Source organism: Petaurus breviceps, unplaced genomic scaffold (assembly GCF_028583685.1).
Source record: "Petaurus breviceps papuanus isolate PSGF00001 unplaced genomic scaffold, PetGlider_PUasm1.0 216, whole genome shotgun sequence".
In the NCBI taxonomy this organism is placed as follows: Eukaryota; Metazoa; Chordata; class Mammalia; order Diprotodontia; family Petauridae; genus Petaurus; species Petaurus breviceps.
This window is the reverse complement of record NW_027185867.1, coordinates 8,766,259-8,838,347: the sequence shown is the minus strand read 5'-3', so window position 1 is coordinate 8,838,347 and position 72,089 is coordinate 8,766,259. Positions and strand designations below refer to the sequence as shown.

The following is a 72,089-nucleotide window of genomic DNA, read 5'->3' as shown; positions in this document are numbered from 1 at the left end:
CCTCAGGTGATTTATAGCAAAGTCCAAGGTACAAGACTCTTCCCAAGGATACAGGGGAAACACAAAGATATACAGAGAAAGTCACACAAGGACATGACACTCCCCAAACAATATTTTTTCTACCATGAAGAGGGGGAAGAGGAATAAAAATTTAAGTTTTTAAATGGTGTCAGGCACTGTTATCACATTTTATGAATATTGTCTCATTTGGGCCTCATAACAACCCTGAGAGTTAAATGCTATTATTATCCCTGCTTTACAGTTAAGGGAACTGAGGCAGACAGAGGTTAAGTAACTTCCCCAGGGTCACATAACCAGTAAGTGTATGAGGATAGATTTGAACTTAGGTCTCCCTGATTCCAGACCTGGCACTCTCTCCACTGTTACCACCTACCTGTCTGTCTTTGTTTCTCCTATCAACACACACAGCTCTGCTTGCACACTATAACAAGCCAGTCAAAAAACAGTACAGACTGTCTCTACATTTGTCTGCAGCTTACAGACAGCCTCAAAATGGAAGAGAGTCTAGTTACCTCATTAGGCCCATTTGAGTCATATTGTACTTTCCTGCCCTCAATAGATCAACTCTTCTGGCTCCCTAATTATGATGGAAGGCAGCATTGGGCCAATCTAAGATGTTTCAGGACATTGCCTTCTGAAGAAAGTATCCAAGAGGAACTCCTATGGCAACTGATACATTTTAAGCCAGGTCACATCACCTCTGCTGCCCCATAACCCCCTTAATGTGCTCCCAGTAATGTATGAATTGAAATGGCAGGATTAGCACACCTCCTTCCTAGGAAATTAGAAATGTCAGAAGAAGCCTTGGGGCAAGCATAGCTCCAACTTCTTCTTGAGGACTCACTGATTCAGGAACATGAGGACATATCCACATTGAACTATCCCTGGGGTCAGATAATTTGACTCAGATTGTCCAGAAACAGGTTGCTCTGAAAGACATGGCAGAATGACATGAGAAGAGATGTTCCCAGCTGGAGTGAATCTGTGGACACAAGAGAACAGATGCAATCAAACTCTGTTCTGTCTTGGTGCCCCATCTTAGGGCATCTGAAGTCACTCTGTCCATATACTGTCTTTGAACCATCATGGTAAGGTTTATCCTTAATGAGTCCAAGAGAGGTATAACTCTCAGAATCTTGGGACTCCTCCTGATGTTCTATGGAGATATAGAGTTGGCTTCAGCTGTATAATAATCTTGTACAATAATCTCTTTTTTTAAATCTGAGGATTTGTTATATACCCAGATGCTAGAGTTAGCATACAGCACAACATATAGAAATGGTGTGGAGAGGAGAGACAGGAACTGGAGAGAGCAGACCTCAAGAAGCACCCAGAAGCCAATAATCATGGCACAGCTGAGGATCTGGAATGAGGTCCGAAGTCAGGGCATACACAGGTAGCACAGGCTTATACAATTTACTGAAGCCAGATAGGGAGTCAGGAACCAAAGACTGGGCAGGAAGTCAGGAGCTAAAACCAATACCATCTTCTAGAGTTCAGAAAATGCCTGCTAGACATGGGCTCACATTGTCCTATGCACTGGCCAGCGTTTTTTCACATTTCTCCTGAAAGTGTGTGCAGCTCCTTGCCCCACGAAGGACTGACTTCTCCTTACGTAGGTCACTGGAATGTATTCAGTGGCCAGATATTGACTGGTTCAACCCTACAGCAAAACCTTTCTTTCTCACTCACTGTCCTAGATGAGCGGGTCTAGTCTAACCATGTGATCATGTAGTGCTCAGAGTGCCATTCCTCCTCTGTGAAGGAAGACCAGGCTCTCTTCCTTTTCAAAGTCCATGCTGACTGTTGCACCTCCCACTTACTTACTGTTTCCTGTCTGAAGGACGGGTGTCCAGCCCTCAGATCATTTGAAGATCAGAGATGAGCAGCATGTCCTAAGTTAGGTTAGCAGCTCTCCCTGATTCTTCTGAGGACTCATTGCTCGCTGGATCCTCCCCAGAGAATGGTTTTTCAGAATTCTGTCATTACAACTTTACCAAAGAAAATTTCATGAATAGTAAAATATAAACAATGCTAAAGCTCCATGAGAAGAGTCCTCCTGTTTTCCATCCCTTTATAAAAGTCACCAAAACCATGAGAATATCTGAGAGACCCTAGAGATAGAGAACAGAAAAGAAGAATAAGCTATGCATACAGAGTCCTGCAAGAATGCTATTGGGAGACCAGTGAGATGGTGATTATGAAGTGCTTAGCACAGTGCCTGACAAAAAGCAAGCTCTATATACCTTAGCTATTAGTGTTATTAGTGCTAAAGCTCAGGATGAGCTTAGGCTTGTAAAGAATACCAAGGATAGAGAGGCAGGCCAGGAAGCGATGGTGAAGCACAGAGGCAGGCCGGGACAGCATAGCATGCAGAGGCAGGCCAGGAGGAGGCCTAATCAATGAGGGGGGCAAGTAGTCCCACCAACCACAAGGACCACTACCAGGCCTATCACCAAAGGGCTGGGACTGGAAAGAGCAAGGTAAGAATCAAATACCAGGCCCTTGTCCAGGACAGCAAATACTCCTGGAACAACCACTCCATAGCCCAGAAATTTAAAAAGCCCCTATCAGGACCTCCAAGGACCAGGATGGCAGAGTGAACCCCGGCTGCTCCAACCCACCCCCCCCCCAAAACATTGTAATTATTGCCCCAGGGCAAAACCCTAAACAGTAAAGGCTTGGGAACTGTAGAGGAAGGGTGTGGCTAGGGCCCTGCCTCAAAATGGGTAGAAAGCAGACTACAAAGCCTCTGGACTCCTACTGTCCTTAGGGGAAGGAACCAAACTCAGAGGGAGACAATGCTGACTCCACACCCACAGCTGAAACATCAACAGGGATGAGTCCCAGGCACAGAAAGCTCTTCTAGATGAGCTCAAAAGGATCTTTGAAAACCAAATGAGAGAGATAGAAGACAAAATGAATAATTCTTTTAAAATCAAAATGGCAAAATTAGAAAAACATTATAATGAAGAAAACAGCTCCTTAAAAAGAAAAGTGTGTGATATGGAAAAGGAGCTCCAAAAACTAACCAAGGAAAATAATTCGCTAAAAACTAGAATCAACCAAATTGAAGCAAATAAGTCTATGAGGAACCAAGAATTAATCAAACAAAACAACAAGAATGAAAAATTAGAAAAAGAGGTAAAATATCTCATTGGAAAAATAACTGATTTGGAAAACAGATCCAAGAGAGGTAATCTGAGAATCATAGGCTTACCAGAAAATCATGATGAAAAAATGAGCTTGGACAACATTCTCCAAGAGCTCATTAAGGAAAACTGCCCTGAGATACTAGAACCTGAGGGCAAAATAGAAATTGAGAGAATCCACCAGACACCTCCTGAAAGAGATCCCAAAGTGAAAAGTCCTCGAAATGTTGTGACCAAACTCAAGAACTACCAGGAAAAGAGAAAATACTTCAAGCAGCCAGAAAGAAACAATACAAATATCCAGGAACCACAGTGAGGATCGCACAGGATTTGGCAGCCTCTACATTGAAAGATCAGAGGCAGTGGAATACAATTTTTTTCAAGGCTTGGTTTACAACCAAGGATCACCTACCCAGTGAGACTGAGCATATTCTTCCAGGCAAAAAGATGGTCATTCAACTATATAACAGAGCTCCAGACCTTCCTGATTAAAAAGTCAGAGCTCAATGGAAAATTCAGCCTCCAATTATGAGATGCAAGAGGGACATAGAAAGGTAAACAAGGAAAACACACACACACCCTGTTATTTAATAAGAGCAAACTGTTTATAGACAAGTAGAGAGTATGGGTATAAATTACACAAAATGTTGATAATAAACCTTATTAAGGGATACAAAGGGACTGCAATGGAAGAAGAGGAATGAATGAAGTGGAAAAGGGTAAATTGTGCCATACAAAGAGTCATAAAAACAATATAGCAAAGGAAAAGAAGGGAAGGAGATGAGTATTATATGAGCTTTTCCCTCATTGGTTGGGAATAACACAACCAGTTAAGCATAGGACTTTATAGAGAAGAGATGCAAAATGTATCATAATAGAGGGAAAGAAGGGAGGGAGAGGAGCTTCGCATGAGATTTGTTCCTGTCACTCTTGGTGCGAAGAAGAAATAACACTTCATTAAGTAAAAAAATATCCTACAGGCAGTAGGAGGGGGAAAGGGCTACATAAGGGGGGAGGTGGTTAGAAGGGAGGGAAGAAGTAAGGGGGAAGGGAAGGAAAAGGGAGGGGGCCTGATAAGGGAATACTGAGGGAGGTGGTGGTCAAAAGGAAAACTATTAAGGAGGGGAAGGGAGAAGGGGGGAAAATATAAGCATTAATAGGGGAGGGAATAAGATGGAGGGAAAGAAACAGATAATAATCATAACTGAATGCGAATGGAATGATATTTCCCATAAAATGAAGGCAGATAGCAGAATGGATTAAAAATCATAATCCTAAAATATGCTGCTTACAAGAAACACATCTGAAACAGAGGGATACACACAGGGTAAAGGTAAAAGGCTGGAGTAAAATATATCATGCCTCAGCTACAGTAAAAAAAAAAAAAAAGCAGGGGTAGCAATCCTTATCTCAGATAAAGCAAAAGCAAAAACTGATCTAATTAAAAGAGATAAGGAAGGAAACTATATCCTGCTAAAAGGCACCATCGAGAATGAAGCATTATCATTTGTAACATATATGCACCAAGTGGTATAGCATCCAAATTCCTAGAGGAGAAGGTAAGGGAATTAGAGGAAGGAATGGATAGCAAACTATACTAGTGGAGGACCTTAATCTCCCCCTCTCTGAACTTGATAAATACAACCTCAAAATAAACAAGAAAGAAGTTAAGGAGGTGAATAGAATTTTAGAGAGGGTAGGTATGATAGATCTCTGGAGAAAACAGAATGGGGATAAAAAGGAATATACCTTCTTCTCAGCTGTATATGGCACATACACAAAAACTGACCATGTACTAGGACATAAAAACCTCACAATTTAGTGCAGAAAGGCAGAAATAATAAATGCATCATTCTCAGATCATGATGCAATAAAAATCATATGCAATAAAGGACCATGGAAAGACACACTAAAAACTAATTGGAAACTAAACAATTTAATCCTAAAGAATGAGTGGGTCAAATAAGAAATCACAGAAACAATCAATAACTTCATTCAAGAGAATGACAACAATGAGACAACATACCCAAATTCGTGGGAATGCAGCAAAGGCAGTTCTTAGGGGAAATTTTATATCCCTGAGTGCATACATGAATAAATTAGAGAAAAGGGAGATCAATGAATTGGGCATGCAATTGAAAAAGCTTGAAAAAAAACAAATTGAAAATCTCCAATTAAATCTAAATTAGAAATACTGAAAACCAAAGGAGAGATTAATAAAATTGAAATTAAGAAAACTATTGAATTAACAAATAAAACTAAGAGCTGGTTTTATGAAAAAACCAATAAAATTGATAGACCCTTAGTCAATATGATAAAAAAAAAAGAAAGAAGAAAACCAAATTATGAGTACCAAAAATGAAAAGGGTGAACCTACCACAAATGAAGAGGAAATTAAAACAATAATTAGGAATCATTTTGCCCAGTTGTATGCACATAAATTTGACAATCTTAGTGAAATGGATGAATATTTACAAAAATGTAAGTTGCCCAGATTAACTGAAGAGGAAGTAAATTACTTAAATAACCCCATCTCAGAAAAAGAAATTGAACAAGCCATCAGTCAACTCCCTAGGAAAAAATCTCCAGGGCCAGATGGATTTACTAGTGAATTCTATCAAACATTTAAAGAACAATTGATTCCAACACTCTGCAAACTATTTGGGAAAATTAGTGAAGGAGTCCTACCAAATTCTTTTTATGACACAAATATAGTACTGACACCTAAATCAGAAAGAGATAAAACAGAGAAAGAAAATTATAGACCAATCTCCCTCATAGATATCATAGATACAAAAATTTTAAATAAAATATTAGCAAAAAGACTACAGCAACTTATCACAAAAATAATATACTTTGATCAGGTAGGATTTATTCCAGGAATGCAAGGATGGTTTAATATTAGGAAAACCATCAGTATAATTGATCATTTCAACAATAAAACTAGCAAAAGCCACATGATTATCTCAATAGATGCAGAAAAGGCTTTTGACAAAATGCAACATCCATTCCTACTGAAAACACTAGAATGTAGAGGAATAAATGGAGTCTTCCTTAAAATAATAGGTAGCATCTATTTAAAGTCATCAGCAAGTATTATATGTAATGTGGAGAAACTAGAAGCATTTCCAATAAGATCAGGGGTGAAACAAAGATGTTCACTATCACCCTTCTTATTCAATCTGGTACTAGAAATGTTAGCAGTAGCAATTAGAGAAAAAAAGAAAGGAATCAAATTAGGCAAAGAAGAGACCAAGCTATCACTCTTTGCAGATGATATGATGATATAAGAGAATCCTAGAGAATTAAGTAAAAGACTTCTTGAGACAATAAATTTGGCAAAGTTGCAGGATATAAAATAAACCCACATAAATGCTTGGTATTCCTGTATATTTCTAATTAAATTCAACAGCAAGAGATAGAAAGAGAAATCCCATTTAAAGTTACTGTAGACATTATAAAATATTTGGGCATCTACCTGCCCAAACAAACCCAAGACCTATATGAACACAACTACAAAACACTTTTCACACAAATAAAGTCAGATCTAACTAAATGGAAAGACATCAATTGCTCGTGGCTGGGTATAATATAATATAATAATATAATAATATATTATTATATAATAAATAATATAATAATATAATATATAATAAATATAATTAATATAATAAATATAATATATTATATAATTATAATATAATATAATATATTATATTAATATAATAAATATTATAATAAAATATATAATAAAATATATAATAAACTAATATAATAAAAATGGCAATTTTACCTAAATTAAATTATATATTTAGTGCCATACCAATCAGTTTACCAAAAAACTACTTTATAGAGCTAGAAAAAATAGTAACAAAATTCACTTGAATGAACAAAAGGTCCAGAATATCAAGGGAATTAATGAAAAGAAATGCTAGGAATGGTGGCTAGCTATACCAGTTTTTAATCTGTACTATAAAGCAGCAATCCTCAAAACTACTTGATACTGGCTGAGGAACAGAGTAGTGGATCAATGGAATAGATTGTACACGAGACTCAGAAGTAAATGACTATAGTAATCTACTGTTTGATTAACCCAAAGACCCCAGTGTTTGGGATAAGAACTCACTATTTGACAAAAACTGCTGGGAAAACTGGAATATAGTATGGCAGAAACTGGGCACAGACCATTATTTAACACTATATACCAAAATCAAGTCTAAATGGGTGCATGATCTAGGTATAAAGACTGATATGTAAGCAATCTGGGAAAGCAAGGTATAGTTTACCTGTCAGATTTGTGGAGAGGGGAAGACTTTATGACCAAACAAGAATTAAAGGGCATTATAAAATGCAAAATGGATAATTTTGATTACATTAAATTGAAAAGCTTCTGTACAAACAAAGCCAATGTAACCAGGATTAGGAGGGAAGTGGAAAATTGGGAAAGAATTTTTACAACCTATGTCACTGATAAAGGACTCATCTCTAAAATATACAGAGAATCGAGTCAAATCTATAAGAATACAAGACATTCCCCAATTGATAAATGGTCAAAGGATATGAACAGGCAGTTTTCAGAGGAAGAAATTAAATATATTTATAAGCATATGAAAAAATGCTCTAAATCATTATTGATTGGAGAAATGCAAATCAAAACAACTCTGAGGTACCACATCTCACCAGTCAGATTGGCTAAGATGACAAAACAGGAAAATGACAAATGCTGGAGAGGATGTGGAAAAATTGGAACACTAATGCATTGCTGGTGGAGTTGTAAACTGATCCAGCCATTCTGGAGAGCAATCTGGAATTATGTCCAAAGGGCTACAAATTATTTCATACCCTTTGACCCAGTAATACCACTTCTAGGGTTGTATCCCAAAGAGATCATAGAAGTGAGAAAAAGACCCATATGTACAAAAATATTTATAGCAGCTCTTTTTGTGGTAGAAAAGAATTGGAAATTAAGGGGGTGCCCATCAATTGGGATATGGCTGAACAAGTTGTGGTATATGCATGTTATAGAATACTATTGTGCTATAAGAAATGAGGAGCAGATCGACTTCATATTTACATGGAGAGGCTTATACGAACCGATGCTGAGTGAGAAGAGTAAAGCCAGGAGGAATTTGTACACAATTACAGACACAACATATGTGTGATGACCAACTTTGATAAACTGGGCTCTTCTCAGCAATCCAGGGTTATAAGTCAAGCCTAAAAGACTCATGATGGAGAGAGATGTCTACATCCAGAGAAAGAACTGAATTTGAACCCAGATTGAAGCAAACAACCTGCTCTTTTCCTTGTTTGGTTTTGTTTCCTCTTTCCCATTGTTCATTCCGTCTGATACAATCCTTCTTTATAACCTGACTAATGTGAAAGTATTTGCAGATACTATACTTGCTGCCATATGGAGGGGAGGGTGGAGGGGGGGGAGAAAATTTGAAACTCAAGGAATTGTGCTAATGAATCTTGCAAACTAAAAGTAAACAAATTAATAAAGACAAAAAAAAAAGAATAACAAGGATAACTAAAGGGCTTTGTCAGCTAAATTGGGGAAGACGAAAAGCAAGAAGGAATAGGGTTGTTGCTTCCTGTGCTTGAGATAATGATAACTGGCAGAGAGAAAAGGAAGACCTGCTCTTAATGCAGTGCCAAACAAGACCCACCCTGCTCTGGATTTCTCTCTTGCATTACAGATCTGGCTTTCTGAAAGCATTTTCAGTGGTCAGAATTACACCGAATACTCAATTAAGCCATCAATCAATTAACAAACATTTATTATGCCAGGCACTGCACTGGGGATAAAAATTAAAAGCAAAAACTGTCCCAGGAGCTTATATTGTAAAGGAGAAGACTATATACCAGGAAATGATTATATAATTAGAGCCTAAGACAAAAATTTTCAATTTCTCTAGGATCTTGCACATTAAAGTATCTAATAACAAAAGTCGAGAGTGGAGAATCTTTTCAAGGGTTCTCACAAATGCAAAGGACCCAACTTTACTCTACATGGGGCCCAACATATAGCGAATGTGCTCTGATCTCACTATTCCAGAGACAGGATTCACTATCTTCCATTTAGGGTGCTAAGTACGTACCTCTATTGCTGTCTTCCATATTGCCATCAGCTTGAGCCCCCACTGGTTATGTTCCCCCACTGCTTTTAAATGGCAATTAATACTAGAATCCATTTAACCACTTAACATCCATTGGTTTTTACAAAGGAACATTTACTTAGACCATATAACAAGAACTAAAGTACAAACATTTGGTTCAGAATCAGCACGATTTCTGTATATTTCTGCATTGGGGCCATCAAGCTGACCCCCAAATATGACACTACTGCTAGGTGAGTCCTTGTCTTTCTGTTGTTGGGCTGGGTCCTGAAGGTCACTACTTGCATACTCGCTCCTTGTGGGCATAGATACTGGGTTAGATACAAAACCCAGCACAGATTTGGACTCCCAGAATCCTGAATTCACAGACTCCCTTTCTCCTCACCTTTTGAAACTCACAAAGTCAGAGCCTCTAGATTAATATCTTTTAACTAAAATCAAAGAACAAATAGTGAGGCAAAGAACCAAAGACCATTTTCACAGGACCCACATCTTGGCCTCAGAAGGAGAGAGCCTAAGACCACTCGTTGTTACATCACTGTCTCTTAAGGATGCTATGAATGAAGGAGTCAAATGCTAGTAAAGATTTATGGACAAAGTAGCTTCAGAGAAGAACTAAGGCTCTGGTCACCTAGTACATTCTGAAGGTAATTCCAATTTCAGCTCTGTACCCAGTCAAGAGATGGGTTCAGATTCATTCATCACAGGCTTAATAGAACAGAACCAGATACAGAATGTTTGCACATACTCCAAAGTTTCTCCAACGCATTTCCATTACATCTCATAACAATTCTCCCAGAAATAGGCTCTCCAGAGGCCTCCATTTGGGGAGTAGCATCACAGGTATTCCATGCATGTTATCAGTCCCATTACACATCAATTCCTACCTGTCATCATACCTAAGAATTCCAATTTCCAGTGGTAGTCAAAGTGGTGTATATGGCATCCAAAGAGGTTCACTTAAATTTCCATTCCATTTCAGAGTGAACCATAAAGACTTCACAGTATCACGTCCTTTATTCACCATTAAATGGGTGGCATGCCTCTCAATTACATCAACACTTTCTATAAATCTATAGATTTGGCAAAAACCTTCCCTTCCCCATTCCCAACACACAATTTTCCCTTTGACCTGAAGGTTCCACTGGGGGCTAACTGGGAAGAGCCATCCAAACTATTCAAGGGTATTTGCTGCTCCCCCCTACCCCATCTTACTCTCCTGGACCCATTTAGGGTATGAGTATAAAACTAGAAGGAATCAAGACCTTTGTGTCATTGCAATGAATGCCAGGGAGTACAAAATTTTATTGTCTTTACTACTATGTAAGGAAAAAATATTCTAACAATTAGATATGTACAGTAAGGAAATGAGCTAAAACTAAAACCCAGGTGTTCTGAAAACCAGTCCAGAGCCCTTTCCACTCCACCATAGCAGAGTTTTTGAAGTTGCTATACCATATAGAAAGTTAGATTTGCCTCATTTTTCCATTCTTAGAAATGATCCTGACATGGAATGAAAGAGGCAGAGATAATGTCATAGAGGACAGAAAGAGAGATGGAGCAACTGAAAGAGGAAAAAGACAGGAAGAAAGAAAATGAAGTTTGTCTGAGTAGTTCAACAAATCTGTGGGTGTAGATAGCACACTCCCTGAGATCCAAACTCTAGTTTGCTCTTTTCTCACCTTCTGCACCGGCAGAGATGGCTCCAAATGTCTGAATTTCACCATCTTAGTTCTGCTTTCTAAATCTATAGAAGCAGTCAGTGATTTATGGTTTGATTTAGGGACCCTATTGCCCACTCTGTCCTTCTGTCGCATTCCCTCACAGCATTCTGTCCAATGCCTTTCTGAAAGAAACTTACTTATTAGAACAGAAGCATCTCTTGCCCCATGCGGAAGCTGAAAATGGAAGGGAAGAAAGAACCTGGAGAAGAAACTGACGAACTGGGTGGTAGTGATGGGGTACCTGGGGTCTAGGTCAATTTGTGAAACCAACTTGTGAAACCAGTCTGTGAAATTGTAACTGCAATTTGTATTGTAAAATTGTTATCTGTAAAATTCCTTTCCCAACCTCCGACTCTGCCCCTTCCCCCTATCCACACTAGGCCTAGGCAACACCTTGGGACTCCTTTGTTCTTACTTAATCCCTCATGTCTCCTTCAACCTGGCCCAAATCTTATCTAAACTATCTATTCACATGCTCCTCTTGGTCAGCTCTGACCTTTGTCTATGCACTGAGGGCCCCCCCCCCCCTCTGGTCAGCCCTGACAATGGCAGCCCTACCCTTTAAAGGTAAAAGCATGTACCCCTCTCACTTGCAGGTCCCCTAAAGGACTCTTGGCTGCTTCTCATGGAAGCGTAACAATAAACTTCTACAACTCTCACTCCAATTAAGCCTGAGACCTTGAATTCTTTCCAGACGATATTGCAGGTTTTCTGGTCTTAGATAAGATCATAATTCCTGCTGAACCTATTGGGATCCCGTCCCCCATCAGCAGGATGCCTGGATTCTTCCAAGACCTGTTATGTTCGCCAGTCCCATGAGAATTTTCATGCTTTCTAGGACTTCAGAACAAATTAGATCATAGGGTGCTTTATGGTATTCAGAGCTCTTTGTAGAGAGAGGATTGGAAGCTTCCAAATCATTCCCATAATGGTTAGGCAAAAATGCATATTGCAGGAGTGATACGTATCTCTAATGTAAAAAAATATTCAGTTTCGGGTATAAGCTGTACCTAGAAAATGCTTTTTACACTCATTGTCTCCATTTTCTCACCTCCTGTTCACTTTTCAATCCCTTGTAATCTGTCTTTTGATTTCATTACTCAATTGAAACCATTCTATTTAAAGGTACTAACGATATTTTTGTTTTTGTTTGTTCTGGATTTGTGATTTCATCTGGTTAGGGAGTTCTGGTTCCATTTGCCAATGCATATTGGCAACTATTTTGCAATTTGGAGTCTTAGAGAGTTTCTGAGGGTACACATCCAATCATTTGCCAAGTTACGTAGCCAGGGTCAATTAATGTATATGCACAGAACATGTCAGAAATGGTATTCTGAGTCTACCGTGTTTCACCGATAATAAGACACTGTCTTATTATTTTTTTTGGACAGAAAAACACCAGAGGGCTTATTTTCAGGGGAGGGCTTATTTTAATGAACATTGACAGCAATTTTAATAAACAGGTAAATGTGAACAAAAAAATGTACCTTTATTCAATAATGAATTCAATAAAGAACAGGATGACGGCTCACTGCAGCAACTCTGATTGGATGCAGCTCGGAGTGCGGCGTGCGTTTCACGGGGGGGGGGGGGGAGGGTGCATACAGAGGGTACCGTAATGTAGCGTGTAGCGCAGGGGATCACTTTCACTACAGTAGCAATCTCAATAGGGCTTATTTTCAGGGGAGGGCTTATTTTAGAGGAATCTTACACAGTAAGGGGAGGGCTTATTTTTGGGATAGGTCTTATTATCGGGGAAACACAGTACTACACCTCTCAAATCAATGATTAGCAAACTATGAGGTCTTTTCTCTTTCTTGACTTCTCTGTAGCATTTGACACTGTTGCTATATGCTCTCTCCTCTCTGAATTTTGGGAACACTCCTTTCTCCTAGATCTCCTCCCATCTGTCCACTCCACCTGAGACAGTCACTTTTGTTTCTGTTAATGGTTCATTCTTGTTCCACTCCTTATGTTTGAGTGTATTCTAGGACTGGGCCCTGGACTCTTCTCTACTCCCTCTATGGTTTTTGTCTTTCGTTCTCAAAGAGGAACAAAGTGATATCACTATGTTGGAGTCAAAGTACAGTGTGTCCAGCTGTGGCTGATCAGACCAATATGAGTTCTGAAGGCTCTACAATAGGTTGGGCACAAATGATCTGTATGAACATTTGGAGTGGAGTTGTCTCTAAATTTTCACTGTGTCTCATGTTTCTTTTGAGCTACTGCATTTCTGCTTTGCTCATAGAGCACAGTATGCCATTCTGGGTGGTCCTTTGCCAGTGTCTCTCATGTTACACCATCAATTCCAAAGTTCTTAAGAGGGGGTGGCTAGGTGGCACAGTGAATAGAGCACCAGCCCTGGAGTCTGAGTTCAAATCCAGCCTCAGAAAAAAATTAGCCATGGAACGGCTAGGTGGCACAGTGAATAGAGCACCAGCCCTGGAGTCTGAGTTCAAATCCAGCCTCAGAAAAAAATTAGCCATGGAACGGCTAGGTGGCACAGTGAATAGAGCACCGGCCCTGAAGTCAGGAGGACCTGAGATCAAATCCGGTCTCAGATACTTAACACACATACACACACACACACACACACACACACACACAAACTAGTCGTGTGACCTTGGGCAAGTCACTTAACCCCAATTGCCCTACCTTCCCCCTCCAAAAAAGCGAAAAAACAAACAACAAAAAAAACACCAAAGTTCTTAAGAGAGACCTTGACAGTATCCTTGTATTTCTTCTTCTGACCTCCATATGAGCACTTGCCTTGTGTGAGTTCTCTGTAAAATAGTCTTTTATGCAAATATACTTTTTAAAAATTTTTCTCTACTCTCTCTTTATTAGCTTCCATGAGTTCAATTATGCAAATGATTCCCAAAAGTACCTAACTTGCCATACCTCTACTGGACTTAATTATCATATCAAAAACTACCTATTTGGCAATGGATGTCCCATAGACATCTCAAATTCAACACATCACAAAAAAATCGTCATTTTCTCTCAAACATACCCCTCTTCCTAATTTCCCTATTTCTGGTGAGGGCACTGCCATCTTTCTAGTCACCCAGGTTTTCACATCTTCTACTTACTCTTCCACACCTTTTACAACCAGTCAGTTACTAGAGACCACATTTTGCATTTATCCCATTATCTATACTCACAAAGACATTACTGTAGCAGCAATGCAATGATCATATAGCACCCATGATCATGATGAAGACCATGACTATGAATATCGCATGACATTCAACTGCAAAATATACCAAACTCTCCATATAAAGGACAGAACTGAAGCATTTATTTAGACACCAGAAAACCAAATCCCAAAACCACTAAGCTCATTCCATCATAGTACCAAAGATATTAAGAAGCCATAATAACACTCAGAGTCACAGTATCCTTCAGCCTTCCCACAAACCAATACAAGATCAATATTTATTCACAAACCTCTCTCTCTCCTTGCCTGAGCTCCTCTCTCTCCCACCATCTCTCAGGCTCTGGCTCCCCTCTTCCTGTGGGCTCTGCTTTCCTTCAGCAAATTCCTCCCACCACAGGCTCCATGTGGCTACACTCAGCCTATTAGGGGACAGAGTTTATCTTCACAGCAGGGGAACTTCCTGTGGGCTCTGCTACACCCTTCAGCAAATTCCCTCCACCACAGGCTCCATGTGATTGATTACATTCAGCCTATTAGGGGGCTGTAATGGGAATGTAAATTTGGAAGATCTTCCCTGCCCCTAGGCTAAAGTGCACCTGGAGCCTGAGGTGGGAGGCTTGTTTTTCAGTAGATACTTCTTGATTGGCCAATAAGTCAATGAGTCAATAAGGTTGTTACATTCTCTGAGCCAGGAGAAGGCTATATAAAGCCCTGATGTGTAGCTTTGTTTTGGGCCTCACTTTGAGAAGTGTTCTGTGATTTGATGAAACTCTGGAAAGCCGTTGTTAAGAGTCCCCCGGCTTTGAAACTCAGATGTTGATTTGGTATGGATGTAATAGTTGGACAGTTTGGAAACTGTCTACTTGATCTGTTTTTCTGTCTTGATAATTCTGTTTGTATATTCTGAAGTTCAGGGTGCTGATCTTTACCTGAACTAGGTAAACGATACATATTTGACTGATTAAAGTAAGCTTGTTAACCCATTTTGAATTGCTTTCCTTTATCAAAGCAGATCAAAGAACCTGTGTTGGCAGCCACCCTGGGGAGGCTTGGGGTGCTTGCTGCTACAGGGGCAGAGTTTACTTTCAAAGCAGGGGAAGTCTTCAAAGTCCCCTAGGTCTATTAAGGGGCAGGGAAGATCTTCGAATTCCCATTCCCATTACAATTACACTAGTTCGTTCATTTAATCAATTAATCAACCAGCAAGCATTTATTAAACACGGTGCTAAGTGCTAGGGACACAGAGAAAGGTAAAAAAACCAAACAGTTCCTGCCCTCAAGGAGCTTACCTTCTAATAGGGGAGATTATGTTTATAAATAGTTACATACAAAATATATACAGTGTAATTGGAAGGTTTCCTTAGAGGGGAAGGCTCTAGCACCTGGAGGGACCAACAGGAAATAGTATTTCAGTTGAGTCTTGAATAAAGTCAAGATTTTGACTTCAATAAATCTTATTTTAAATTTGTGGAATAAAACAAGCATTTCCATGACATAGTACAATAAGAAAGATGATTGCAAATGAAACTGCAAATCTACTCTGCACAATTTGGTATTCTTTTCAAATATACAACAAAATTATCATGTAAATTTCTTTTTTTTTTTTCTTTCCTCCCTCCCACCCCTGCCCTTGAGTTGGGTACTTTTAGACACAAATGTGTGTGTGTATATATGTATATGTATGTATGTATATAATATATTTACATATATACAGTATGCATATGTATATATATGCAAAATTATTCTATACATATTCCTATTTACCAGTTTTTTGTCTGGAGGCAGATAGCTTCTTCATATTTCCTTTGTAGTTAATTTGGGTATTTACAATAGTCAAAATAACTTATTTGCTTAAAGTTGTTCTTAAAACAGTATTGCTATTACTGTACATGATGTTCTCTGGGTTCTGCCCATTTTACTCTTCATTATTTTGTGCAAGTCTTTCCATGGTTTTCTAAAATCATTGGGCTCATTATTTCTCACAGCATAATAGTATGCCATTTTATTCATATACCTTAATTTGTTCAGCAATTTCCCAATTGATGGACACTCATTTAGCTTCCAGGTCTTTGCTGTCCTTTTTCTCTTTCCTCAATTTCTTTGGGATATATCATTAGTAGTGGTCTCACTGGGAAATAGAGTATGCAATTTAATAATTTGGAAGACAGAGTTCCAAATTGCTTTTCAGAATGACCAGACCAATTCACAACCCTACCAATGGCACATTAGTGTGACTGTCTTCCCATAGCCCCTCCAGCATTTGTTATTTATGATTTTTTTCATCATCTTAGCTAATTTGATGAATGTGAAATAGAACCCCAGAGTTGCTTTACTTTGCATTTTTTTATTATTAGGGATTTGGAGAATTTTTTCATATGGTCATTAATAACTTGAATTTCTTCCTTGGGAAACTGACTCTTCATATCTTTTTGATTTGTAATGCCCTTTACAATCTGATTCCAGCCTAACTTTCTAGGCTTTCTGCATATTACTCTTCTTTATGTACTCAACATTCCGGCCAAATTATCCTGCTTGTTCTCTGCTGGATAGTCATCTAGGTCACTCCCATAAATATGGTCCCCCAAGGCTCTGTCCTAGGACCTTCCCTCTATATATACTGTTTTATTTGGGGATCTCATCAGCTGTCAGGGGTTCAATGGTCATTTCTATGCAGATGATTCCCAGATCTAGGAATATATATCATATTTCCATACTAAATCTCTCTGAGGATTCAAAAGTAGGGTATGAATACCTCAGAGATGATTAAAATCAAAGAAATTCCCTTGTTGGCTCATTTACACATTACTCTTAGAAGCAGCTAGGTGGTGCAGAGGACAGAGCCTTGGACCTGCAATCAGGCAATACCGAATTCAAAGCTGGCCCCAGACACTATCTGGGTGACCATGGGACAGTCACAGGGCAAACTCTGTTTGCCTTAGTTTCCTCATCTGTAGCATGAGCTGGAGAAGGAAATAGCAAAACCTCTCCAGTATCTTTGCCAACAATGCCCCAGATGGTGTCACAAGGAGTCAGATGTGACTGAAAATGACTGAACCACAACCACCTTAGTCTGAGCTAAGAAAAATCTCTTCTCATCTTTGGTTTGCCTTCCTTTCTCTCAGTCCCAAACTGTGCGTTTAATTGGCTTGTATCAAAATCATGGTAATTAACCATAAACATTAAATACAATCTAAAATAGCATAGGAACTATATGTGTATATGTATATATGTGTACACATATACATATATGTACATACATATATGTGTGCATGTGTATATTAGAGACATTTAAAGGAACAGAACACATGAAGACACACACACATTTTCTCTTTGTAGAATCATAGATATTTTCTAGTCTCACCTTTGTACCCTCCCTCATATGCTAACAATCACCTCCCCTCTAATCTACTTTTCCTCTGTCCCACAATGGGCAAACATTTTAATCTAAAGACTGACAACTGGGTTCACCTGATCAGGGCTAAGGGAAATACAGGAGAGGTCAAATTGATACATGGAGCTTCCTGAGACATATGACATGTTATGGTCATACTCAAGTAAAGCATAGCATAGAGAAGGAAAACCTCAGAGTAATTCGGTTTCTGAGGAGCTCTGGAAGGGGTTCCTCTTACCCCCTACCCCCAAAACCCCAGGCATGGGAGAGTTAAGGTCTGGCAGACAATGACAGAGTAAGAGAATCACAGAGAGCCACGGCTCAGTGGCTAAAGCATTTCAGGTTGGATTTGTGCTCATCCCCCTAATCATTCCTCCCCACTTCCATCCCAAAAAAGTAATGGGTTTTGGAATAGGCTTGAATCAAAAGTCTTCAGCGCTTGGCTACGTAAGCCTCTGAAAGATGTAGGAACTGAGTCTTAAAGGGACAGGTTGCTTTTTCTCTCACCCTGGAAGAAGAAAATCTCATGAGCAAAGGTGAAAAGTTAAAGGAAGATAATGAGCATGAGATTGGAGAGATTGTGGGAAGCTAGAGACTGGGAGGCTTTGAGGTGGCCTGAGGTGGGAGCCACCCCCAAATCTCCATGTCCTCTAGATGCCACATGGGACAGTGTGAAGCACCAAGGAGAGCCAATCTGAGCTACCAGTTCACTTTAACTTCCCATTTCAGAAAAGAGGCACCTGGAAAAATGCCATCTCCCTCCTCCCTCTCACTGTCAAAGAGAACACATGTTAAATCCAGCCTTTAAAAAACTCCTGTTCTTTAAATTTTGTTCCCAAATTCTGTTTTAATAGCAGCAATGCTGGCTTAAAGATGTGATTAATCATAATTGCTTTGGTTTGCATGCTTCATTATTTGTGAATAAGGGGCTGCATAAGAGAGAGCTGGCATATGGAGAGGTGAAGGAGCCCAAGAACATGGACCCTCCTTGTTTCAAGGCTTTTTGTTGTGTTTTTTAAATTCCTGCTGACATCTAATAAGAGAAAGAATTTCACTGACTGTTATATTTTGTAAACTTCCCAACGCAGGGTAAAGAATGCATGAACCAAGAGTTTCTCCTTAGGCAAATTGCCAGTAGAGAGCAGTTTGGTGGTGGCTAGACTGAGATATTGAATCATACAGTCTTTCTCCTTATTAGTTTCAGTCATTCATGGGTGTGTAAGGGTAGAGGCAAGGACAGTGACTTAGGGATGAGTTGTGCCAAATGGGAGAAGAGAAATGACTGGGCAAGATGGGTGGTGCACACATTCCAAGAGTGAGGGCCAGATGAGAGGGAATGAGAACCCTAAAGTGGTCTAGCAATTACGGTATACTTTTCCCCTTATGTAACCAGCCCTCAGAGACACATGGCTACATTGTAAGAATCTCTGGCTAGGGGCCAGGAAATTTCAGGACATGGTACAGAAGACTCTGGGGTCCTCAGACAGCTTCCACATGGAAGTTATACCACTGAGAATAGTCTTATTTTGAGGGAGGCAATGAGAGGGCAGAGGGATCAAGGAACAGGAGAGTTGAGGGCACAGTTTGACATAGCGTTTCTGGGAGAATTTGGTCGAAGGGAAGGTGAATGATAGATGAAGGTTTAGAGTACAGGATCCTAGGAAGCAGTGAGGGGGATAGGAAAAGATGATCTTCCCACCTTTTCCTCTCAGTTTCCCTCAGACTTGGGATGTTTCTTTCTCCAGGAAAATAGACATCCTGACCCCTTGAGTCCTTCCACCCACCATCCTTATATTTCAATGTTCTTAGTTCCCATGACCCAGTGAACCCAATGATCTCAGTACTAGCTCTGGAAATATGAAAATTAACCAACCTGAAGGAAGATGGAAATATCCGGCAAAACTCAACCATACCCTACACCCCAGCTCCTAAAAACTTTCCATCACTTTTCTGGCACTCCCATTCCTTCCCAATTACCTAAGTAATCTCCTCTCCTCCTCTTAGGTTGGGATTCTTAACAGAGGTCCATGAATTTGTTTTTAAAAAATATTTTGATAACTTTATTTTGATAGAATTCGTTTCCTTTGCAAGCCTGTTTGTTTTGTTTTATACTTTTAAAAGCATTATTCTAAAAGGTGTCCATAGGCTTCTCCAGATTGCCTTTTCATCAGACACAAAAAAGTTAAGAAGCCCTATTTTAGGAGAACCCTGAAGCCCCCAGGGGGTCTCCATCTTCCCGGTATTCCCAGTTGCACAGCCTTGGCAGTCACAGAAGGCTCCCCTATTGACATAGGACAAAAGCTGCACTCCTCTTTTTCTGCAGTCCCACCTTGCCTCAAGTAGTTGGCAAAATGAAACATCCCTCCCTAAGCAGTGCTGGCCACCCTCCCTCTGCCTTTCCCTTTCAGTGCCCTCTCCCTATCTCTTGTCTACAATTCTACCCACCTTTGTTCTAAGTGAACAATCAACTAATGGCTAAGACAATCAGTTAGTCAACCAGCATTTACTAAGCCCTTACAGCAGGCTAAGCACTAGGGAAACAAATTTGGCAGGTACTGTCTATCTCATCATCCCAGAGTCAAGCCAGCTATACCTGCCTTCCAGGCTTCTAGCTCTATCCCTGAGAGGCTGGGGTAACTCTTTTCTAACGCTTGAGTTCCCATTCTGGACATTTCACCTCCATTGTTAAGCATTAATGTCTAGCACTGTAGTTCCCATTTAACCAATTAACATCAATTAGCTTTTACAAAGGCATATTTACTTTGAAGACCCAGCCAGAACAAAAGTACAAACATTTCCTCCCAATACCTTGAGGGTACATGCTTCCTTCTGCCACTTTAGTCTCCAAGGAGAATAGATTCAGATTAGTACCATTTCTTTATCAAATCCATCCCACCAAGTTCATAACTAAATGTGACTTTTATTCATCTCATCTTCTCCTGATCTGGATCTTAAAAGTCACTGCTTGAGATACTGCTTATAGGATGATTACAAAACCCAATGGGAACTTAAATCTTCCAGAACTCTTCCCAGTGCCCAGATGCTAGGCAGGGTCTTTAGCTAAGGGGGTATGACAGGGGAGTTAGAGGCTTGAGTCATCAGTAGAACAAGAGGGAAAGATATCTGAGTATAGGGCACAATGTAGAGTTGAACTGATTCGCCAAAGTATTGTGATAGGGAAGGGAAAAGGGTACACCCAGTGCACAGGTGACGGTCTGTGAAGAACAGAGGAGTGGAGAGATTGGAGGTCATAGTGAAAATGAAGAACACATTTGGGGGTCATAAGGTAGAAGGAAAGATGGAATGATAAAAGACTGATCAAATAAAGGAATCTGGGACATAGAAGTTGAACACTTGTGGGTGATGGCATGATCAAGAGCATTTAATAGGGGGTGGAGTCAAGATGGAAGAGTAGAAGCAGGACCCCCCCCACCGAGACTCCAGCTTCCACCTTCCTCAATCAATGTAAAAAGGGGACTCTAAAAATTTGGAGCTGCAGAACTCACAAAATGACACAGAGAAGCTAACCTCCCACTGAGGACAGCCCGGCAGGCCGGCAGGAATCGGCTAGCACAGCGCTCTGGGAGCTGAGCCAAGCTTCACACAGAGGTTTTAACCCCAGGGCAGGCCTGATCAGCCACAGGCAGGAGGGACTCCAGATCACCAGCAACTGTGGCTGTCTCAAGAATTATCAACACATAGATGAGAAGGACAAAATGAGAGGTCAGTGCAGTGCAGACTTTGGGACCCAGTAGTTGGGAGTTCCTCTGCTTTTGCCCCCAGGGCGAGAAGCAACTGAGGAGTTGTGGCCATGCAGCCACCCCCATGTGGATCGAAGGGCTTGGAATATGATATTCCGGAGGTCAAAGGAGCTGGGATTAAAACCAAGAATCACCTACCCAGCAAAACTGAGTATCATGTTTCAGGGAAAAATATGGTCATTTAGGGGAATAGAGGACTTTCAAGAATTCTTGATGAAAAAACCAGAGTTGAATAGAAAATTTTACTTTCAGATACAAGAAGCAAGAGAAGCTTGAAAAGGTAAACAGGGAAAAGAAATCATAAGGAACTTATCAAAGTTGAACTATTAACATTCCTACATGGAAAAACAATAATTGTAACTGATGAAACTTTTCTCAGCATGAAAATAGTTGAAGGGAATAGAAACATATATATGTCTATATATGAGGGTATATGGGCATATGAATACGTATGTGAATGTGTGTATATATGTTTACAGGTATACATAGATAGAGGGCACAGAACCAATTTAATAGGAAGGGATGATACTTAAAAGGTGAAATTAAGAGGTGAGAGAGGAATATAATGAGAGGAGATGGGGAGAGACAGAATGGGGTAAACTATCTTATATAGAAGAGGCAAGAGAAAATGGTTACAATGGAGGGGAAGAATAAGAAGGCAAAAGGGAATGGGTCAAACTTATTCTCATTGAATTTGGCTTGCGGAGGGAATGAAATACACATTAAATAGGGTATATCACTCTACAGGAGAATAGAGGGGAAGGGGATGAGATGGGGGATGATGGAAGGGAGGGCAGGCTGGCGGGGAGGGAAGTTGGAAGCACCCACTTTTGAAAAGGGACAGGATCAAAGTAGAGAATAGAACAAGTGGGAGGTGGGATAGGAGGGAGGGAAATAAAGTCAATCTTTTACAATATATCTACTATGTTAATGTTTTGCATTAGCTACACAAGTACAGCCTATACTGAACTGCTTATCTTCCTGGAAAGGGTGGGTGACAAGGGAGGAAGGGAATGAATATGGAATTCAAAGTTTTAAAATCAAATATTAAAAAAAAATTATATATATATATACTGTTATTAATACTATTTTACATGTGATATATAGGCACTGGGGCATAGAGATCCACTATGCCCTACTGGAAAAGTTGAAAGGGGTATGGGAGAAAATATGGAAGAGAGCAGATTGGAGGAGGGGATATCCTGTGGGATTGCTATTTTGGGGTGGTGGGTAGGGGAAAAATGGGGAGAAAATTTGTAACTCAAAATCTGGCGGAAATAAATGATGTAAATCAGAAATTAATAAAGCATTTGAAAAAAAGAACATTTAATAATTCAATTCAATAAACTTTTATTAAGTGCTAAGCTCTAAGGGTAGACAGTCCTTTAGAAGTAGAATGACAAGTCATTAACCCATGTTCTTTTGCCAAATGGAGATTCTCTAGGAGGTAATAAACTGAATTCAAGTACACCTGGGAGGAGTAAGCCTATTGGTCAGTCATCTACAGTTAAGTGTGAATTTATTTAATCATACTGCTTCCTCCAAATGTTTGCCTGAAACCACAGCAGAGGGTTATACTTGGGCTTCAGAGGGCAATGAGGAGATAGGTATACTGTATGGTTTAGAGGGGCAGAAATTTACAAAGGAAACAAGGTGTCTAGAGGTTGAGAAAGGTGATGAGAGAGGGTCCCAGAAATGGAAGAAGCCAACAAAGACAAACTCTTTTATTCTGCAATATTCCCTGGGATCGTGGAGACACAGAATGAAAAATGTCAAGATCTGGAAGGGACCTTAGAGGTCATATCATCCAACCCCTTCATTTTATAGATAAGGAAACCGTCACCTAGAGAAATGAAGGTGCTTGCCCCAAGTCACACAGGGACTAAGTAGCCAATCAGGGACTCATATGGAGCTTTTCTGACGTCCTCTGAACCTAGCTATCTTTCATCACAAGATGCTACCTGGGCTAAGGAATTCTCTCTCCAGGGGTATTAGGATTTTAAATAGGAGAATTCCTAAAGATTTGGGGAAAAAACTACAAGGAATAAACCTCCAGTAGGAGAACTTCAGTTGTGGCAGGCTGGTGGGGAGATATTTTGGAGCAAATATGCCAAACATCCCCTCAAGGCATACTTCAGGGGCCACTACCTGTTCCATTGTATGGTTGTTTCAGTTGTGTTGGACTCTTTATGATGCCATTTTGGGGTTTTCTTGGTGAAGATACTAGAGTGGATTGCCATTTCTCTCAGCACAATTTACAGATGAAGAACTGAGGCAAACAGAGCTAAGTGACTTGCTCAGGGTCACACATCTAATTAATTGTCTGAGGCTGGATTTGAATTCATGAAGTTGAGTTTTCCTGATTCCAAGTTCTATCCACTGCATCACCGAGCTGCCCTTCCTTAGTCGTTCTACCTTCTCCATAAACATGACCAACTTTGGTCAATGCCTTGTACTTTACTCTACATGGTTAAATTCATTCATTAATTTATCTCCCTCCTAGCAGAGCCTGGGTCTGTTTCCCCTTTGTGATCTCTCCTGCCCCTTCAAAGTCATATAGACTTGTTAGATTGTTAGTATTGTTAGATAGCCAAAGGGAGTCTTAGACATCATAGGTCTTAGAGCTGGTGGGGACTTTGAAGATTACCTCATCCAAGTCCCTCATTTTATAGATGAGGGAACAAATGAGGCTCAGAGAGTTAAGTTCGGTCATGGATCCCTTGAGGCTTAAGTGTCTTTATCTGTAAAATGAGGGTGTTAGACTAGATGACTTCTGAGCTCTCTCCCAGCTCCAACTCCCATGAATCTTACATGGCAGAGTGGGTTCCGAAAAGCAGGTCTCCTAAATTCAGTACCCTTTCCAATAAACTATGCAGCTTATCAGAATGACCTCCTACATGGCCTGCTTCACAATAGCATCTTCATGGAAACTTTCACAGCAATGGAGATATAATTAAATCTTGATTAAGAAGAACTCGCAAAGTTTCAAAAGAAAACCCAAATTCATAAAACACACACACACGCATCCATTGTGAACTAAATAAAACCAAATAGAAAACCAAAGAAAAGAAATTTCAGAAAAAGCTGACAAGGAAGTGAAATTTTTAAAGATCTCAAACAATGAAGCTTTTCATTGCTGCTAAGATTAGATTTTAAAATAAGAGGATCCAAATTAGAATTTGAAATAAAGAGATTAGAATTTTTTAAGGAGGAAAAACAGATTCATAGGGTTAATTTTTCAGGGTCATTGTATATGTTTAATCAAGTTCTGCTCCCAATCTTATTTTCCTCCCCCTTCATGAAATTCAATCTTCTGTTTCTCTCTTCAAAATTAACTGGCCATGGAATACTGCCCTCAATTCTCACTCCCCAGTTGGGCTGAATTCACTCCACTGAGCTAACCAGTCCCAACCTGTGCCTGCTGATGAATGAACCAGCTGGAAGAATCAGACAAATCAATCCTCACTTGATTCTTAGAAAGTTAGCAGAAGCGTCTTACAGTGGAGAGAGAAATGGAAAGGTACTAATGGTGTCTTCACATCTGTAACATTTTCCTCCTAGTTCTGACTCTTGAATGTGATCAAAAATATGCCTCTGCTAACTCTGCCATGTAAGCCTTCAGTTGTGAGGATGGTGAGGAGAGTGAGTGCCTCTGAGAGCTGCCATGGAAGGAGCAACATAGCTCAGACCAAGAAGGATTCTAATGGAGGAACACTGATGTGGGTGAGAATATCCTGCCCTCCCATTTTGGTTGGCCCCACACCCAGGGCAGTGATATTGTTATGGAGAACAAAGAAATGAGGAAGTTAGCCCCAGGGGTGGTAGAGGTCTTTTGATTCTATTCCTTATATGCCTATTAGTACAGTTATCAAACTTAATTATGATGCTTCAGGAAAAATACTCATGTAGCTGAACTGAGGAAAATTAATTTTAATACTATATCATTTGATTGGGCAGCTAGATGGTGCAGTAGATAGAGCAATGGACTTGGAATCAGGAAGACTCATCTTCATGAGTTCAAATCTGGCTTTAGACACTTACTAGCTGTGTGACCTTGGGTAAGTCACTTAAACCTGTTTGCCTCAGTTTCCTCATCTGTAAAATGAGTTGGAAAAGGATGTGGCTAACCACTCCAGTATCTTTGCCAAGAAAACCCCAAAATGGGGCCACAAAGTTGGACACCACTGAAATGACTCAACAAAATAATTTCATTTTTAATATTAACTTGTAATACTCCCTTCTCTGTCAAAAAGCCATCTTCTAACTGAGGAATGTCATTGTGTACTTGCCTTTCCCAAGGGAAAGACTGGGTCTTTCTATTTGTCCTGTGAACAGAAAATAAACTGAGCTGGTCAACACTACCAAGAGCTACTCAAGTGACCTTGTTCCCTTTGTTAGAAGGCTCAGGAAGGAGAAACTAAGCCAAAAGAGAGTGGTTCTCCTTGCCCAGATTGCTGGAGGCTTCAGAATTGCATGAGCTATTCCCCAGTGGACTGCCCCACCTCTACGATGAAGTAATCAGGAGGAGTTTGAGAGCTCTGAGCCCACCTCCTCTTTGAACCTCCAGTACCAGGGTTGTCATTCACTTGTTAGGGGAGGTCCCTGTCCAAAGGGAAACACAGAGATTTTGTTTTTGATCACTGAAAGAGATAAACCATCAGTTTATTGACTATTGGCCAGCCCAATAAATAAATAAATTTTTAATGTCCGGAACTTTGTCTCTTGGAATTTTTTTCATGACAAAACAGAAGATTCCTGGAGGGCTTACGAAAAATGATTTCTATGTAATCACAACATATTTTGTTCTGTGTAGTATGTAATGTGTTTTTACTATGCAGTAGGTTAACGTATTGTGCTTTGGCTATCTAGTTGATGTATGCAATTATACAATGCTAGGTTTATGCTCTTGCTATATGTTTCTTTGATATGTATGCTGATATGCAACATGTGGTACAGTGGAATCTTAGCTTTGTAGTAAAAAGACCTAAATTCAAATCCTCACTCTGCTACTTATTACCAGTAAGTAGTGACCTTGCTAACTATAAGTACTGACCTTGCTAACTGTAAGTAGTGACCTTGGGCAACTTCCTTCTAATTTTGTTTCCTTATCTGTAAAATGAAGGGGTTGGAGTAAATTGCCTCTAAGGTCAGTTTTCAGTCCATGAGTTCGTGTCATTGCTATATGCAAACATGCTATATATTGGTCATAGTATACAACTGTTACATGTGTTCTGTGTCATGTATTTCATAAGATACATTTTTCTTTTATATATGCAACATTACATATGCTATGATTATGTACACAGGTTGGATTTGTTGGATATTCTGAGGCAAAGCTGCACATAATTCTACTATGAAGCCAGGTATTAGCTTCCTTCATGTACACTGTATGTGAAGCTAACGGTAGCAAAACTGTGTTGGCTTTGGTAGCCAGGCTAACAAGAGTAACCACAACAATTATGAAAACTGTGAAGTGATGATTTCTATTATTCTGTGATAGATATGCTAAACATTGTACATTGTTATATGTTCACAAATATTTTGGAGTATTGCCTGTGATGTGCTGGAATGGCAAAATCCTCACTGGAAGGAAAGTATAGGGTGGGACTCAAAGTCTGCAACGTTCTGAGGCTAGATATTTATACACCACAAAGACAAGATTATGAAAAAAGGTGCAACTCCACCTAAGGGATTTTTTGCTGTTCAGTCATTTTTCAGTCCTGTCTGACTCTTAATGACCCCATTTGGGGTTGGGTTGTTATTGGTTTTTATTATTATTGTTGTTGTTGTTGTTGTTTTTGGCAAAGATACTGCAGTGATTTGCCATTTTCTTTTCCAGCTCATTTTACAGATGAGGAATTGAGGCAAGCAGGGTTAAGTGACTTGCCCAGGGTCACACAACTAGTAAGTGTCTGAGGCCAGATTTGATCTCAGGTAGATGAGTCTTCCTGTCCCCAGGCCCAGCACTCTATGCACTGCATTACATAGCTGTCCTTTACAGGGATTTTATTCTTGGTTTTCCTCCCTCACATTCATTTGGAAGGGAAATCAAAGTATCTTGGATTTGGAAAAAAAACAAAACAAAACAAAACTGAGGGGGAGGCAATTCAGACCCAGAGAAATCTTGGCAATTTGTTGAAAGGGCATCCTTTAAGATGGCTCTGGATAGTTGCAATTTAGCAATTTGATGTTAAGCAGGGAGAACTTTCTGGAAATTAAAATACAAACAAAGCCTACAACATATTTTATGAGCCTGAAGCACAGAATTTCCTTTTGTCTGTTTCCTTTTGTTGTTTTTGTCAATTTACCTTTTGTCCATTAGGCTCCAAGAATGGCCAGATTCCTCTTTCAGAAGAAAAAAGTCCCTAAGGAGTTTTCCTTAGTCACATGGCTGGGTGTATCAGGGTCTGACCTTTTTAAAAGAGCTGTAACTTAAGACAAGACATAAACCACCTCTCTCTGGTATACAAATGAACTTGTAACTTGATGTTTCCCTTGGTTCCCTACCATGTCTGTCCACTTGGAAAGTAGAAATAAAGTTTGCTGGTTGAGACACTTTCTGTGCCCTGATGGTTTTTTTCTTGTGACCACTGCTTTACATCAGAAACGGTGATAATCAGATGCCCTTCCCATTTTTCAGAGTTAACAGCTTGCTTAAATCAAGTTGGTTTGAGAGTTATTGACTGTGCATTTTTGGCCATGGTTATCTTTTCATCTTTAGTCTTCCCTTTAATTTGCTGCACATAGATGAAGTGATTCAGAAATGACAAAGATATTAGTAACCAATCATTTCCTATTTGTTAATATATAGTCAATTAATTTTTGTCATGTTTTTCAGCATTCATCATGTCCAGATTTTGACTTAGCATAAGGAAAAGTTTCTAACAATTAAAGTTCTCCCAAAATGGAATGGCTTACTTACTATGGGAGATGGTAAATACCTCATCCCTGGAAATAGAGGCTGGATGAGCACTTGTGCAGGATATATACAGTTTCTATCTGCTTTAAACTTTCCTAAAAAAATCAAATAATTTGTATGAGTCCAGATTAGGGGGGTAAAGAAAGAGAGACTAAGGGGGGCAGGGGCAGAGGGAAAACTGTAGGTCCAGTTTCTTCTAAGGCAATATTCCTGCTACTCCATCTCCTGGTACTGCAGTTCTTGATGCAATAAGAACATGGAGCTATGGGATCACCGATGAGGAACAGTTACTTCTGGAGATTCAGGCCTGGGAGTCAATAGTACATGACGAAAACTTTCCTTTTGTTATTCCATTTACCTGGGTAAGAGTTTCCATTAAGCTGTAGGGTTAAACCACCTGATTCTAGATTCTGTCCTCTTTCTCCCTCTCCTATTTCCCCTGTTCCAGGGTAAGACTGTTTCTAGAACAATGTTGAACACATGATTGACTATTAGTCAATTTTAATGGAAGCACTGAAACACAATGGACACATTTTCTAATGCTAGTCCCATAACTGCATGTTTCTGGGGGACCCACAAATCAGCATATGGTATTTTTCACCTGAAATTTCCTTACCACATGGTGTGATCCATTTATAATCCTTTCATCAGAGATGTGTTCCGATAAGGGTCTCCAACCTACACACACAACCCATACTGCATGGAGTATAGCAATTGAAAGGTCCCTCATCATGTGATATACTCCAATCAGATAACCCTCTTTCTGACCTCCTCTAATTTTCACAACATACTGAGTTGCAAAATGACTCCTTTTCCCTCACAAGACAACGTGTTCCAATAAGACATCCCTTCATAACATGGCATGTACCAGTTAGGAATATAACTGCACCACCTGAGGAAAGGATAGGAATTTGGCCCTTGCAACAAAGGAAGCCATTTGCATTCCCATTTTTAGCTCAGCAGAAATCAGACAAGGGGATGAATTAGGGAATGCTGATAAGAGGGAAGTAGAGAGTCTCATTTCAAGTTTTTGGCCTAATACTCTCTCCAGGTTTCCACCATGGTCTACAGGTGAGTCTCCTTGTCCAAGATCATCAGTCCCTCTTTAGCCGGAGAAGGTGAATAACCCAAATGATGAACACCATCAGAACCTTGTTTGGGCTGTGGCAGATCCAAGTCTGGAGAGATGAGTTGTCGAAAGCGCTGTGGAGAGAACAGACAAGATGGAGGAGGGTAGAGAGAGAACCATTCTTAAAATCAACCAGTCTGGAGTAAAAGTCAATGGATCAATGGAACCTCCTTTCTCTTCCTACAACTTGCTAGATCAGTGGAGATCAGTCCGTTCCTGATACCTGAACATGAGCTAAGTGGAATGACCTAGCACCTCATTCATTCACATTATGGTACATTTCAATGAGAAATATCTTCATCCTTACCATATGGTACATTCCAATGGGTCTCTTTTGCACACATGGCCCCACAATGGACACAAAAACATTGACAACACAGTACCTCCAATGGGACTCTCTCCCCTACTTATGAAATGCCTTCTAATAGAACCCCACTCATGACATGGAAAATGCCAGAAGGTGCCCCTTAATTTTAAAACATGGTAGCAACCCAGATAATCAATCCTTTTAGCATGACCTCCATGTGAATTTTCAGGTCCCAAATTTTGTTTCCTGTATGAGGCCTCTCTGCAGTCCTTTTCTCCCACCTTTCCCATCTCCCACCTCCTTCTCCTATCCTCTTACCTTCTTGAAAGAGCCTTGGATCTTCAGAAGGGCTATAATGAGGAAGAGTGGGACACAGACCATGGAAGAGAGTGCCAGCATCCAGCCAATTGAGTATCCCCAGGGTGGGTACACATAGATATTATTATATTTGAGGGGTGTGTACTTGATCAGGGAGAACAGAAATGTGGCCTGAGTAAAAGAAGAAGGGACAGTGATGGGCAGGAAGATGGCCTCTGATAAACCATTCACATTCATTTGAGAGTTGAACTTCAGTGGCCATCTAGACCAACACATACACAAAAGGAGTCCTCACTAGAACATGCCTCTCTTCACACGCTGCCTCCTCAAATACTTAAAGTCAGCTATCACGTCTCTCCTGAGTTTTCTCTTCTCCAGGTCAAACATGCTTGTTTCTTACAACCAAACACGTGTCATGAACAAGCCATTTGTAGCCTTGGTTATATACACACACATACATATATATATATATTATGACAGACAGACATATGTGTATGTGTGCATACATGTGTATGTATGTACATAAACATTTTTATAATATTTGGGTATTCTCTAGTTTATCAATGTCCTTCTGGAGGCATGGTGCTCAGAACTGAAAACATTACTCCAGATGTGGTCTGATGAAGAAAGACTACCATCGGATTATCAACTACCTTTCCTGGAAAGCTATATCCCTCTTCATGCAGCCCAAAATTACATTGGATTTTTTAGTAGTCAAATCACATATTGTACTTGTGGCCCACTAAAAAACCGAGGATATTCTTTTCAGAGTAACTGCTGTCTCCATGCAAAGTTGATCTTTTTGTACCCAAGTACAAATCTTTACATTTATCACCATTGAATTTTGCCTTATTAAATTCAGCCTAGTACCTATACTGTTGAGATCCTTTTGGTTCCAGACTCTGTCACCTAGTGTGTTAGCTATCTTTCTCAGCTTTGTGTCATCTGGAAATATAATGAGCACATGTCTTTATCTGAGTCATTGATAAAAACATTAAATGGCATGGGACCAAGCACAGATCACAAATACTTTAGAGACCTCCTGCCATTTTTACACTGAACCATTAACAACTACTTTGATATTAACAGCTACTGCCCATCCAACCAGTGCTGAATCCATCTGGTTGTAGTATCTTCTAATCTAGATCTATTTTCTCCATAAGAATAGTATGAAATGTTTTACAAAACATTTTGCTGAAATGACCAACCACAACTCCGGAAGACCAATCATAAAGCACATTACCTTCCTACTAATAAAAGAGTAATAAACTTAAGGTGCAGAATGATTCATTTATCTGGGAGCATGGAAATGTGTGAATTTGTTTTACTTTACTATGCTTATTGATTATATGGACTGTGTCTTATTTCTTTGTTTGGTGAGGAGATTTGGGAGTGAGAGGAAAACTAGAAAAAATGTTACCAAAAAAATGCTTTTTAAAAAATGCACAAAAAACCCCAAGAGGAAATCCAGAGGAAAACATAGGCAAGCAGGACAACTTTCAAAGTAATGCACTAAACACACACACACACACACACACGTATAATGTGTATATATAAATATACATATATGTGTGCATATATAGGCATGTATATTTAAAACAAGCTGTATATAATTCATGTTTTCACATATAACCCTCTTTGTCTACCTTGTAGTTGGAAATATTCTCTTTTTTCTGTGTCAATTAATTGAATCAAATAAAATAAATCAAATAAAAATGTTTTTAAACTTTTGGTAAAATCTAAATAAATTATATCCACAGGATTCTTCATCTGCTAGTTTAGCAATTCTGTCAAAAAGAAAAATAAATCAGTCTGGTATGACCATGATGAAAACACACTGGCTCTTTGTAATCATCACTTCCTTTTCTAGATGTTGGCCAATGAATAATCTTTAATGATCCTTTCTAGAGCTTTTCCAGGAACCAAAATCAATCTCAATAGCCTATAATTTGTGGACTCTGTTCTCCACCATTCCTCCCACCCTTCCTTCCTTCCTTCCTTCCTTCCTCCTTTCTTTCTTTCTTTCTTTCTTTCTTTCTTTCTTTCTTTCTTTCTTTCTTTCTTTCTTTCTTTCTTTCTTTCTTTCTTTCTTTCTTTCTTTCTTTCTTTTCTTTCATTCCTTCTTTTGTTTTTCTTTCTTTCTTTCAAAACCAGGCAAATGCCCATTTCCAATCATGCCATCCCTCTTCTATTCTCCATGATCTTTCAAATATCATTAATAGAAGCTGAGCAGTAACATCTGCCAGTTTTTTTGGGACCTGAGCATGTAGCTCTTTTGGTCTAGGTGACTTGAATTCATCAAGGGCTATTAAGTGCTCTCTTACTATCTCCTTCCTTATCTCAAGTGTCATTTTCCTGTTAGCCATTTTGAGTTGTTATTTCCCATGCAAAGGTCATTCTCCTTTGCAGAGAAAGCAAAAACAAAGTAAGGATGGAGCACTTCTGCTTTTTTCTCAGTTGTCAGTTATCCCCTCCTTCCACATAGCCTAAAATGCTTTGTTGTTCTCTCCCCTCAACTCATTCTCAGTTTTAGCTTTGCTGAAACAACTGAACCATGCCACACTTATATTCATCATTTTACCCGACATTTCTTCCATCTTCTGTACAAAGCTAGCCCCTTCTACACCCCTTTCTCATCTTTTAATTTATTGTAGTTATTTTGAATAAGGCATACCTATGATGAGCCAAGGACTGATCGTGAATTTCATCCCACTAAGGATGAGGTGATAATATGAGGTCAAATTTGTCACCTCATGTTAGGACATCTAGTTGTTCTTGCTTGTTGCCTAAAAATGGGTCATTTGTGTACAGGCATTTGAGAATATAGGTTCCTTTCTTGTTTTTTTATCCCCTGTGAATTTCTAGTTCCCTCAACTGCTATTGTTTTTTCTTTGTACCTACTCTCTGTAATATCTAATTCTAGGCATTTACTTGGGCAGTCTTCTCATTTTTCCAACTTTTTTGGTTAAAACCCTTTTGATTAGATTTGCAAGATATCTGGTAAATACATTCTCAATAGCCTGTGTTAGGTGTACTCCATCTTTGACCAGGAATCTGTCAACCTCGTAAGCTAGAATCCAGGGATCCAAGTTGCATTCTCAGATGCCATCTATTTGGTTAGCTGTTCACTTCCCAAGTCAATTCTTCTTTCTTTCTGCATTCCTTGGCTTCAACAGGTAACAGTGAAGACAACACAATCTGTGCAGGTAATGTCTTCCGTTTCTTGCTTTATAATCAGTGGCAATACATTCTGGTTCCTTCTAGTAATACCATTTTTGCCCACATGAATCACTAAAGGTGAATATTTATCATCCACTCTTTTTTTTTTTAAAGCAATTGGGGTTAAGTAACTTGCTCAAGGTTACACGGCCAGGTATTTCTGGGTGTATGCTAAGTATCTGAGCCCGGATTCGATCCCCCAGGTCATCCCGACACTGGGGCCAGGGCTCTTACTTGCTGTGCTACCTGGCCGCCCCTATCATCCACTCTGATAAGTCTTGGGTTCTCTGTTATTCTCAGGCCCACCCCTACCCGTCCTCTATTTTTCTGTGTCATCAAGATATGGCAAAGATTAAAATACAAGGAACCTCAGAAATATCGAGGGATAGAGTCTGAGGGTGGGAATGAGCCTAGAGTTCTCTTTGAAATGTAAAAATTTAATAAATTCAGAATTGTTGAATCTTTAAACACTATTTGTGAAGTCATTTAATCTATCTTGCTGCTTCTAGGCAGGTATGCACCCAGAAGAAATCTTCTAGATTTCTGCTATTTGAAGACAATTACTCATTTCTTAATTCAAGATCTTTTCTATAATTTCCAAAGTATTTAACAATTTTTATCATGGGGGTGGGGACAGGGTGAACATATAACTTAGATAAATTTTGTAATGGGGCCTAAATTCCTTAAAATATTTATTAATACTGTATAACATTTATTAATGCAGTATTGCAAATGAGTGTAATTATTGAAACATTCTAGAAATGTTCCCACCCCCAAAGATGACCTTGACAGAGGGCTCTTCGGTACATAACTGGAAACAGATGGCAAGTCCAACAGGCACTGGAAGGAGTAAATCTCCTTTTGGGGAGGGGAGAGGGGTTGGAGAGCAGGGTAAGACACTTAGGAAGTCCTTTACTTACATCAATGATAGAAAATAGGGAATGGAGGAGATGGGGGTGGGGATGGTGGGGTGTAGTGGGAAGAATGCTATAGCATATAGGAGTCAGAAACATATCAGCTCCTATACTTACTAGTGGTACGGACTTTGGCAAGTCCCTAGCTCTCTGAAACTCACCTTCCTTATCCTAAAAATGGGGATTGTGTTTATATAATCTATCTTTGACGAGGTTTTTGTGAGGACTTTGCTTTATAAATCTTGAAGTGCTATAAAAATGTGAGTGATTAAGATTGAATGCATAGAATCAAACGAAGGCCCTCTCCTACTCCATTCCTAAATATCACTTGTAGATATCACTTGTCCTTAGTTAAAGTACTTGGTCCCCAAACTTATGTGCACTTAATCTAAATCCCATGGAGATAATTTCACACACTGAAATTCTTTTTTCTCCATTCTGATCAAATATCTAATTAGTCTTCCTTTAAAAATATCAAGTTTAGGAAGAAACTGGAAAATATATGAAACTAAGATGAGATAGAGGGAATGTTCCTTTTATTAACCAAAGGAAGTTTCCTTGATTTTTGTTATACTGTGGGCAAGACTTTGGTTTTCCAGAAAGAGATCATCTCCAAGGATGGACCTCCCAACCTGGCTATTGTTCTGTTTGATGATTCAGAAACTCTAAACTGAACTCTCTGTCTTAGACTTGTCTCTATAAAATATTGATTTTGTTTCTGAATACTGTAAAATATATATTACCTGGACAGAAAGAGTTTCAATAAAGAAGGGAAACTATCAATGAATGTCTCTCTAAGCAGTAAAGTTTATAAATATATACAATGTTTTCATATGTTATACATGCATGTACATATGCTTATATGTGTAGGTAATATTTACATATAGCATATATCTATTAATACATCCATCATTTCAATAGATATGTTAATATTATATATAATATATTGTGGATATGTGTATATGTATATGTATACATATATGTATGTGTATATATGTATATAAAGAGAGAAAGAGAGAATCTCTAACAGATTTGAAGTCAAGAAACACAGAGTACTAAGTTTTTCCCTTCCCCAAAGAATATAAAAAAAGAAGGTAGAAAAAGATCTTAAGAATGATGGGGAAAGATAGGAGCAGAGGGGAAGACAGAGGCATTTAGACAAAGAAAAAGAGAAATACAATTTGCTACTCCAATCAGTAGATAGATGATAGTGAGGGTGATAAGATTGGTCCAGAATACCTCTAGGAAGAGATACAGAGAAGATATACAGGTCTATTAGAACAACTACTGAAGAGAACCATGAATTAAATTAAATAAACATGAATTAAACACCTGCCATATACACAGCACTGTGTTGGTACACGACACAAAGACACAACCAAGGCACTTATATATGTACTAGACAAAGAAAATAAAATATATGACTTAGATTTCCTTTTCCCTACTTCCCTAAGAGTTCTAATTTGGGAGAAAAGTGGTTGGATTGGAGTATAACATACCAGGCAAAGTCCAGGCGTGAGGAAGAGCCAGCAGATCTTCACCAGTGGCCATGGCCGGTAGCCAATCATGTCTTCAATATTATCATAGAAACGGTCAGCTCCTGGAACAAGGGAAATAGAGGTAGTAGAAAGAGAGAGGAAGAGAGAATGACATTACCATATGCTAGAAAGGAACTGTCTTGGTGATTTAGTGTTTCTCTCCATGAGGAGATGGGGGAAAGAAGAGAGTCTTCTCAAAATTATCATTGAGAGCTAAAGAAATAGGAAGGGTATAGAAGTCTATCAAAGTGAGAGTGAATCAGTGTAGTATAAAGATATGGAGTCAGGAAAGATGTGAGTGCAAATTTTACCTCTTGATACTATCTATGAAACCATGGGAAAACCCTTTAATCCCCCATAGTCTTGGCTTCCTCATATGTAAAATGGCAGGGGAAAAGAGATATAATGTATATTTTTAAAGTGCTTTGCAAATTTTAAAGCTCTATATAAGCATTACTATTATTTTAGAGAGCTCCAGGTTTGTCCTGAGTTGAAAATCAGAAGAATGGGAAGTCTGTTCTCAGCTCTGCTATCAAGTAGCAGCAAGTTGAGTGACTACTTTACCCTGTATCAGTTACCACATATGACAAAGGCAGGAAGAGGCTCTTGCTTGTCTAACCTTATGGGGCTGGTTCCAAAAACCAAGATGCTCATTGTTTTAAAGGCATTTGGAAATTCTTTTAAAATTCTTGGATTCTTGTATTCTTAGCTGAATCTCTTCTTAGGTCACTGTAATGGTGTGGGAGTCAAGTACAGGTTCAATTAAAAAAATTAGGACACAGCACAGAGTACTAGACTTGGAGTTAAGAAGATACAGGTTCTGTGGTAGCCAGGTGGAGCAGTGAATAGAGCACCGGTCCTGGAATCAGGAGGACCCGAGTTCAAATCTGACCTTGGACACTTACTAGCTGTGTGACCTTGGGCAAGTCACTTCACCCCAATTGCCTTGCCTTCCCCCCTCCAAAACAAGAAGATACAGGCTCAAATCTCAAAAACCTAGGCACATTCTGCACTAGAAATTTAGAGGAAGCTAATTTCTACTTTATTATTTATTTTAATTGCAATGTAATATAAGTGGCAATTTAGCCAACTGAACTTGGTCAGTGAATTTTCACATTTAAACTGATTAATGTCATCACAGAATAGTCTAACAATTGCAGTCATTCTGTCCACATCAATCAATAAATTGAGAATTTATTAAGCTAAAAATATATGTCAGGTACTATGCTAGAGATCAAAAGATAAAAGCAATAGGGCTTGTCCATATGCAGCTTACATTTCAACAGGAAGGAGATGGAAATAATCATTTTCAAGGTGCTATAAGAACTGTGAGTTATTAAGATTGAATACCTAGAAGTATACTAAAGTTGTGTCCCCATTCCTAGGTATTATGGTATAATGTTAATTTGGCTTCCTTAGTTAAATTCCTTGGCCCCCAAACTTTGTTGTTCAGTCATTTTTTAATTGTATCCAACTCTTCATAACCTCATTTGGGTTTTGTTTTTTTTTTTTTTGGCAAAGATACTGCAGTAGTTTGCCATTTCCTTCTTCAGCTCATTTTATTTTATTGCTTTTTGGAGGGGAGAAGGCAGGGCAATTAGGGTTAAGTGACTTGCCCAAAGTCACACAGCTAGTACAGGATAAGTGTCTGAGCCCTGATTTGAACTCAGGTTCTCCTGATTCCAGGTCCGGTGCTCTATTCGCTGCTCCACCTAGCTGCCCGTCCAGCTCATTTTATAGATGAGAAAGTGAGGCAAAAAAAGGTTAAGTGACTTGACCAGGATCATACAGCTAAATAAGCAGGATTTGAGGGGCAGAATCAAGATGGTGGAGTAGAAGCAGGACCTCTGAGTGACTCTGGCTTCCACCTTCCCCAATCAATGTAAAAAGGGGACTCTGAAAAACTTTGGAGCTGCAGAACCCACAAAATGACACAGAGAAGCTAACCTCCTGCTGAGGACAGCTTGGCAGGCCGGCAGCAAGCAGCCAGCGCAGTGCTCTGGTAACAGAGCCCAGGCCTGGGTGAGCCTGAGGTTTTAGCCCCAGGGCAGGTCTGACCAGCCACTGGCCAGAGGGACTCCAGAACAGCAGCAGCTGTGGCCATTTCCAGATTTATCAACACATAGATGTGAAGGACAAAGTGAGAGGTCTGTGAAGTCTGGACTTTGGGACCCAGTAAGTGGGAGTGCGTGGCTTCTTGCTGAGATGCCCAGCACCACATGGCAGCTTCAGGTCCTGGCCTGCACAGTGTAGGGGAACCAAACACCAGTCTGAGGGGTAATCGCTCTTGCTTTAACCTGCTTGGATCTGGATTGCAGTCTAAGGCGGAGGTCCTAGGATGTGTGACCAGCTTGCCACAGCATGTGGAGGCCTCAGAGAGGGCACCCATCTAATACCTCCGGCAGCTGAGAAAACCCCAGCGTTTGGGATTAAATCTCCCCTGTCTGGTAGCAGAGTCCTACTGTGGCAAAAAGCCCAGGGGTCAAGTGACTGAGGGGCAACATGACCAGGCAAAGGAAACAAAGCAGACAGAAGATTCCAATATTAGACTCCTATTTTTGGGGACAAAAAGGAGCAAAGCATGGAACAGGAGGAAGACAGTGAAGTCAGAACTCCTGCACCAAAAGCTTCAAAGGAAAATACGAGCTGGTTACAGGCCATAGAGAACCTCAAGAAGCAGATAAGAGAAGTGGAGGAAAAATTGGGAAGAGAAATGAGAACAATGCAAGAAAATTACGAAATGAGAGTCAACAGCCTGACTGAGGAAAATACCTTAAAAAATAGACTAACTCACATGGCAAAAGAGGCTCAAAAAGGCAATGAGGAGAAGAATGCCTTGAAAAGCCAAATTTGCCAGATGGAAAAAGAATCTCAAAAGCTCACTGAGGAGAATCATTGCTTCAGAATTAGATTGGAGCAAATGGAAGCTAATGACTTTATGAGAAATCAAGATGCTGTTAAACAGATCCAAACAAATGAAAGAATAGAAGGCAATGTGAACTATCTCATGGGAAAAACCACTGACCTGGAAAATAGATCCAGGAGAGATAATTTAAAAATTATTGGACTACCTGAAAGCCATGACCAAAGTAAGAACCTAGAAATCATCCTTCAGGAAGTTCTCAAAGAAAACTGCCCTGATGTTTTAGAACCAGAGGGCAAAATAGAGGTTGAAAGAATCCACCAATCACCTCCTGAAAAAGATCCCAAAAAGAAAACTCCTAGGAATATTATAGCCAGGTTCCGGAATTCCCAGATTAAGGAGAGAATATTACAAGCAGCCAGGAAGAAACAATTTGAATATTGTGGAAACACAATCAGGATAACCCAGGATCTGGCAGCTTCTACACTGAGGGATCAAAGGGCCTGGAATATGATATTCCGGAAATCAAAGGAGCTGGGATTAAAACCAAGAATCACCTACCCAGCAAAACTGAGTATCATGTTTCAGGGGAAAATATGGTCATTCAGTGGAATAGAGGACTTTCAAGTATTCTTGATGAAAAAACCAGAGTTGAATAGAAAATCTGACATTCAGATACAAGAAGCAAGAGAAGCATGAGAAGGCAAACAGGGAAAAGAAATCATAAGGAACTTATCAAAGTTGAACTATTAACATTCCTACATGGAAAAACAATCATTGTAACTTATGAAACTTTTCTCAGTAGTTGAAGGGAATAGAAATACATATATATGTCAATATATGAATACATATGTGAATGTGTGTATATATGTTTATAGGTATACATAGATAGAGGGCACAGGAGCAATTTAATAGGAAGGAATGATACTTAGAAGGTGAATTAAGAGGTGAGAGAGTAATATAATGAGAGTAGATGGGAAGAGACAGAATGAGGTAAACTATCTCATATAGAAGAGGCAAGGGAAAATGGTTACAATGGAGGGGAAGAATAGGAAGGCAAAAGGGAATGGGTCAACCTTATTCTCATTGAATTTGCCTTCGGGAGGGAAAGAAATACATACTTAATAGGGTATCTCACCCTCCAGGAGAGTAGGGGGGAAGGGGATGAAAAGGGGGATGATGGAATGGAGGGCAGGCTAGGGGGGAGGGAAGTTGGAAGCACCCACTTTTGAAAAGGGACAGGATCAAAGTGGAGAATAGAACAAGTGGGAGGTGGGATAGGAGGAAGGAAAATATAGTCAGTCTTTTACAATATATCTACTTATGTTATTGTTTTGCATTAGCTACACATGTACAACCTATACTGAACTGCTTATCTTCCCAGTAAGGGTAGGTGACAAGGGAGGAAGGGAATAAATCTGGAATTCAAAGTTTTAAAATCAAATATTTAAATATATATATACATATATATATATACTATTATTAATACTATTTTACATGTAATTGGGAAATAATACATACAGGCACTGGGGCATAGAGATCCACTATGCCTTACTGGAAAAGTCAAAAGGGGTATGGGAGAAAATATGGAAGAGAGCAGATTGGAGGAGGGGATATCCTGTGGGACTATTTTGGGGCGGTGGGTAGGGGAAAAATGGGGAGAAAATTTGTAACTCAAAATCTGGCGGAAATGAATGATGTAAATCAGAAGTTAATAACGCATTTGAAAAATGGAAAAAAAATCCAGATTTGAACTCAGGAAGGTAAGTGTTCCTGACTCCAGGTCTGGTACTCTGTCCACTGTGCCACTATTCATGTAGCTGCCCCACCCCAAACTTTATGTATACTTAATCAAAATCAAAGAGACAATTTCATACAATGAAATTGTTTTGCCTTCATCCTTATCCAGCATCTCATTAGTCTTCCTTTTTAAGAAAACAATCAAATTTAATAAGAAACTGGGAAATCCATGAAACTAAAGTAAGACAGAATGTTCTAGCACAGAATATACTAACAAAGATCATGTTAATATGTGATTAGTAAGTCGATATGGTACCTGCAGGGATTCCCCCCCCCATTTCTATTTGAGTTTGAGACCACTGTTGTAAAGCACAGTCCTACACTGGGGAGGTCAGATAGGATAATCTCCAAGCTTTTCTTCCAATTCTACTGGTGAAGCAGATAAGGACTTTACATTATCTCTGTGTAGAAGAGAGCAGTATTATCTCAACACTTCAAAACTATCCAACTTGCATGCTTCGTTGTGACCTTGGGTTCTCAAAGGCTGTGTTGGCAGAACAAAATACCTGGCAGGTTCTCCCAAGGGTGGTATAGACCCAGCAAGAGACATTCAAGGGGGGCGGCCAGGTAGCACAGCGAGTAAGAGCACCGGCTCCAGTGTTGAGATAGACCTGGAGATCGAATCCCGGGCTCAGACACGTGTAACCTTGAGCAAGTTACTTAACCCCAATTGCTTAAAAAAAAAAAAAAAAAAGAGAGATTCAAGGACCAGCCTGGCTAGATTCAAAGAGGCTCCTCCATAGAGGGCCAACTACCAGATACTGACTCTTTTTCCCCCATAAAAGCTCATGAAGACTTTGTACCAAGGAGAGGAGAAGTTGTTCTAGTAGAGGGGGTACCAACATCAGTGAAATCATGAAGCTTTTGATATGTGAAAGGAACATCATCATAACAGCTACTAATTGTTAGATATAATCCTTGGGACCAGAGGGGCTGGATTCCAATTTGTCAAGGCCCTGCTTCAGTCCAGGCTTCAAATAGTCCTCATTTCATACCCCCGCCCTGCCCCATCTTGTTCCCCTTCTCTCCATCCCCATGCTTACCATACACCCAGCTAATGCAGACCACCTCGAAAAATGAAAGGAAGAGGAGGCACATGCCACTGGAAGCATAATAATCAAACAGCTGGAAGACGTACATCCCACCCTGTGGAAGAAAGAGCAGAGCTGAGCTCTTGTTGGGGGAGAATGGCTGGGACCTGGGATAGGTAAACCCGTCAGGGGCCATGCATAGGAAAGTGAGTCATTAGAACTGAAAGTATCTAGGTGACTTTGGGGCAGGGAAGGGCCTGCCTGGCTCTCATGACGTTCTTCTTCATGCCAAGTTGGGATGACCCACTGTAGAGCACCTTTGCCCCACTTCCAGGCCCTGCCATGGGGCTAAGTTCATCCATGGACAAAAGGTGCCGTGACCCACCCCATCTGGGTCATGGGCAAGACTGCAGATGGACACTAGTACAGCTTGGGATCCAACGTGCTCTTACCTCAGTGACAAGAAGCAGTCCAATCAAGTAGCACGTGACGGCGACAAAGAGGATGAGGAGTTCTCGCCTCCCTGGCTTCCGTAGCTGCCTGGGGAACATGTCCATGGAGGCCGTCACCAGGCACTCCACACAGACAAACTGTGGGTGGGGGAGGGGGAGGAGGTTGGGAGGGGAGAGGGGAAGGTGAGGGCAGGCTTTTCCCCCTCTTTCCCCTGTCCTTCTTCCCCAGGGAAGGCCCCATTGCAGCTTCCTCTTTCCCTCTGACACATGCACCTGAGATATGGGAGGAAATGGGGACAAAATGGGAAGGTGCTGTGCAGCCAAGGAGAGGGAACTAAGGAGCAAAGAGAATTATGAGAAAGTGGCCGTTCAAGTGTTTTTGCAGAGAAAAAGCACGCAAGTGGGATGAACACCTTCCTCTGTGGTCTCATCATGACACGGAGAGGACCCTGAGCTCTCAAAGGTTCTGCCACCAAAGAGGCCAATGCCTGCCACAGTCCTGTCCTGGCAGGTTCTCCCAAGCTGGAGCGGTTTCAGGTATGACAGCATCTCTCCTCCCAGGGCCAAGTTGGCTCAGGTCAGAAAGGCTCATCACCAGAAGCTTTGCCTGTATGTGTTTTCTTGGCTTTTTTATTGTTTGCTTTTTTGGTCACAGTAAATCATGAACCTATCTCCTCAGTTGTGAGTAGCTTGCTACCTGTGTCAGGAGAGGGGAAGCATACATGAAATCAAATCTCAAAACCTTAAAATATGGAAGTAAGCACGACTGCAGCTTTTGGGGTGTGTGCCAAACCTAAGTCAACCTAAGCCTGGTTGAGGAGGATTCTGCCTTACTACAGGTGGAGACGTTCCAAAGAGGCTACTCAGACGGTTGGGAGCCCCGGTCAGGAAAGTAGATAGGAGCGAGAAAAAGGACAAGAAGAAAATGGGGCGTGGTTGGAAAAGAAGAGCAAGCTGAGAGCCAGTCAGAAAAGAGCCTGAGCTAGACAGCCTACAAGGAAGTCTGTGCCAACCTGTTCAACTAGATTAGGGGCATTTTAGGAGATAATTTGCTAGGCTCCATAACTTGAAATTTCTTTTTGTTTCATTTTTCCTACTTTCCCTTTAACATATGTGAAGTTCTTTTGAAAAACCTATTTTTAAGTCAAAGGGAGGAAGGAAGGAAGGAGGGAGGGAGGGAGGGAGGGAAAGAAAGAAAGAAAGAAAGAAAGAAAGAAAGAAAGAAAGAAAGAAAGAAAGAAAGAAAGAAAGAGAAGAAGAAGGGAGGGAGAAAGAGAAGAAGAAGGGAGGGAGAAAGGAAGAAACAGGAGACATGCAGGCTAGGCTAGGCAAGAGCTGGGGGCAGTGACAGAGTGATGCAATGAGGGTAATTGGGAACTCCTCTGGTCTACTGGATCCCGGGCCACTTCCAGACAGAGGTACTCAAGCTCAGCGCTGAAGGATTTGTATTTGTGATGATGAAACAGTCGCCTTATTGGTCCCTTGGTTCCTATGGTAGCAGCAAGATGTTATTGATGGTTTGCATCAAAGAGGATTGGCCACTGAACAAGAAAAGCTGCTCATTCAGGAGAATTTATGGAGAGGTAACTTCCACTCTCCTCTCTTTCTTCCTATATGTCAAGCGTGACGGGGTCTCTCTGAGCTCCATTCATCTCAGACTTCCATTGAGGTTGGAAGAGAAGGGGATATTTTTCCCCTGGAAGGGATGGTGGCGGCTCACACGTGGCAGTGAGAGCATGTGCTGGCCTAGATAAGCTTAAGATTGGACTCCAGGATCCTGGCTGCCTCTCCTGGTCTACGGTTCTTTCCTTGAGCAAACGCGATGAATTGGTGATATCGAGAGGGCTGTTTCTTGCTTTGGCGGCAATCATGTGAGTTCAAAAAGTGTTCAGGTGCTGATTAGCCGCCAGGAGGTAAGCTTTGCAACAGCTTTTTAGGGGAGATGACCACTACCAAGAGGATGAGCCCAAACTTTTCCCTGGTTTGCCAGAAGATATGAACCTTGAATGAATCTCTAGGACAGTCTGGGGCTGAGATGAAGGTGAAATGCCTATCAGTAATCCCACAAAGTACTCCATGTTGCTAACATTTTGAGTATTTACTTCCCAGGGGAGTATTTTAGGAGCGATGAGTTATTCTATTATGTTTTAAGTGAGCCTTTTGTGTTTCAAGCATTTCTTTTGTGGTGAAAGAAAGGAGAAACAGTCTTATATCCTATCTACCCTGTGCATTGATCATCTTTCTATAAGGAACTCTGATTATCCTTTTTGGTAATCCCTAGATAAGCTTTAAGAAATTTTCCCTGTGGCTTGGAGGTGAGGGCACAATGAACCAGAGAGTATGAGAAAAGTCTGATTCTTATCCTTTAGAGGTCAGTCTCCTCCCAGACAGTTGGGATCCTTTGGTGGGAGGTGGTACCTTCTTCCTGGGTTACATGGTTTACAAAGGAGTACATACCTCAACCACTACTTACCCTTCCTTCCTGATTCTTTCCTTAGGCCAATACTATTTTTGCCAAATCCAGGTTAAGGGGGCAAGATGGGAGAGCCCATGAGAAGAAGCAGGTATCAAAAAGGGCTCAGAAGGAAAGCGGAGAAAGCATGCTACCTACCTAGAGGGAGAGGGGAACTAGGCTTAATACAAATGTAGAGAGAGTTCAGTCAGCAGGCACTTCTGATGCCAAGGGTCCAGGAGATAGAAAGATAATCACACACATATGTGTGGTAAAGAACCCTAGATTTGGAACCAGAGATCTAGGTTTGAATCTCAGTTCTGCTAATTATTATTGCTATGAATTTAAGTCTCTTCACCTCCCTTGGACTTAGTTGTAAAATGCAGAAGTTGGACTAACTGGCTTTTAAGATCTTTCCAGTTCCCAAACCTATCTAAATGGCAAGGTCTACTATGTAGAACAGTTGAGGAAGCAGGCACCACAACGAGGGGGGAAGAACCAAGATGGTGGGAGTTTGTCACATTACATTTGTAAAAGGAAGGAGCTGAGGAGGGGGAGGGAGAAGTAGGTGTGTATCTCTGATACCCTTACCTGGCTGTCCAGCCCCAGGAATATCAGCATAATGAAGAAGAGGCAGGACCAGAGCTGAGATAAGGGCATCATGGTTACTGCCTTAGGGAATGCAATGAAGGCCAGACCAGGACCTGTAAAACATCCCACACTATCCAGTGAGCAGTGATAAGGACATTCTCACTTTTACCCTCCACCCAGAGATCCCTTTCTCCAACTGTGAATAAGTAGATGCCACGACTGGAGACTGGGACAGAGCCAAGAGGTGAAAAAGGAGCTCATCAGCACAATTTCATGGCCCAAGTCCCTCACAAGAAAGACGCGGACTGTAGGAACCCCTCTGCAGCTTTTGCCATGCCTGGGGCTCTGGGTTTGCAGTCAGGGGAGATGATCCAGGGGTCATATTCTCACTCACCCCTCTCCTTATAATATGGTCTCTTAACACATGTCTGCACATACCTGATTCTGCCACCTCAGAAATGGGCACCCCCTGCTCCTGAGACATGAAGCCCAAGATGGAGAAGACAACAAAGCCAGCCACAAAGCTGGTCACGCTATTCAAAAAGCAGAGAGCAACACAGTCCCTGGGAAGAGAAGATCACAAAAATGAGACAGATAGAGCAGAGGAAGGGAGAAATAAGGAGAGACAGAGATGAAAGGAAGAAAAATAGAAAGGGAGCAAAGAAGAGAGGAAAGGCAGAAAAAAAGAGAAACAGAGATGGAGAGACAGGAGTCGGTCTCTCCTGACTCCAATCACCATACCTCTCATGTCTCTCTGCTGTCATGTTCCCCTGAATTTTCCTCCAGGATAAATATTCCAAGTTATACATATGACATGATCTGGAGTCCATTCCCTATACTGGTTGCTATCCTTGCGACCCACAATATTTGCCAATGACCTTTCTAAAATATGACATTCAAAATGGAACAAAATACTACCGATATGATCTAACCAAGACAGATGAAAGAGGAATTGTCAGTTCATTAATTATACCTGCCTTTATGCAGTCTAAGATCTCATTGGCTTTCTATCTTCTAAGTCATATTGTTGGCTCTTGTTGAACCTGTGCTCACCCAAACCCTAAGATTTTTTCATGTGAACTATTGTCTATCCATGTCTCCTCTATCTTTTATTTGGGTAGATGATTTGTTGATGAAATGGGCTCTTAGAGTCATAGATTTCATTGGCAGAATGGGACCTTAAGAGATTGTCTCAAAGACCCCCAGTCTCTATTACTGAACTGAGAACAGAAATGAAAGACTAGTAAGGTTAGGTTCCTGCTTGAGCAGGAAACAGCAAAAAGCCTTGATCAAGCTGACTTTGGCCTCCCTACCTCTGGAAACCTTACTACTATGTGTCACTCATACTTCACTAGAGATGGCAAAAAGGTATTACCAGGTCCTTGGTTTTGTAAACTGGTATGGAATGTGGAAGTCAGTTCTTGGAATTCATCTTAGACATATAAGTCCCTACATGAAGCTTTTGACTCTCCTCTACCACTGAATAATGGACACTTCCTCCTCTTTCACAACTTCAGCAGAAGCTCTTACAAGATTTAATAGTCCACATAATCAACTATTTCTTGCTTCTAACCTAAAATACTTCAGCTCAAGTCACTTTCTCTTGTTTAATCTTAGGATCCTAGAACTTGGAAGAACAGCTAAGAAGGTCAAAGGGTAAACAGGCTCCTACTTGTAACAGTTGTTGTTGTATTTGTTGTAGCTGCCCAAGGCTGTGAGGCACCCCTGACCGATGGCAAAGGAGAAGAAGATCTGGGTGCCTGCATCCATCCACACCTGTAATCAATCCAAGAAGTGTGGTCAGTCAGGAGAGAGGTAAGAGCCCAGAGCTACATTGAGGGGAAAGACCAAAGACATCAATGATTAGGCATCAGGATTCTGGTTTCCAGTCCCAGCTCAACTGTTGAGATGCTAGATGATCTTTGGGATGGTCTTCCTCTCCCAGAACTTAAAATGAGGAAGACCATGACTTCTTAGGACAATGGTTGGCAACCTAGGACTTGCATGCTATGACTGGCAGGCAACATTATTTTTGTCAGGAGTAGTCAGACTAGTTGCTATGGCTAGGACCTCTCCCTGGCTGCTTTTTGAGTCTGGGGAATGCCAGTTCTGTCCAACATCAACAAGAGTTGACACTCCCTCTTTCCCTACGTCTGGAATATTGGAAGAACCCACGATCATACTATTAAAGTTCAAAGTGATCTTACAGATCATTTAGTCTAATCTCTTTAATCAATCAATCAATGAGCATTTATTAAGCATCACTGTATATACATTGGGGACACAGATTAAAAAATGGTACAATGACTGTCCTCAAGATGCTTAACAGTGTACTAAGGAATACATGTTCACAGATAAGTACAGGTTATGTGTGTCTGTGTACATATAGACACATATGTTTTAAACACATAGTGATGGGGAGGAATGTTAATTGGGGGAATAAGGCCTCTTGAAGGAAGTGATGCTTGAGATGAATTTTAAAGGGAGAGAAATATTCTAAGAGATGGAAATGAATAGACAGAGCATTCTAGGCATGCAAGACAACCTGTACAAAGGTGGGACATGAACTGCCCTGGACAGACAGCAGCAAGTAAGCCAATTTGGTTAGAGTATAACCACAGAGAATATGTGTAATCATCCTAGAAAGATAGGCTTTTATTTTACAGAGGAGAAGTTATTTCCCTGAGGTCACACAGACAGTAAAAAGAGAGACCAGACTCAAATTCAGGTCTTCCAACTCCAAAGTCAGTGCTTTCCCCCCTGCACCACTGCCTCTCAAATCAAAATTCCTTTAGAGATGAAGACATCTTAAGTGTACTAAGTACATATAAGTAGACTCTTGTATAGTCTATCAGTAATGAAACTGAAGCTAGTCATTCAGACAAAGCTGAACAGAATGGGTCTATTATACTCAAACAAATGCCAGTTTTCAATGGGCATTTCTTCTCATTCTCCATCAAGGTTGTATATATGTTTAGCATCCCCAGAGAGAAATATAATTATAGACAAGCCTCTAAATAGAGTCAATCATTTTTACTCTCTTGGCCAAATAACCTTGGGTTGTGTGGCTTAAACCAAACAAAAACAGAGCCCTTTCAGAGCATATGTAGCTATGATGGAAAGACGCATGGTGAAGACATCCCCACCCACTTCATAACCTATTGACTCAGAGGTTCCTTTAATGTAGGTGGTCCTGATTTTTTGGTGAAGAGGTATTTTCCTTTCTTGAAGTTCTGAGAACTTTATAAAAGTGAGGGGGTGTGGGTGCGGCTACGTGGTGCAGTGAACAGAGCACCAGCCATGGAGTCAGGAAGACCTGAGTTCAAATTCAGCGTCAGACCCTTAACACATACTGACTGTGTGACCTTGGGCAAGTCACTTAATCCCAGATGCCCTGCTTTCTCCCCTCCAAAAAGAAAAAAAAAAGAAAAGTGAGGTTGGGGGAAGGAAGGAATGGGGAAGGAAGGTAGATGGTACAGTAGAAAGAACACCAGATGATCTGGGTTCAAATCCTGACTTTGTCACTAACTTACTGCAAAATGAGCAAACTTTACTTAACTGAGAATCTATATTTCCATACCTAATAGTCCTAATGCTCTCCAAGGGCCCTTCCAGTCCCGAGATACCAAGTCCTCGAGCCAAGAGGAGGAATCATTGAATCTTGAAGCAGGAGAGAGGCTACCATGCAGAAGGTGTTTTCCTTCTCTTCCCCATTTTGGGAATCCCAGTTCTGCTTACTTACAGAAAGCAGATTGTGCTGGAGAGGAAGACATATCTGCAGCAATCAGTTTGGAGATGATGCCAGGTAATGCTTCAAGATTTGCTTATATGCAATAGCCTCATTCTAGCATTTCCCAGAAATTTAGAATCCTGGAATTTTAGGATTACAAGGGGCTCCAGAGGTCTAGTCCACCTCCTACCCAGAGCTGGGACATACCCATTTCTTGAAGGCCCAAAGAAATAGGGAAGTGGGAAGAGGATGGCAATGAACATTCACAAAGCAGTTACTGCCTTCCAGGCATGGTACCAGCTCTTCACAAATATTCATTTCATTTAATCCTCTTAACAACCCTGCAAGGTAGGTGCTGCTTTTACTCCCATTTTATAATTGAAGAAACTGAGGTAGACAGAGACAAAGTGACTTGCCCAGGGCCATACAGTGCCTGAGGCTGCATTTGAACTTGGGTCTTCTTGACTTCAGGGCTAGCACTCAATGCCCCATGCCACCTCGCTGCCTCCATCATGGCTAACTCTCTGACTCCTATGGCAGTCCATTTTGTTTGAAAACAATGTTCATTGTTAGGAAGCTTTTCTTTAATTACACTGAAACCTGCTGCCCTAAATCACCCGTCCCTCATTTCTAGTTTTGCCCTTTGGGACCAAGCAGAACAGTTCTAATTCCCTCTTCCAATGTGTGACCACACTTCCAATATACATAGGCAATGATCTCCCTTATGTCTTCGCTTCTTTCCATTAGTATTGCCTAAATTTCTCCTATTGTAATTTCAAGCCTCAATTCCTCTTATTGTCATTTCAAGTTCTACCTTAGTCGATGCTTCTCACTCTCCTGGTCATTGAAATGTTCCAGCTGCTTAGACTAATTGAAATTATAGAGGATGTTAGAATTTCTACCCCAAGCTCTGAGGCAAATGAAAGATATAGTGAAGGATACTAAGGACATGATACCCACCTGGGGGTCCTTGAGGCGATGCAACTCTGGTTTCAGGTAATACATGATCCCTTCATAGGCCCCAGGAAGAGTGACCCCTCGAATTAGCAAGATAATCAGCATCAGATAAGGGAATGTGGCTGTGAAATAAACCACCTGGAGAGGAAAGAAGAAATGATCATTGCTTGATCTGAGTCACAGGTTCCCAGCATTCTAGAGCTGGTAGTGTCATTTCTGAGGCCATTTTGTTCACTGAAAGTCAGAAGTATGCTGGAGCCAGCATATCAAATCAACTCAAGAGAGTTGGTTATTCAATTTTTGTTATGAGTATTTACATCTCAGAAATTGGCAAACACAAAAATATGTGTAGCAGTTTTTTGTGGCGGCAAAGAATTGAAAATCAAGGGGAAGCCCATCCATTGGGGAATGGCTGAACAAGTTGTGGTATACAATTGTGGTAGAATAAACATTGTGCTATAAGAATGAATTGATGCAAATTAAAGTGAGCAGAATCAAAAGAACATTATACATAGTAACAGCAATATTGTCCATTGATCAACTGTGAATGCCTTAGCTATTGTGATCAATACAATGATCAAAGAAAATTCCAAAGGACTTATGATGAAAAAATGCTATTTACCCCCAGAAAAAGAACTGGTGGAGTCTAAATGCAGATTGAAGCCGACTTTTTTAAATTTTATTTTTCCTGGGGTTTTTATGTCTTCTTTTGCAACATGACTAATAAGGAAATATGTCTGGCATAACTGCATATGCATAACCTATATCAAATTATTTGCATTATTAAAGGGGGAGAAAGGAAAGTAATTTGATTTTTAAAAGAATATTAAAAATCTGTTTACATATAGTTGAGAAATATTTAATGAAATAAATTAAAAATATATTGAGGGGAAAACTTGGTTTATCATTTTGCTGATTGTCTAGATTTAAGAAATTCATGGAGAAAACAATAATGTAAATTAAACTTAAAAGTATATCATGTACAATTTTCCCCCCTGGAAAGCCAGTTGTTAAACATTAAGCAAGCACACCCTTGCCCAAAGTGCTGGAAAGAACACTGTACTTGGGTTCAGCAAACCTGGATTTAAGGGTTAGCCCTATCATTTAGTGGTGTGACCTAAGGTATATCAAGCCTCAGTTTCTGCACCTATAAATTATTTTTTTTCCAAGGTCATACAGCTACTAAGTGTTAAGTGTCTAAGGTCATATTTGAACTCAGGTCCTCCTGACTCCAGGGCCAGTGCTCAATTCACTGTGCCACCTAGCTGCCCCTGCACCTGTAAATTAGAATAAGTAATATTTGCACTATCTCACAACAGGTGATGTCCTTTGCAAAACATAGAATGCTGTGTAAGTGCAGGTTGTTATTACTGTATGCCATAACTACAGTATCTGGCATCATTCATAGTCCATGACAACCAAGTTTGGGCTACTGGGGCTTTGTTCTGTTTGGAAAATTGGGCACTGATGACAAAGACTTCTACAATGGAGCTTAGCACCTGGTTAGCAAGAAGAATTCAACAAATTGATAAAACATTCAGCAAAATGAGAAGTTGCCCCATGGATCTCTTCTTTATTTCTTCCTCCTGAAATTTAGCACCACCCTGGTCCTACCTCCCTAACCTGACAAAGCCCTCCCAAGCAATGGCCTTACAGCATCCCAGGGCCTCACCAGTTACAACTGGATTTGCCTTGAAAAGTGAATTCAAAGGCATATTTCTTCAGAACTCAAAAGATTTTTAATGAATGTTAAAAATAAATAAATGATAAATTTATCTTCTTAAAAGACATACTTCATGTGGCTTGTATGGGAGAAGAGAATTTTGTAAAGTTTGGCCTGGGTGCCAAAATTGCTAGTTACAGTCCTGTGAGTGCTTAAAATAGATCATCATAGAAACATGGACAAATCTGGTTTATCTTCTGTCTGTTTGCTGACCCCCCTGCCAGCTTCATCTGTGAATGCTCTTAGAAGGAGGTGACTTATTTAGGTTTCATGTCAAGGTTCCTATGTGCTCATTACACCCCTGGTGTTTTTTTTTTTAATTTTACAAGGCAATCATGCTTGTAATTTTCCACAATCATCCTTGGTAGGATTTTACAAATGAATTTGTATTCTAAGTTGTCATCGATCCCTTTGCTTGGGATTGGGCGGGGGGACATCAAGTTTCTCTACTCTTTCTGTCTTCCAGTTATAGTAACTGTTTTATCCCGATCAGTCTTTTGCTGGAAAGTGATCATCAAGGTCAATATATTCGCCATTTTTCATTTTGCACTTTTGGCATTGATGGCTTCTTTAAATAGATCCGGCTGAAACTTCTGGAGCTGTATTGTTATCCTTTATCCAGATTTCATGTTGATTTTTACATATTCAATGATGTTTAATGTAATCACACAGTCAGAGATACAAAGCCAGAACAAACCTTAATGCCAGGTAGTTCAGCCCCCTCGTTTTACAGATGAGGAAGCTCAAGCCTGGGAGCTTATGTGACTTGTCCAAGGTCTCACAGCTAGGAGGCACAGTGGATAAAGCACTGGGTTTAGAGTCAGGAAGTCCAGATCTCAAATCCAGCCTCAGGCACTTACTAGCTGTGTGACCTTGGGTGAGTCAATTAACTTGTTTGCCTCAGTTTCTTCAACTCTAAATAGGCACCTATATAAATATAAATAATGGCACCTATCTCATAGGGTTGTTATAAGAATCAAATGAGATCATATTTATGAAATGCTTAGCACAATGCCAAGGACACAGTAGGTGTGATACATAAATGCTAGCTATTATTGGTAATAACATCAGAGGCAAGCCTTGAACCCAGGTCCTATGACTCTAAAGCCAAAACTCTTTCCACTGCACCATGTTTACTTAATGGATGACCTAACCATGCCCAGATAGCTGATATGATTCTCACCTCAGTAAATAATTATTTCCTTCCATTAAAATGAATTTTCTTTTTCTCTCTATAATCTTGGACAAATCTTGCAATACCACAGTATCTGAAGAATCAAGCTTGTGGGTTACCCAAATACATCATGGGAATAAATAGGTTTTTAGCACATTTCAATGATGATCTGCATCCAATAAGAGCTAGAAAGGCTATCATTCAGGAAGTGAATGACTGGAAATGTCATTGGGATGGCCATCTAAGAAGAGTAAGGGACAACAGATGAACATGGTACCCATGATATGGTTGTTGTTTTTTGTGTTTTGTTTTTTTTATGAAGACCTTCATCACTCTGGGTAGATACTCTGTGTGATGTTTATGGGAGAACACAAAGATCACAAAGGATGAAGTATAGATGGTTTCTGTGCTAGACCAGTGGAGTGAATGGACAGCTAGGTAGTGCAGTGGATAGAGAGAGCGTCATGCCAGGAATCAGGAAGACTCATCTTCCTGAGTTCAAGTGTCTCAAACACTTATTAGCTGTGTGACCTTGGGCAAGTCACTTAACCCTGTTTGCCTCAATTTCCTCATCTGTAGACACAACTCAACAACTAGCAGAGAGAAGTTCACATTGATGAGGTTACAGATCTCATACTCAGTGGAATATTGAAAAAGTAATCACAAAGTATGAGCTGGATGAGACCTGAGAAATTACATAGTGCAGCCCTTTGCTACTGCAAAAAATGTGAAGACCCCCTGGGCTCCAGTTCTAAGTTTCATGGGCCTGAGGCCACGACCAGTGAAAAGCTTGTTCAGGTTCATGGAATCCCAAGCAGCCATCCCAGAATTCAAATCTATGTCTTCTGATTTAACTTAATTCCAGTGCTCTACCACCACAGAAACATTATGACTCCCCTGCTATTCTTATCTCCAGGCAGGCCTTCGTCCCACCCGTCCTCTGCAGGTGAAGCCTATTCTGAAGGACCTTAAAAGGCTTCTGGACAGTGCTGAGGACAGGGGATTTTGCACATCGCTCACACATTTCCATGAATCCCATTCTCTGTATCACAGCTGCCAAGGCAAGGTTCTAGCAGTTGGGAAGCAGAGGGAAACTCCATCACCAAACTCTTCAATGCATGCTTTTCAACTCCAGTATTAGCCTTCTTTCTAACTCAGCTGTTCCCAAGATGCCCCTGATTAGACTGGGACTTTCCCAGACACAGATCAGGCATATGCCCAGGGAGCTGTGAGGGCATTTTCACTTTCTGTAGTTTTCCAGGGTTGGCAGGGAGGCAGCATTGTCGACCTGAGTCTCTGGAGGCTGTCTAGTGGCCTGCCATCCTAAGGCTTTGCCCATGTGGATGATCCTGCCCCTGATTCAGGATTTTGGAAATACAGAAGGGCTGAGGGGATGAAAGGGGTGGGGTGCAGCTGTTTTTCCCACTGCACTGGATCCTCACAACAACCCCTGTTATTAGCTCCATTTTACAGTTAAAGAAACTGAGGCAAACAGGTTAATTGACTTACCCTAATTCACACAGCTGAGGCTGGATTTGAACTCAGGACTTCCTAAGTCCAAGCCCAGTGCTCTATCCATGGGAATAAGGAGATCCAGGACCTAAAGTAGCTCTCACTTCTCCCTCAATTCTTTGTCTTATGTTGGGGAGGAAGACAAAGACATAAGGGGGAATGCTTTTGGAAAGTCCTATTTTCTTATTGTCATTTGTATTATATTTTGCATATTAACTCCTCACAAAGGAGTTAATGTGCTGCCATTTCTTTATCCTGTGCCTTGGTTAGTCTAAATTAAAAAATCCTCTGAGAACAGCTTCATTTCCTACGGGCATCGATCCTCTTCTCTGCCTTTTAGAGTTTCCAAGGGAGATCCTTTTTAATGTCCTGCTGATGTGAGAAGAGAGAGTGAAGAGTGGCAGGGAGGAGGGAGCAGAGAAGCGGGTTTCTTACCTTCCCTGTAGTCTTAATGCCCTTCCAAATGCAGAAATAGCACACGACCCAGGCAAGCAGAAGGCACAGGGCCAGCTCCCAGCGCAGGGCCCCAAGGTCATGGATGCCTGTCGTGATGCCCAGGACCCTGTTCCTAAAAACCATGAGAAAAGAAATGGGAAAGGCAAAAGTGACTTTCTCTACCTGACCTCTGATTTTTAAGACAGACCCCACAGCTCTGGTATCTTCCCACAGCCATTCTGGGCATTAAGAGATGTAAGAGATCTTCCATTCCATCCATCATCTGATGGATGAGAACGCCAAAGCCCAGTTTGTGATTCACCCAAAGTAACACAGTGAGCTACTATCAGAGACCCAGGCCTCCTCAGTTCCATCTGGAACTTCTGATTATACCATCCTGCCTATGTGGTCTGGAGTGGATAGAGTCTACTATTCATTGTGAATGTGTATGGGGAGAGAAAAGGTATAAACATGTGTCATGAGTAAAGCACAAGAAGTCTTGAACTTGCACCCCCTTCCCCTTCTTCCATCTCCCAGGTCTCAGACTTCTGGATTCATCTGACATGTGGAGAGAAGGGCCCAACTACCTACTCCCAGAATTCGATGACAGGTGAGGTGCTATTGCTGGATGCCTCTGGGCTACTTGAGCCTGAACAATTCAGAAAATCCACACAATATTCTGCAAAAGACAAAAATTATAAATGATCTAATTATGTAATTATAAAGTCAAACTTGGAAAAGATCTTAGAGACTGGCTAGTCCAACCCCATTTTATAGAAGGGAACACTGAGTCCCAGAGAGAGAAAACAATGTCAGAGGTCTCTTAGCTAGGGGTGAGATAGAACAAACATTTCCTCCCACCTCTCCTCATTGCTGTAGCTCCTGTAAGTCCCCAATCACATATTCCCCAACAGAAATCAGCCCAGGAACAACCTCCAAGCCCACAGGTTCTTAAAGCATCTATTCAATGGCTCCCTAGATTATGACTATGGAGATTATTGTCCTTCTCCTGTGATCTGCCCTGGGCCTGTCCTGGTGAACCTCTTGATTCATTATTGTCATCAAGTATTTGGAGGTCTTTCATGTGCAAGAGGGTTTATACTTGTTCTTCCTGACTTCAGAAGGCAGAGCTAGAATGGGTACAGGGTACAAAAAGGTGATTTAGACTTAGTTAGGTTGGGGAGGGAATAAACAAACTTTGTAATTCATTAAAATTTAACTAATTTTAAATTAAATTTTAAAACAATTTTATTAATTGTCCAAAAATGGAATGGGTTGCTTTAGGAGGCAAAGGTCTGCAAACAGAGGTCGGATGACCCCTTGTTGGGGATGGTATACAGGGTGTCCCTAAAGTCTGGACACATAGGAAATCTCATTAACTATGCATATTTTCAAGAAATGAAATGAATGAAACTTTCAACAACATTTTATTTAATTAGAATAAATGAGATTTCATAGGAAGACATAGGAGAACCATATGAAATCTCACTAATTAAATTAAATTAATCTCATTAATATGGAAAATAGTCCCCAAAAGCTAATGAAAGCTTTTATTCCATATGAAATTGTCATGGCTAAAAATTATGCTAATTAAATACAATGTTGAAAATTTCATTTACCCAGTAGAGAAGATTGTTGTTCAGTTAGAATTTGGACTGAATGACCTCTGTGCTTCGCCTTCCAACATCGTTATTCTGTGACCATTTACTTCTCCAACCCCTTGACATAATTCATAATTCTAGTCTGGTCTTCTAAAATGTTGTCTTCCCACTCCCTCAGCTTCTAAACCTCAGCAAACTTAATCCTTCTACACTGGGTTAGGAAGGTAAAGGTCACTAGTCACATTATATAGGTGGTAGGATTGAGGCTGCATTTGAGATCCAGAGACCCAGTTCCAAGTGAGACAACCTTCTCCAACATGGCCTACTAAAGTATACCTGTGTTCCAGAAATTGGTGCAAGTTGTCCAGGGTAGCTGTGAGGTGAAGGAGTTGAACAGGTAGAAGAAGGCCCAGGCAAGGATAATGATGTAGTAGACATTTAGATAGGCCTCAATGACCACAGAAGCAATACCAATGCCTGCCGGAAACGGGGTTGGGGTGAAAGAGAAAACAACATAATGATCTCCATCATTGTCAGAAAGTACAGAAACATGGAGCAGCTGGGTGGTACAGTAAGTAGAGGACCAGCCCTGGAGTCAGGAGGACCTGAGTTCAAATCTGGCCTCAGATATTAACACACACACACACACAAAACCCTAGCTGTGTGACCTTGGGGGAGTCACTTAACCCCAACTACCCTGCCCTCCCCCCTCCAAAAAGAAAAAAATAGTACAGAAACACAGTCTCCCATCTATGTATATAGCAGGATGTTGGAAAAACCAGATAGATGCAGTATCTGCAACTCACATTTCCATAAAACAGTTTTACCTAGTATTTTATGCAAAAAAAAATTTTCCATATTAAAAAAAAAGAGGAAATGAAGGCTCAAAAATGGGAATTAATGTAGAGAGAAAAAATCATAAAGCCAAACCCAGGTCTCTTGAATCTAAGACCAATGTTCTTTCCATTATATCACACAGATTGCCATGGCCCTTGCCCTCCAATAAGTTAAGAACGTAGTCCCAAATAAACAATATGACTTCAGGAGACCATAGGGAGGATGAAACCAAAAATAGCAATAATAATTAACATGTATATTGAATGTGAAAGTAGATATTACTGATACTATACCCATTTTACAGATGAAAAAATTAAGGTTCAGGGAAGCAGAAGTTGGAGACAGCATTCAAAATCAGGCCTTCCTGAGTTCAAGTCTAGCATTCTATTCACTATTATATGCTGACAATCTCCGGGTGAGATTAACAAATATGCAAGTAGACCATGTAAATATTAGCATCATATTTGTTTCAATCAATGTTTAATTTTAGGATATAAAGTGCCTCCATGGTTCCATTGTAGCATCAAAGCATAAAAATGAAGAACACTGCTCCCACAGAAGAAGGTGAAGAAGGCTTGAGTGAGACCCAGTTTGCAGGGAGACTAGTCGACTCCCTCACCTGGGACATCTCTTCTGATCATAACTCATATGGTAGATCCAAAGCCTTTCAGAACTCTCTGTAGGGCTTATTCAGTCAAGATGGTGGAGTAGAAGCAGGACCTCCAAGCAGTTCCGGCTTCCACCTTCCCCAATCAATGTAAAAAGGGGACTCTAAACAAACTTTGGATCTACAGAACCCACAAAATGGCACAGAGAAGCTAACCTCCCACTGAGGACAGCCTGGTAGGCCGGAAGGAATCAGCCAGTACAGGGCTGTGGGAGAGGAGCCCAGGTCGAGGTGATGTGGAGGTTTTAGCCCCAGGGCAGGTCTGACCAGCTGCTGGCCGGAGGGACTCCAGATCAGCAGCAGCTGTGGCCTTTTCCAGATTTGTCAACACATAGATGCAAAGGACAAAGTGAGAGGTCAGTGCAGTGCAGATTTTGGGACCCAGTAGTTGGAAGAGCTTTGGCATTTGCCTCCAGGGCGAGTAGCCATGAGGCACCCAGCACAGCCAGTGCCATGTGGCAGCTTCAGCTCCTGGCCTGCAGAGTGTAGGGGGACCAGGAGACCAGTATGAGGGCTATTCGCTCTTGCTTTAACCTGCTTGGATCTGGATTGCAGGCTAGGGTGGAGATCCTGGAGTGTGTGTCCAGCTTGCCAGGGCTTGCAGAGGCCTCAGAGAGGGCACCCATCTAATACCTCCAGCAGCTGAGAAAACCCCAGCGTTTGGGACAAAAGCTCTCCTGTCTGGTGGCAGAGTCCTACTGTGGCAAAAAGCCCAGGGGTCAAGTGACTGAGGGGCAACATGACCAGGCAAAGGAAACAAAGCAGACAGAAGATTCCAATATTAGACTCCTATTTTGGGGACAAAAAGGAGCAAAGCATGGAACAGGAGGAAGATAGTGAAGTCAGAACTCCTGCACCAAAAGCTTCAAAGGAAAATATGAGCTGGTTACAGGCCATAGAGGACCTTAAGAAGCACACAAGAGAAGTGGAAGAAAAATTGGGAAGAGAAATGAGAATGATGCAAGAAAATTACGAAATGAGAATCAACAGCCTGACTGAGGAAAATAATACCTTAAAAAATAGACTAACTCAAATGGCAAAAGAGGCTCAAAAAGGCAATGAGGAGAAGAATGCCTTAAAAAGCTGAATTTGCCAGATGGAAAAACAATCTCAAAAGCTCAATGAGGAAAATCATTGCTTCAGAATTAGATTGGAGCAAATGGAAGCTAATGACTTTATGAGAAATTAAGATGCTGTTAACAAATCCAAACAAATGAAAGAATAGAAGGCAATGTGAACTATCTCATGGGAAAAACCACTGACCTGGAAAATAGATCCAGAAGAGATCATTTAAAAATCATTGGACTACCTGAAAGCCATGATCAAAGTAAGAACCTAGAAATCATACTTCAGGAAGTTCTCAAAAAAAACTGCCCTGATGTTTTAGAACCAGAGGGCAAAATAGAGGTTGAAAGAATCCACCAATCACCTCCTGAAAAGATCCCAAAAAGAAAACTCCTAGGAATATTATAGCCAGGTTCCGGAATTCCCAGATTAAGGAGAGAATATTACAAGCATCCAGGAAGAAACAATTTGAATATTGTGGAAACACAATCAGGATAACCCAGGATCTGGCAGCTTCTACACTGAGGGATCGAAGGGCCTGGAATATGATATTCCAGAGTTCAAAGGAGCTGGGATTAAAACCAAGAGTCACCTACCCAGCAAAACTGAGTGTCATGTTTCAGGGGAAAATATGGTCATTCAGTGGAATAGAGGACTTTCAAGCATTCTTGCTGAAAAAACCAGAGTTGAATAGAAAATTTGACATTCAGATACAAGAAGCAAGAGAAGCATGAGAAGGTAAACAGGGAAAAGAAATCATAAGGAACTTATCAAAGTTGAACTATTAACATTCCTACATGGAAAAACAACCATTGTAACTTATGAAACTTTTCTCAGTAGTTGAAGGGAATAGAAATATATATATGTCAATATATGAGGGTATATGGGCATATGAATACATATGTGAATGTGTGTATATATGTTTATGGGTATACATAGAGGGCACAGCACCAATTTAATAAGAAGGAATGATACTTAAAAGGTGAATTAAGAGGTGAGAGAGTAATATAATGAGAGTAGATGGGGAGAGACAGAATGGGGTAAACTATCTCATATAGAAGAGGCAAGGGAAAATGGTTACAATGGAGGGGAAGAATAGGAAGGCAAAAGGGAATGGGTCAACCTTATTCTCATTGAATTTGCCTTGGGGAGGGAATGAAATACACACTAAATAGGGTATCTCACCCTACAGGAGAGTAGGGGGGAAGGGGATGAAAAGGGGGATGATGGAATGGAGGGCAGGCTGGGGCGGGGAGGGAAGTTGGAAGCACCCACTTTTGAAAAGGGACAGGATCAAAGTGGAGAATAGAACAAGTGGGAGGTGGGATAGGAGGGAGGGAAATATAGTCAGTCTTTTACAATATATCTACTATGTTATTGTTTTGCATTAGCTACACATGTACAACCTATACTGAACTGCTTATCTTCCCAGTAAGGGTAGGTGACAAGGGAGGGAGGGAATGAATCTGGAATTCAAAGTTTTAAAATCAAATGTTTAAATATATTTTTATATATATATACATACTATTATTAATACTATTTTACATAGTCACATAGCTAATAAATGTGAGGCCCTAGATTTGAAAAAAAAAATAAAATGACATTAGAACTCTCTGTATACACAATAGAAACTTGAAGTATGGTATCAGGAGTGAACATTAACTCAAGGGATTGTTTAATGTTCAGTGCTCCACAAGTAAGAGTAAAAAAAAGAAAAAGAAAAGAAGCCATCCCATTTTCAACTCCCTGCCTATCTTTGCCAATTGACTTGGATTCCCCCTCTTCAAGAAGAAAGACTTTTCTTGAATCTTGCTTTTAACTGAACCTCTGGTTGTCTGCTGAGGCTGGGGCCTATTGCTAAAAACAAGATGAAAGTACCATTTACGTGCAGAAGGCCCAGGTGAGTTTTAAGCCAAGATATTCCTCAAGTGAGGTGGGAGAAGAGAGAGGTGAGGAAAACTGGGACCATGGGGGAATAAAAGGGTGTAGGAGGTGGAAGGGAACATGAGTCCATGGGGAAGATTAAGGTATCCCAGGCTAAAATGATTTTCATTACTATGCATACACATGTACATATAGACAAACATCTTTTCATCCCTGAAGACACATGCTCACCATTAGGAACATCCTGTCCTCAGGCAGTCAGTTTGACCAAATAAAGAGGTGTGGAAAGAGCAAAAGGGGGTGGAGGAGGGAAGTGGGAGTGAGCAAAGCTGTGAGCATGTGGCCATCCATGGGTGTGTACCTCTGCACCCTCACTATGGACGTTGGTGCCCCTTGGCAGGATATCAACCCTGTAAACAGTGTATGAGATGGAAGTATTCACCTGGGTTTTTCCTGTCTGCCTTAGCAGGGAGGGAGGAGAGGGCCAGACTAAGTATTTCAAGGGCTACTGAAGATGTTTGTGTGGAGGGATAAAGATGGGAAGTATATCTTTAAGAAGCAAAAGTATATCATCCATTCTCCCTCTCTACCTTCATTCTCTCCCTATCAACAAGTTCCTTCCTTCCTGGGTGCTTACAAATATACCCAGGTCTTTCCCTTAGTTTTTGTTATTGTTGTTAAACCATTTTGGTCACGTCCAACTCTCCATGACCCCATTTGGGGTTTTCTTGGCAAAGGTACTGGAGTGGTCTTCCATTTCCTTCTCCAGGTCATTTTACAGATAAAAAAAAATTAAGCAAACAACTTTAAGGCACTTGCCCAAGGTCACCTAGCTAATCAATGTCTAAGGTCAGATTTGAACTCAGGTCCTCCTGACTCCAAGGCCAGCCTTCTATCCACTGTGCCACCTACCTGCCCTCCCCCCTTACTTGAGAAGACTTTATTTGATCCTACTATCCTTGCTAGTTTTTGTCCTTTATCTTTGTTCTTTTTCTCAATTGCACTTCTTGAAGGGAAAAAAAAGACCTCTATATTAGGTGGCTTCTCTTATTCTTCTCTCACTCTCTTCTATAATTTCTACAACGTTGTAAAAATGTTTGAGGCATCTGGGGATGTTGGATTTGGAGTCAAGATCTGAGTTCAAATTTGGCCTAGCTGTATAATAAGCCCTTTAACATATGCCTGCCTCAATTTCTGTTAATTGGGGATAACAATAGTACCCAGCTCCTGAGGCTATTGAAAGTCAGAATGATCTGTCATTTAAAACTGAGCTAAAACTTCTGGAGCTCCGTGTATGTGTGGTCTTCTTCCCCATTAGAATGGGGGCTCCTTGCAAGCAGACTGTCTTACTTTTCTATCTCTATCTCCAATGCTTAGCATTTGCACCTAGTGGGCACTTAAGAAAAACTTTTTCATTCATTCAATAGAGAGAATAATTTCCTGGCACTAGTGATGTTTGCATTTATGGAGAGTCATTAAAATGCCCCTTTGTTCCATTCGTAATTGGGTGACCCAGCCAAGTCACTAAACCTCTCCAGCCCTGGTTGGCTTATTGAAAAGTACTCCAGAGTTACTTTCTAACTCTAAATACTATTGGGACTTACACTGAACCCTGGACATCTTACACATCCTTAATTCAACCTCTCATTGTCTCAATGGCGGGCACACAAAGGCTAGGAGAGCAGGGTAGAATGTCTCACAAGACAATATGGCAACAGATCCCCAAAACTGCCACCTGGAGAAAGGCCCCCTCCACTCTGAAAGAAAAAAGACCCCAGAGAAGAAAGGAAACCATGCATCTCTCTCCTTCCTTTTCAAAGGTGCAGGTATATACACATAAATACACATATGCACATATATTTATATATGTGTATATGTGTGTACATGTATTATCAGACTTCTTGGAGGTTTAGCTTGTTTTGCTGAATTATTTTTTTCTCCTACTTTCTTTTTATTCTTTGTTACAAGAAAGAAGAGATATATTTGGAAATGCGACTGAAGTAAAAACAAATGATACCAATAATTTTTGTTTTCTTAAATAAAAGCCCACCCACTCTTCAGGCATAGTTTAAGGAAGGGAAGATGGTGAGATTTCTTGCAGATTCCTTTGATTGGCCCATCATGGCCCTAGGGAGACATTTAGGCTGAGTGTGAGAAGAGGGGGAGCAGGGACCACATTTAAATGTGTGGTGGATGGTAAGTAAATCCATCCCTTCCTGTATAGAGGCAGTGAGCCGGAGGAAAGGGTGGAAGAGAGTGGGGAACCTTAAAAAGAAAGGACATAAGATAGCCCAAAGAAGAGATGAGAGGAAGAGGAACGAGGTAGCAGGAGAGGCTGGTACTCACCCTCAAAAAGGGGGCAGATCTTTCTCCAGGCTGTTATGCTGCCCTGACTGGTATACTGACCCAGTGCTACCTCCAGGAAGAAAACTGGGATGCCGCAGGTGAAGAAGAAGATGGAGTAAGGGATAAAGAAGGCACCTGTGGAAGGAGAGAAGAGCCACGAGCTCAGGCAACACTGCCCTCTATGATGTTCTTTCTCACCCTTTCTCCTTCCTGTATCTCTTCTCTTGTATAACAACACCCTCCCACCATCCCACTCTATGCCCTTGCCCCTCCCTCCTCCCCCTTACACATATACCACCAATTGTCTCCTGTATTGATAATCTGGACAGAAGTCCCCTTGGAGAGTACTTTTTGGAAGTCCTCTTAGGAAGCAATCCTGGAGTACCATGAACTTCAAGCAGGTATGGAATTTGGTATAGGCTCATAGACCCAAGTTATCAATCAATCTACATAAGGCTAGGCCAAAGAAACACCAGTCAAGTATTAATCAATCTATTAACAAGAATTTATTAATCATTTACTATGTGCAAGACAATGTACTAGGCAGTAGAGATACAAAGACAAAAGTGAAACAGTCCCTGCCCTCAGGGAGTTTATAATCTACTGATGCAATTATATAAAAGTATCTACAAAATGGATACAAGACAATTTGGGGGAAAGGCTATTGCATCTCAGGGAGAGGGAAGACCAGGAAAGGCTTCCTGTGTACATAGTTCTTGAACTTAGCCTTGGGTGTTCTAAGAGGCAAGCAAAAGGAGGCAGTACATTTCAGGGATGGGATACAGCCAGTGTAAGTCACGAACATGGGAGATGGATTGAGAAGAGATTTTACAAAAACCTTAAGCACTGAAAGTGAGTGAACAGGACCCACGTCTGTTAAAGGATGAGATTTCTGAGCATTCTGAGCACCAGAATTGGTCTATATGAGGATATAACTCCCCTTAGACCACTGCTTTTGTTTCCCACAGAAAAGGTGAATTATTCTTTAGTCAGCATAATGCTAATAAAACCACCAGATTAAGGAAATTTCAATCATTTTGATGTAAGATGGTTGCAAGACCTAGGAGGGTAGAAGAGAGTCTCTATCTCCTCTCCCACCCTTCCTCCACCCCAAGGCAATTGTCCAGTTGTCTTGTTCCCTGCAAGTTAACCTGTAAATTTTATACTTTTAAAGAAAGCAGGGGCAGCTAGGTGACCCAGTGAATAAGCCCTGGAGCAGGAGGACCTGAGTTGAAATTGGACCTTAGAACTTGACATTTACTAGCTGTGTGACCTTGGGCAAGTCACTTAACCCCAATTGTCTTGACTTCACTCCCCTCCAAAAGCAAAACAAAACAAAACAAAGAAGCAGCAAGGACCTGAGCCCCTAGAGGTGGACATTTAGAGTAGAATTTGAACTGTAGAGATTTGCCTGCACAGATGTTTGGAGGTAGCTGAGGCAGCTAGTCCAGCTAACTTCGGACAGACTGTGGAACATAATTTGAGGGCCACCCTCCAGTTGGAAGAGGGTCTTGCGGAGGCAGCAGTGTACAGGGGAAAGGAGCAGCACCTAGCTCAGGTGGGGGTGCTGAGCCTTGCATAGGGCCGTTTTACCCCCTCTCCCTCTTGCTCCCCATCATCCTATGCATTGTAATCCTGTTAACTCCCTAACCCTCATCACTTCCCATCCACCCTCCAAATAATAATAACCCACCAAACTCCCTTTAGTGAAATAGCCAACACTGTCCCTCCCTGCTTGCTCCCACTGTACCCCTGCTGCCTTTGGGCATGGACCATGGTGGGCTTTCCGGCAAGGTCTGTCGAAGTTAGAGTAACTTGGAATGCATAAATGGATACAACTTCAACTCCAAGTGTGGGAACTCTTCCCACCACCATTAAAAAAAATGTCTAGGACTTATGCAGCAGATTAATCTAAGGAAATGTATTAGAAGCACACAGAGCTTGGCTGACTTCCCTTGGTTCACTCAACTAGTAAATGTCAGAAGTAGGTTTGAACCCACAGGTCTTGCTGGGTATTTCCACTAAGTCACCATTCCTCTTGGGACACAAACCTTCTTTCTCATTGTAAATGTCTGCGCTAGGCCCTCTTTTCTTGTCCCTCCACATATTGGTAAACTCATCAACAGCCATGATTTAATTATCATCATTATGCAAGTGATTCACAGGCCTCTACATCCAGCCCCAGTCTTTTTCCTGAGCTTCAGTATCACATCATCAATTGCCTATAGAACATTCAAACCAGATATCCCAAACATCTTACACTCATGTCCCAAAGTGAACATCACTATCCTCCTCCCCACCCAAGTCTTCCTCTCTTTCAAACATTCTAATTTTAGTCAGCATAATGCTAATAAAACCATCAGGTTACGGAAATTTAAGTCATTTTGATGTAAAATGGTTTGCAAGACCCAGGAGGTCAGAGGCACCACTATCCTTCTTTGTATAAATGGTTTGTACCCTTGGCATTTTCCTGGATTTCTTTCTTCCCTATATATCCAATCAGTTGCCAAATCTTGCTGTTTTCTACCTTTACCGTCTCTCTTACACCTAACCCTTTGTCTCTATCCACGTAACCACCATCATAGTTCAGCCCTCATCACCCCTTCTTGATTGTTGCAAGTGTGTCTTAATTGGTCTCTGCCTTAAATCTCTCCACACTCCAATCCATCCTATCCACTGCTGCCAAAGTCATTTTCCTTAAGCACAAATATGACCATGTGATTCCCTTACTCAACTAACTCCAGGAGCTTCTCATCTGCCTCTAGGATAAAATAGACAAGTCACTCAATCCTGTTTGCCTTAGTTTCCACCTCTGTAAAATGAGCTGGAGAAGAAAATAGCAAACCACTCCAGCTTCTTTGCTAAGGAAACCCCAAACAGTGTTATAGAGAGTTAGGACAACTAGAATGACTGAACAACAGAAAAAAGAGAGGATTTGAACTTTAGGGCCTCCGATTCCAAATCCTTAATGTTCCTTAATGTTAAATATATGTTATCTATATAATATATAATAACGTAATATATATAAACATCATGTTAAATTAGCTATCCTCAGTGTTCCTTTCAGTGTTAAGTCGATAAGGCTTTATAAGTCTTCACGAAAGTCTCCATCCCCCTTTGACCTCTGTCCACACTCTCATTTGGTCTTGATGGGGATGTTTAGCCTAAAGACTCTGTGGGGGTATAATAGCTGATGCCCAAAAGAAGTTGCCCCGACTTAGAAGTCTACAAGAGAAGATTGGATCACCACTTGTTAGGTATGGATTCCTTTTGGGATTCCTCTTGGGCGTGGTTTGCTGATCCAGCCCTCAAATTCTGTCACCTCCCACCACTGTTACCACCTCCTAATCTCTGACCCTGCTCTGTATCTCCATTTGTACTTTTCTAGAGGCATCAAACATATGAGGTAGGTGCAGAGGGTCACTTAGCTGTGAGGGAAGGACATCGGGTTTTCAGCAACCCTCACCCTTGCCCACCTCACAGTGAACTCACCACCTCCGTTCTTATAGCAGAGATATGGGAACCTCCAGACATTGCCTAGACCAATGATCTCTCCAGCCACTGACAGCACGAACTCCATCTTGTTAGTCCACTGGCCACGATCGCCGATCTCCTCCTCCTCCTTTTCTTCCTCCTCCTTCTCTGCTTCAGGGCTCCAGGAAACCATTGGGGAACCATCCTCCTGGATCACCACTTTCCCATCCATTGCAATAGGAGATTGCTGAGGAAACAGGAGAGAGGAAGAAGCAACAAAGCCTGAGAGGAGAGAGAAGAGACAAGTTTTAAAGCTCCTTGAGGACAGATCTATGCCATTCCATCTGTATCTCCAGCACCTAGGATTATGATTGCCACATAAGAGTTGCTTATGACTCACTGTGTGACCTTGAGTAAGTCATTTCCCTTCTCTGGGGCCTCAGTTTCCTCATCGTAAGATGAGTAGGTTGGATTAGGTCATCTCCAAGGTCCCTTCCAGGGATTCTATAATAAATATCTGTTGAATCCAAGTGAAACATTCTGTACTAGCTCTATCTCTCCCCACCAGCAACATTTGCTCAGTTCCTTTCTCAGGAGGTTCTATGGTGCTTTTATCCTTAGGCCCCCAACGAATCTAGCAATTTTTTCCCCAGCTGACCCTCACTACCCCGGGAGACTAGTAAGGGTCCAGCATTGTCCCCACTTCTCAGGAGGAGAAGCTAAGGTCTAGAGAGCAACCTGCTTATAGTCACATGGCATGTCAAGGACAGAGGAAGCTGTCCTGCTACCCTCCTCCCAACTGCAGGGCTCTCAATTCCCAGTCAGGGACTCTTTGATTTCTGCCAGCACCTTTCACCAACACTAGCCTTCCCTTGAAGACCTGGGTCTCAGCCGCCTTACTCAGTGGCCCTTGTGCAGCTCCCTGGTTGGGGAGAGGAACAAATGATTCTGTGGGTGACGGGAGGTCAAAGATCAGGTGTGGCAGAGGTGACTGCACCCCTCCACCCCCACCAGCTATGTGCTCATTCTTGTGCCAAGGTTAACGATTTCCACAGGGTAAACAGGGGAGCCATCTCAATCTGGGCATCTGATTGGGAGGGGAACGGAAGGTGGAGCCCAGAAGACAAAGCCAGAAGAGAAGGTTGGGGGAAGGGGAGAAGTGAAGAGTCAAGATGGAGCCATCAAAGAATCAGGGAATATAGTGGTGGAAAAGGATCTAAGGGGTCTTCTCATCCAGCCCTACCTGAGTGGGAATTCTTTCTATAGCAGGCCAGACAAATGGTCATCCAGCCTCCATCTGAAGAACTCCAGTCTCTTGTAGAAGAGGAATTAGACCCATTTTGTCCTGATGAGTCTCAGGAGGGAAAAAGATGACTTTTGAAGAAATGTCAGATTCTGTTTCACTCATCCCTGTGCCTTTGCCTGGCCCCCCACTGTGCTGGAGAAGAGCAGGATAGGTTGGGGCAGAGCAGAAATCTTCTCTCAGAAGAGCATCCCACTGTAATGCTGACTGGCCGGCAGGACAAGACCACCTACCCGCAGCAAGAAGTACAAATCACCCAAATACCATGCAGTGTTTCCAGGGGGCCTCTGGGGTCATTGCTGCTTCCTCTCCCCTTCCTCTTAGAGCAAGCTGGCTTTCTCCCCGAGTCTCAAGAAAAATGGCCCATAAGCCTCTAGGACCATCTCCTCCTGCTTCCCCATGTGATGGAAGAGGAACTGCTTCTACAATCAGGATACTCGAACTCATGTCCTGGCCTTAGGAGTGATTTGAGCAAGTGACTAAAGCAGGGTTTTAGTCTGAATCCTTTGGATTCAGTCAAAGGGCTGCACACAAGGACCTAGAGGGCCACACGTGGCCTCAAGGCCGCAGGTTCCCCATCCCTGGACTAAACCTATCTAAGCCTTAGTTTTTTCATCTATAAAATGGGAATAATGGTACTTGCCCTATAGTTTCACAGGGCTATTGCAAGGAAAACATTTCATAAACTCAAAAATACCAAAGAAAGGTGAGGTTGTAATTGTTATCATGGACATTATTCCATCAGATTATGGAACACTTGAGAGTGGGAGGTTATTAGATAGAAATTATCTGTGTCATAATTTTGTGCCTATAATTCTGTCACTCAGATCAAAGCACAAGGAAATGAGGCTATCTTTGCCACACGTGTGTGTGTTTTTTGAATCATTCTATACCTCCATTCCTGCTACCCTCCATTCCCACCTTTGCTTTTTGTTTCACCCTCCTCTCCATGACCAGCTGGGGGTGGTAGAAAAATCAAAGAGAGCGTGTCTATAAAATGGTCTGTGCTTCTCCGAGGCTCTAGACTAGGAAAATACAAGGGATTCTTTTTATTAGGGAAGATTCTGCTTGTTTGTTGGTCTCTTTAGCCTAGGCAACAGCCCAAGTTTAAGTCAGTTAGAAGGGTGTGGGCCAGGGCCACCTGAGGTGATGGAAAATTTTGAAGGTGACTTGGAGGGTGCAGGTCATAATAGGAATGATAAAACATGCCAGGTGTGAAATTATAGTAATAAGTGAGACTCACAGGCTTCCTCAGCCCCCTGGGCACACAGGGGAAGGATGTGGGGACAAGAATAAAGAAGGAATGGGGCTTCCTGGTATCTTTTTGCCTGGGCTAGGGGACAAAGAGCAAGAAAGAGAAAGGAGGATTTGTTGAAAGATAAGGGATCTTGAGACGCTTGAGGTCTTGAAGCCTCATTCTCACAGAGCCACGTGGAATCTTGGATCAAGCAGACTAGACTGAAGCAATGTGATTCAGAAGTCACTTAACCTCTCTGAGACATAATTTCCTAATCTGTAAAATGAAGATAATTAAACTTGCTTTACCCACCTTCTGTTGTCTTGAAGAAACTACTTTGTAAACTTTAAAGCATTAGATAAAAGGTAATTATTAACATTACCACAGCCACTCAGCTTTCAACAGATCCTCTGAATATACCCTCACCTTTGACCCTGAGATGGGGGGGGAGGGGATATATTAGTTATAGAACCATAGAGGATAGCTGGAAGGGACCCTTCAGATGTCAATCTAGTCCTACCCTAACTTTTTACTGGTGAGTAAACTGAGGCCCAGTGAGATTAATTGACTTGTCCAAGGTCACACAGATATTTTCAGAGGTGGTATTTGAACTTATATTTAGCATATATATATATATACATATATACACACACATATATATTCAATATATATATTGAATATGTTCCATATGTTGAGTATACATTCTACATACTAAGCTTACATTATATATTATATATGACTCCAGGGCCAGTGTACCACACTGCCTCCATCAGACATTTTTAAGTCTTTTTTAAAAGTTTCTCAAGTGAACATATAACCATTGCCTTACTGGTCATTGTCCTAGGCTGGGTCAAGAAACCCCAGTTTAAACTCATTCCACCACCTTGGGTAGGTTATATCTATTTGTACATATTTTATATTCAATTTGTGTGTATATGTCATTTTCCTCCATCAGAAGGCAATCTGCATGAGAGAAGTGGATTTTATTTTTTATCTTTATATCCCCAGTACTTGGAGTAGTGCCTGGCAATAGTAAGCACTTAATAAATGCATGATGGTGTTGTTGAATCACCTGTTTGGGCCTTTGTTTTTCTGCCTATGAAATGGGAGGATAAGTCTCACCCTACACCCACCCCCAAATTAAAGTAGTATATAAATACAAGAGGCTATTAGTATAGTATGACCTTTGTTTTGCTAAACCTCAGGTTAGAACAGTCATTAGAAATCCCAAATTCCACCAGTCCTTAGAAGAGTAGCCTAGATAGAGCCTCACTATTCCTGAGTTCTCCTATTCTCCAAAATTGGAGAATTCAGATGAATTCAGAGCTTCTTAACAGTCTTTGTGCATTGGACTCCTTTGGCAATCTAGCAAAGCCTATGGGCCGCTTCTTAGAATAATGTTTTTAAATACATAAAAGAAAATATGTATCACTACAAGGGAAACCAATTAGATTGAAGTACACTAATAAAACAAAGTTTAAGTTCATAGACCTCAGGTTAAGAGCCTCTGGATAAGGGGTTTGGGGTAAGGGGAATGGGGGAAAAGGGATCAGGGCCTCAAGACAATATGGAAAGTAATGTGGGCCCCGGCCTGAGGAAACAGGCCCAGAAAAAGCAAAGAAAAGCCAATAGAGATCAAAGTGGAAGGGACAATGACAAGAGAAAGAGGCTAGCTTAGAACCATTTTTATACAATGCCAGTGGGAAGTAGCTTAAAATATGAAAGCAGATCAAGTAAAATCTTTTGAAAAGATGTAGTATTTTATATATGAGAAAAAACCACCAAGGGAAGATCATCATTCTTCTTTCTTGGACTACATTTATCAGCAGGAAAGAGAACCTGTTTCCACATTTTCCACGAATCGTTTAAGATCCATATTTCCCATAGGCAAAAATATTGGACAATATAGTCTCTAGAGATGTCCCCATGTCCTATAATCCAGTGTTCTATTCCCAGCTTCTTGGTATCACCTCTCCAAGCCATCTACCCATCTACTTTAGAGGATGAAGTCTGGCATAGGGGGGAGGGAGAGGAAAAAGGGAAGGGAGAAGGAAAGGGAAGGAGAAACCTGCTCAGTTTGTCTACGAAGACAGGAGCTCAATCCCATGCTGGGCTCTATAAAAGTTGTAAGAGCCTTAGTAAAGTCCAGTTTCCCAGCTGCCTTCCTAAGGATAGTAGTCAGATCATGGTTCCAGGGATGAAATATCCTTCTGCACCCTGCCCAGGGAGGAGAAAATCATTGGCTCCCTCACTTCCTCATGCATTTGGGCAATGTCCACTCTCTGAGTGCCCATTGACTGAAAGTTCCAGGGATGGTACATTCCCTTTCTCTGAGGCCCTGCCCAGTCTCCACACCCACATACCAATGCCTATTTACACACACACTCACTCACTCACTCAATCTTGTCATTCCTGGTCACGTCCCTGTGCACACACATACCTGTGTTCACGGCACCAAATCCTGAGGGCCTTTGTCCGCATAGTCCGTCCTTCACACCCAATGGGCAAGTTTGTTCCCTTTCCTTCATTTCCCCCCCTCCTTCATTCTAGCCCGGGTCTCCCGGGAATTCTTGTACATTCCTTCCTGAGTCATCTCAGACCCCAATTAGCTTTCTCTTTCTTAGAGAAGCCTGTTACTATCACAGTGAGCCCAGGATGGAGGGAGATAACTCTCACTATATGCCACTTCAATAACCTGGTTTTACTGCAGCCCACCTTCTCTCTCACCCCCAGTTAGGTCCTTGACCTACCATATACCCAGCTTCCATATACCCACTACACTGGCTAGCTTATTGCTAGCTGGTCTTCTACCACACCTGGCATCTCTCCCTAATGTTCTAACTTCTCCTTATCTCTCCCTTGTTTATTCCATTCTATTCCGGACCCCCTTTACCTCGGGGCATGGCCCCTTACTTCCCTTGGCAATCTCCCCACCCTTAGTCTTTCCTGTCCAAGTGTATCTGTGTCTTTAGAAATCCAGGTAGATATCAATGGAGGGAAATGCCATTTCTTTGTCAAGATTCCCCTAGAGCTAGATTTTGCCTATGCTCTCAGTGTATTAGGGAGAAAGGAGCCCCTACTCTGCTCCCCTTTCTCCCCATCCCATGACTACTTTCTAATCAAGGCTCTTACAGCTTAGCTAAATCTCCTCTAGTTCAGAAGAATCCTTGCTGAAGGCAGCTTTCAGAGACTGTGACAACAGTCCTCCAACTCACCTCAGTCCCAACTCCAGGTTCCTGTGGTCAGCTCAGTCTTGGGCCATCGGGTCCTTGGGACAGGC

General features: G+C 41.1%; 1 protein-coding gene across 1 annotated transcript; it reads right to left on the bottom strand.

The window, feature by feature from the left end:
- Positions 1-27,986: 27,986 nt before the first annotated feature.
- Positions 27,987-66,544, bottom strand: SLC6A12 (solute carrier family 6 member 12). Its single transcript, XM_069094367.1, has 14 exons — positions 66,288-66,544; positions 62,796-62,930; positions 56,333-56,473; positions 54,987-55,074; positions 54,396-54,528; positions 49,555-49,689; positions 46,537-46,640; positions 45,303-45,427; positions 44,865-44,977; positions 41,822-41,959; positions 41,382-41,484; positions 35,637-35,737; positions 30,005-30,175; positions 27,987-29,453 (listed from the first exon to the last, which is right to left on the bottom strand). The coding sequence occupies exons 1-14, from the start codon at positions 66,499-66,501 to the stop codon at positions 29,316-29,318; spliced, it is 1,839 nt and encodes a 612-aa protein (XP_068950468.1). The 5' UTR covers positions 66,502-66,544; the 3' UTR covers positions 27,987-29,315.
- Between the last annotated feature and the right edge of the window lie 5,545 nt (positions 66,545-72,089).

Excerpts from the sequence above, each read along its gene's own strand:
- SLC6A12 (XM_069094367.1), bottom strand. The coding sequence starts at position 66,501 with ATGGATGGGAAAGTGGTGATCCAGGAGGATGGTTCCCCAATGGTTTCC. Across the intron at positions 54,529-54,986 it reads CCTGTCATCGAATTCTGGGA|GAACAGGGTCCTGGGCATCA; the intron begins GTAGGTAGTTGG and ends CATGGTTTTTAG. Across the intron at positions 45,428-46,536 it reads TACAACAACAACTGTTACAA|GGACTGTGTTGCTCTCTGCT; the intron begins GTAGGAGCCTGT and ends TTCTCTTCCCAG.